Source organism: Eubalaena glacialis, chromosome 8, assembly GCF_028564815.1.
Source record: "Eubalaena glacialis isolate mEubGla1 chromosome 8, mEubGla1.1.hap2.+ XY, whole genome shotgun sequence".
Classification (NCBI taxonomy): Eukaryota; Metazoa; Chordata; class Mammalia; order Artiodactyla; family Balaenidae; genus Eubalaena; species Eubalaena glacialis.
Window position 1 is genome coordinate 82,476,689 of NC_083723.1, and position 69,775 is coordinate 82,546,463.

Here is a 69,775-nt window from a genome sequence, read left to right on the forward strand (position 1 = left end):
AACTCAGAAAGATGCTTGCCTCTGTGGTCATAAACGACCTGATTGCCCATCCCAATCAGATTCCCCTGCATCCTCTCCTCCCTGGCCATGCAGACGGGTCCCCTCCTTTCCAAAGAAGTGTCCCCAGAATGCAAAGGAAAGAGCTAAAATAGACAATCCCGTGTGACAGGACTAATCAGCCTGCTAATTATGAGTAATTAGAAACACCTCCCCGCCTTGTCAGGCCCTGGGTGGCCCAGTGTGAAACAGAGTGATGACTTAATCCTCCTGGGAAGGAAGGGGGAGCGGTGGGCAGAGGTACGGGGGAAGGTGACCAAGCATCGCCAAGCATCCCCACACACCTGGCCTCCTGATGCTGCTCTCAGTCTGTCCCGCCTGCATACATAGGCAACTCAGCATGGAAAAGGGAGCACTGGGGACGTTGGGATCAAGCTGAGTGAGCTTGAGTCCTGACTTTGCGGTCGTGCCAGCAGCATCTTTGGACAAGTTACTTCACCTCCCTGAGACTTGGTCTCTTCATGTGTAAACCTGGGGTATTCATCATCCCTAATCACACAGCTTTATGGCAATTCGAGGAGCTGGTAAAATAACCAAACATGGTGCCTGGTAAACAGTAAGTGCTCAATAAATGGTAGTGTTTATTGTTGTTCCAACTCTGTCACCTGTTGCCTTGGATGACTTGAAAAAGTACTTTCCTTTCTCTAGCCTTGGCTTCCCCACTTGTACAATGGAGGTAGGAGTTGGTGACTCATTTATTCAATCAAAAAATATTTTCTGAGGACTGACTTCATACCAAGCACTTGGATGGAACAAGACTGACACAGGCTCTGACCTCAGAGAGCTTTGGTTAATAGGGTGTTCCCACCCCATCCCTCACATTCAGTCTCCAGGTGATACGGACTACGGTAGACAGGATTGTGAGGTCCCCTGGGGTACAAGCCCACACAAGCTCCTCCTCTTGGATGTGGACAGGACCTAGAAATATAATGGGATTTTACTTTCCTGGTTAGGCTAGTTATGTGGCAAAGGGGAAAGGGATTTTGCAGAGGTTGTTAAAGTCCCTAAATGCATTGACTTTAAATTTGTCAAAAGGGAGATTATCCTGAGAGGGCTTGAGATAATCAGATGAGCCCTTTAAGAGAGGATCTAGAACTCAAAGACAGAGGCATTAGTCTCTCTCCTGTTGGCCTTAAAGAAGCAAATTGCCACGTGGTAGAGAGGGCCAGATGGGGCCCTAGAAGCTGAAGGCCTCAGCCCCAAAACCATGAGGAACAGACTCTGTCAACAACCTTGGAAAAAGACCCCAAGCCTCAGATGAGACCCCAGGCCTGACTGACACTTTGATTGCAGTCTTATGACACCCTGAGCAGCGGATCCCCCCACTGCACTCCTGCCCTAGGGAAACCGTGACATAATCAGTGTGCGTTGTTTTAAACTGCTAAGTTTGCGGGAACTTGTCACCCAGCAATAGAAGCCTGATCTACAAACCCTGCCCCTGAGTGCATGCAAGGCCTTGGGTCAGTGCCATCCTGCTGGCTCCAACTATCTTCCCAGCCCCTGCTCAGGGCCTAGAGCCCTCAGTGCCCCAGTGAATTCCCCGCAGACAATGCTCCCATCAGCCATGGCAAAGAATTGTTTCATCAGCTGCCAACCTGCTCCCAAAGTTGGTCGTCAAAGAATGTTCTATTTGCCCTACTTTTAATATAATTATCAGCATCATTTGCACAACACCGAGTCAGGGCTCAGCCTGTCACAGGCCCCCGATTATCCCGAGCTGCTTTTCTGGGAACGGCTGTATCCATGCCTCACGCTTGCCGCCTCCTCCCACATGAATTATCTGTAATTTCCACACCTCCGTGCTTGCTTGCCGAGGTCCTTTGTAAAAGCAAGGACTTGTGCTGGGCCGGGCGCACTGTGATTTTCGAGGCAGCCAAGTCAGGCTCTGAGGAAACTGAAACAAGAGCAAGTGGAACCTGGCCTTGACTGTGGGACCTGCAACGGGGGAGGGAAGGGCAGGCAGAGGGGGTGTGGGTGTCCCCCCAACAGGAGCTGGAGCCAGACTGAGGGCAGTGAGCTAGCACCTGGCAATCAGAGGGCAAGGCGTGAGCAATACGGCTCTCGAACACACACAATGTGGCCCGTTTGTAGGATGCCCAGGAGGGGGCCTTTCTTGCAGCAGCAGAATTCTACACACCAACTCCAGAGTGTGCTGAAGATGTTGGAGAGGATGGAGGTGGGGGAAGAAAAGAAAGCCCTGTGGATAGAGGAGAATTGGAAATGGAATGGAAATAGCACATTCTCCTTCAACCAGAGTTCCCTGCAGGGTATTCAGCTCCCATGGGTAAACAGCTGAGTCCCCTGGAGAGGGGACTACGGAAGGTGGATGGGAAACATCGCTCTATGAGGAGAACTGCCTGACAGCGATGAAGCTCTGCTGCTGCAGAGTGGCCCACTGGCTGGTTCAATTCTGCAAGAGAGGAAACACCTCTCTTGGTAGAGACGATGTACTTTCACACGGCAGATCTTTGGAAGGTGCCCTTGTGTATGTGCGTGAACACGCTTGGACCCTATGTGAATGTACATTTGGGCATACATAATGGATGGAAATGCACATGTGCGTGTGTGCAGAGTATAGTCGCGTGCAGCAGTATGTGTATTTGGGTGTATGCTTCTCCGGGCCAGAGGCTGCATTTGAGTATTTATGTACATGGGGGAAGAAGACAGGGCATTTGGCTCTTCATATGTATCCCTCACTTTTACCTCTTTTGGTACCTACTCCCATTACATCCACACTTTCCAGCTCCCGGGAAGTGTATCTTCCCTTTTAAGAGTTATGGTTCAGGGGACAGAACTCAGTCAGGACTTGAAGTCCAGAGACCTGGTATGTGGCCCCATCTCTGCTACTAGTTAGCCTTATAACTTCGAGCCAACCATTCCTGTTCTCTGAGCCTCCTTTGCTTCCTCTGTGAAATGGGGTGCTTAACCAGTCAAGTCTGCACTTAGAATTTAGGATTCCAGATCCCTGTCCCCCGGGTCCCTTCCCCCTGCTCTGACAGTCTTCCCCTTGCTCAGCCTTACCCACTGCCGTGCCCTGTGGGGGACGGAACAGAGAGGACTTGGGACTCCTCAGCTCTGAGGAGCTCCCAGGAAGCTCTGAAGACAGCTCTCCCTTCCTTCTGTACTCCAGGTTTCTGGTGAGGCAGCTTCAAGTATTCTAGAGCTTCTGGAATACAGTTTGAAAACCATGGATCTAAATAGCCTGATGTTCATTGCCTTGGTTTCTTAGAAAATTCCAAGGGTCCGTGGGGTAGCTGAAAAGGCTCTGGAGGGTATTGGTTTATCTGATGAGGATGCTGCCTCCTGGGGGAGAGGGCAGGGGGCCTACTTCTGGAATGGTGCTCGCCCAGGGGAGCCCAGGCCCTGCTACCTGGAATGTCCCTGCAGCCTGCGTATCTGCGGGAGAGGGGACCTTTATGAGGCAATGGGCCTGGCCTCGCACCTTCATGGGGCTGAGCCTTCCAAAGCCTCCCTGCTGCTCACCCTGTTGTGTTTCCGGGCCTTCCAGTGGGCACTCCCTGATGCACCTGGGCCTTCTCAGAGCCTGCCTGGCTGTCTGACTCCAGCACAGATGCAGGAGGTGACCAGAGGGCCTTCAGAATCAAACTTTCCCCAGAGCTGCACAGTCTAGAACTCTGGCTCCCACTGGCTTGGGTGAGAAGTGACCCAGGGTCAGCATTTTGCTCCTCCATAGAAAGAAACCCATACTCCATAGACTGCCATTCAGTGAATGCCCAGGACATTCCCCAAATATGAATTAAATGGGCAAATGCCCGTAAGGCAGCTATTTCGCATCCTTTTCATGTCCTGGAGCACATAGAAAACAAAAACGTGTGTACAGCTCCCAGAGGAAGTAGAAGAGGCTGCTTATGGTCACCAAGGGCTCTGAGGGACAGCACCTCGGCACGCCTCTCATGGCTTCTGGACATATGAGCATGCCACCTTGGGACGCACACAGGTAAAGCATTTAGGAGAGGGCCTACGGCAGTGGTTCTGAGCCTTGGCTACACACTACAATCCACTGGGGAGCTTTCAAAAAAATACTTTTGGCCAGGCCTCACCACAGACCAACTGTCTACTGATCTTGGTGGTGAGGCCCAGGCATGGGTACATTTTTTTTTTTAATGAATTTATTTATTTATTTTTGGCTGCGTTGGGTCTTCGTTGCTGCGCGCGGGCTTTCTCTAGTTGTGGCGAGCGGGGGCTACTCTGTTGCGGTGTGCAGGCTTCTCATTGCGGTGGCTTCTCTTGTTGCAGAGAACGGGCTCTAGGGCGCACGGGCTTAGTTGCTCCGCGGCACGTGGGATATTCCCGGACCAGGGCTCAAACCCGTGTCTCCTGAATTGGCAGGCAGATTCTTAACCACTGCGCCGCCAGGGAAGCCCCCATGGGTACATTTTCAAAGCTCCCCAGGGATTCTGTAGCACAGGAGGGTTGAGAAGCCCTGGCTCAAGACAAGGTGAACATTCAGCAAATGTCAGCTATTTACAATAAAAACTCCTTGGTGTCCTCGAATGTGCTGTTCTCCCTGCCTGCGCAGCTGGGCTGGTGTGGCTGGAGCGGGGTGGGGGCCAGGAGTCACGGAGGGAAGTGCTGCTCAGGAGAGATGAATGCTGGGTAGGGCAGCCTGGCATCCATCTCCCTCAGCCACATCTCAGAAAATTGAATTAAAATCCATCTTTTTCGGCGGCTGCCTGCTTGGCTGGCTGGCTTGTGGAAGCGAGCTGAGGCAGTGAGCACCTCAGGGCAGGGAAAAGCTGTTGAGGAGATGCCCCAGCCTCCCACCCTAGGGGAAAGAAGGTAACTCAAGGGGTCCTCTGGAAAGAGACCATTCCCAGGGGTGGTCCCTCGGCCTCCCGTCTCCCTCAAGCCAGGCAGGCAGGGTGAGGAGGGGCTGGCTATCTTGGAAGAAGAAGGAAACTCTGGTCCTGTCCTTGGGGAGGCCCAGTCTGAGGGACCAGACCTGGCATAACTCCTGCTCGAGGAGAATCAAGATTGTTTGGAGAGACCAAAGCCATATGCCTGGATGGGCAGAGAATGGTCTGGGGCATGAAAGCCCAGCCTGCTCCAGCATGATGGGGGTAGCCCACTAGGTAGAACTACACTAAATTGGGCACATGGACACAAGCTTTAGTCCCCAGTCTGAAAAGTGTGTCCTTGGGCTAGTCCTGTGGCCCCTCCGGGCTTGGGCACTTCATTCATAGAGAAGGGGACTAGCCAGCATTCCTGGATCTCAGCTCTGATGATGTTCATTTCTGTGCCTCATCCAGGCTGATGCTACTAGGCACGGCTGGGATTAGAAGCCATCTACAAGGACTGCAACACCTTGGAGAAAATTAGAGAGGTGCCCTGTCCAGGACCAGCTAGAAAAAGCACCCCTTTTGGTGGACTCTACATGCCTGGCTTGGTGGGAAGTGGGCAGAGCAGGAGCTGGATTCCCACCCCTACCTGCCCCATGCAGGGAATGGACTGCACAGTGGGACCTGGAGCCCTGACTGACCCCTAGCTATGGTCAGCTAGGAGTCCACCCTCTGGCTAGGGGCCTTGCCGCAAAGGGAGAACAGGTGAAGGGAAGGGGTGTGAGCAGAGGACCGCGGGTTCCTTCCTGTCCACTGGCTGCCCAGGCAGAGAGGAAGGGGTGCCCAACCTGCTCACTGCCCACACCAAGACATACATCTGGGACACAGAACAGAGGGCAGGGGATCCAGAGCCCAGAGAGGGACCTGGAGTATGGAAAAGGGAATAAACCTGGACATGAAGGCTGACTCAGAGCCAAGGGTCCTCATCCGGCAGCCTGACCATTGACATTCCCAGGGACAGCTGGCCTGCTGCAGGTGACTCTGATTTCCACCCTTCCTCACACTTCATGCCTCCAACGTCCCGTGCTCCATGCTCCCCTCCTGACTCAGAGATTGCCGCAGCCCCTCCTTCCCCCTCACGACGTTTCACAGTTTACGGAGCACTTTCACACACAGCATCTCATTTGATCTTCGGATACCCAGGTTGGAGACAGATGAGAGTAGGCTCCCAGGGGTCACGGCAACAATCTAGAAAGGGGTATACCCGGGACCAGAGGGAAGTCCTGTCCATCTTGTCTGTCTGACTCCAGCAAGGCACCAGGCCCTCTTCTTTCCAGAGGGGTCTCACCCTATACTGATACAGAGAAGAACTAACATTCTCCTCCTCCAGGAAGCTTTTCTGGACTGAAAGAAATGTGGTCCGTGAAGACCAACAGTGTGGTATACAGAGGGGGGCAGGGTTCACTGTGCAGTAAAGAAAAATCATCAACTCACTGAGCGGACCCAGGGAACTCCTCGCATCTTTCCAGATACTTCCTTCATTTTCGTTATGGAGTCCTGCTCCACGCTCCAGTCCTCTCCTCCTCAGTTGGACTAGAATTCCCAAGGAAAGGCTTAAGTCTCTTTCTCTTCCCTCCTCCTCCTTGAAGCTTCCTCAACAAGGTGGCCACACCCAAGACTCAGGCCCACAGGCAGGCTGAACAATGACTTGAATAAGGAAAGACAGAGCCTGGTTGCAGAACTGTGGATGGGGGTATGGACGGAGCCTTGGGATGCTGACACCTGGGGTAGTGACCAGAAGCTGTGAGCAGGGGCAGGTGGGAGCAATGAGTTGGCCGGTGGGAGTGGGTAACTGTTCTCTGTTGGGCTTTGGCTCCACCACCAACTGGCTACATTGCCTTGACCTGTTTAGTTCCCCGCATTAAGCCTCAACTTATCCATCTGTACTAGGAGGAGGCTGAGTGGTACTACAATAACAGTAGCAATAGGTATTAATTCATTAGTGAGGAAATAAAATCAGTGAAAACCTACTTTGGGATGTGTGTACCATTCTTGTTTAATGCTGTTGTTAAGTGGTGGGGGGTAGGTACTATGATTCCCACGTACAGGGAAGAAGTTGAGGTTCAGAGATGCCCAGTCCCCTGCCCCAACTCACAGAGCTAGCCCTGGCACAGCAGGGACTGAAGCCAGGCAGTCTGACTCCAGAGCACTGTCATCTTAACTTGCTGTAGGCCGCCCCGGTAAGGCCCGCACCTCCCTTTTCTGGCCATAGAGGCGTTTTCTAGGGGATCACATTTGAAGACATCCAGGCAGGCATCCTGGAGCTAGCTGACTTTCCCAGGCCAGGGCTGTGTGGGCAAAGAAAATCCCAAGGGGAGTCTGGGACTTGCCCTGTAAGGAAGGCTTCCTGGAGGAGGAGGAGCTGGCTCACACAGGGAATCAGGAGGACGTGGGAGGGAGAAGGCAGAGGGTTTCTCGCTCTGGGTGCCTTGGGAGGGTTGAAAGGAGGGCGGTGAGCCCCGGGCAAGGCGCGACGCTGAGCCCCGGAAGCCGAACTACAGAGGGGAATTGTTGCCTCCGCATCCTCCCCGCCAGGTCTCCGCGCCGAAGCTCCTGCTCCCATGTGCGGCGGGCGGGGTCCCGCTCCCCCCAATCCCCGGCCTAACCCCTCCCCCGGGCGCCCATTGGCCTGTACCCCACCCCCAGCCTGAGAAGTGCGCGGGGGGAAGGCGGTGGTCGGCCACCTCCCTCCTGCCCCCGGCCTGCCTTCGCGGCGGAGGCGGCGCCTCTCCGCAGCGCAGACCCAGCTGGGCGGGCGCGCGGCGCAGGGCGGGCGAGGGCAGGCGGGGGGCGCAGCGCTCAGGCCCCGGGCGGCGACTGACGGCGGCAGCGGCGGCTCCAGGCGAGCGCGGTCCCCGCGTGCGCACAAGCTCACTCTGCCGCGCAGGGACCCACGGATACCGGCAGCCGGCGGACACACGGACGCGGAGACCCGGGCTCGGCGCGCGCTGCTGAGCGCACACGCTCTCCGTCCTCGGGCGGCTCGGGGCGCGGACTCGCCGCTGCGCGCCCTCCGCGCGGAGTCTGCCCCGGGCCGACCCGCAGCCCGCGGCCCCGCGGCGAGGCCCCGCTGTGAGCAGGTAAGGGCCGCCCTGCCGCCCCTGCCCCTCTAAGCCCTGTCCGCCCTCCCCCGACTCCAGAACCTTCGCCCCTTGGGGACCACGGAGCCCCTCCTCCAGCTCGGCTGTCTCCGCAAGCAGCGTCCTTCACCGACGGAGAGCGGGCCAGGGCCAGAGCGGGGCCAACCTCCCGAAACCTAAATGAAGCCGTCTCCGGCCGCTGCTCCCATCCTGCGCGACTGTCTGATACCCTCCCTCTCGCCGCCCCCCCCCCCACGCCCTCCCAATATCTGGGATCATGCTCGGGGCGACCGATCCTTGCAGCTCGCAGGGGGTGGGGTCAGCTAGCTACCTCGCGCCCCTCTCCGTGCCAGAAGGGAGGACCAGGGGCAGGGAAGGCACTGCGGCCAGAGGGACCCACAGGGACCTGTCTCCCTACTCCCAGGGCAGACGGACGCGGCTACGCGAAGCTGGAGGGTCCCCAGGGGGCTGGGTACCGCAGTCCTCACGGGATTTGAGGGGTGGGCAAGCGATGTGCTGTGTAGAGGGTGGGGTATAGGCCGGCGGAGAATGTCCCCCCGTAGTGACACCTTCGGGATTGTTCAAAAGCGTCGTCTCTCGGTTTCCCGCGGCGCAGAGAGGTGGGGGTCCGGATGCCTGGGCTTCTGCGGTCCCGCGAGGAAACGCCCCACGGGGGCGTGTGGGAGAAACGCGTTGGCCTCCCCTGGCTGAAGTGGGCTCGCCTGAGATGAGACCCCTGCCCGCTGCCTTAAAGGCACAGGCTCGTGCTGCAGCTGTGGGAGGCTAGGGCCCACATCCTGGGCAGGCAGGACCTTTGCAGGTTGGGTGGGGGGTGGTCCGAAGGGGCCAGGGTGCCAATGGATGGAGCTAGACGCTCAGGGGAGAGCCCAGCCAGGAGCTGATTGTATTTCACATGGAACTGGGAGTGGAAGCTCACCCTGGCCCGTGCTCAGACCCCCTTTGAAAGCTGCTGGGGGAAGGATGGAGGACCCCTGCTAAATTCTCCAGATGATTTCTATGCTTTTAGTGCAGGTGCATGTCTCCTTTATCCGCTCCCCCCGCCTTCCCACACACACCAAAAGAAAATACACAGCATTTGGCTTTTCTAGTGAGCAGCGCTGTTTGGGGGGCGGCTGGGGGATGGGAGGGGGCTACACAGTCTGTGGAGGGCACCCTGCCTTGGGACCCTCTTGGGCAGAGGCAGACAAGCATTGTGAAGGTCAGGCTAGAGGCTTTGAGAGGCTGTGGGCTTCTGAAGGGGATACAAAACTATGTATGGGCCTTGGTTGGGGGGCAGCAGCACTCAGATTTTCTCAGGGACCCAGTCTGAGTTGGTGCTGGGTGCAGGTCAGGTTGGCAGAACCCCCAGTCCCCAGATGAATCTGGGGCTCCTGCTCTCCACTGACTTTGGGGAGGGCAAGCAGAGGTGCCAGTCTGGACCCAAGTCAAAATTTGAGTATATGAATTAGAGATGGAACACACTGGGGCAGGCCCTGTCCAGACCTTTCAAACAATTCATCAACAAGTGTGTGTGGGGTGACCAGGGAGGCGAACCTGGTGCCTTCCCTCCCCTGTGGTGGGTAGTTCATCCATGATTCTGTGTCTGGGACAAGACCGTATGATTCTGTTTGCCCCTATGTGCAGTGAGAGGGGTTATCTCTGGGGAGCCTCTTGAAGGACTCTTTCCTACATTCTAAGAACTAATCAGGCTAAAAGATTCATTAAGGTCCTGTTTTGTGTAAGGTTTAGGCTGGCAGGGCGTTGATTGGAGAAACACTTTGGAATACATCCTTTTTCGTGCGGCCACCCCTCTTTGCCATGCTCCTACTTTGGGACACTTCCTCAATTTGTGTTGAATAAACAAAACAAAACAAAATGGGTGTTTAGAGATCAGTATCTACACCTAAGAGGGTAGGAAAGACAAGAGCTAAGGCCATGAGGTGGCTTTCTTCCTGGGGATGTGGCCTCAGGTTCGGTGTCCCAGGTCTCTGGCCTCTTAGGGGTGAAGATTTCATTGACCCAGGGCTGGCACTGTTAAGCAGAGGACAGCTTGTGCTGTCTGCCAGAGGGCAGAACCAAGGTGTGCCAAGCACAGAGCACGAGCTCAGCTCAGTGCCAGGAAGGCCTTGCTTCCCCAAGAGCTACCCAGTGTGGAGCCGACACTTGGGGTGACAGTGGGTTTCCTGTCTGGGGAGGTATGTGAGCAGAGGTCCCATGCCCCAGACAGGTGGGACTAGAGGCCCTGGAAGCCTCGGCCACCTCTGAATGGAGGAATCTACAATTCCAGGGTCTGACTGGTCTGGGCCTAGTGGTCCAGCTGCCTGGCAACATGCAGGCTGGAAACTCTTCAGCTGCGGCGTGTTTGTACTGAGCCCTGGATGCCGTCAGAGGCACATGGTGACAGCCACCTCCACAGTGACACACAGAGAGGGAGTGACACACTGCCGGGGTGGCATAAAGGTTTCCCATGACACCTGCCAGAGAGCTGGGGCAAACATACAACAGCAGAGCACGACATACATACGGACAGTGGGACACACCCTCTCACACAGATCTCGACACACCTGGGGACTCAGACATCTGCCCAACGAAGATCGCAAAGTCTTCCTTAATGAGCGTCCAGATGCACGTTGCATCGAGTGGAGAAAGTGTGTGTGTGTTGTTGCGTGAGGGTGGAATGAGGGTGGGTAGGCTTTTTCTGTAAAGGGCCAGATAGTAAATATTTTAGGCTTTGCTGACCATACACTAGGTTGCAACTGCTTCATCCTGCTGTCATAACGTAAAAGCAGCCATAGATGAAACTTATGCAAATGAGCAGGGCTATGTTCTGATCAACTTTATTTATGGACACAAATTTGAATTTCGTACAATTTTCCTGTGTCATGAAGTATGAGCCTTTTAATTTTTTCCTGACCATTTGAAAATTAAAAAACATTTTTGGCTCACTGACTGTACAAAAATAGGTGACAGGCCGGATCTGACCTGCTGGAAGGGTTTGTGAACCCCTGGGCTGTAGGTTAGCAAAGAGAAGTGGTTTAAGAGGTGGAAGAAGGGAGGGGCTTAGTCCTGGGGGCCCAGGCTGCCCTAGGGGGCGCCTTGGATGCTTCCCTTCACCCTGCCTGGAGCTCAGGGTGTCCATCTATTTAATGCCTGGCCTCAGCATCCTACCTTAGACAGGCCTCTGCTGTGTTCATGTGATAAATCTCCTGCACTAAGGACACCCTGAGACAACATTCATGCCTGAAAATGAAAGGACATCGCGTCGCTGAGCTCACCAAACAGGTCCTGAGCCCCCATTCCCATTTACCCTCTTTGGCATGCCCATCTCCACCAGTAGGAAAACCTCAGGGAAACCTGGACATGCCCCTTGTTCCCAGACAGGCTTCAAACTCACGAAGAGAAGGATGAGACCTGAAACAGCCCAGGCAGGAGTAAGGGGCTCCTCATCTAGGGCTGGTAGTTCTCAGAGGAGGGTGAGGCCAGTGGAGGTGGGTGCAGCCGGGGTGGGCTTCCTGGAGGTGGTGGTAGGAGGTTGGATTGGCCTTGTGGAATATCTGGATGTTCTCATCCCAGCTCCAGGCATTGCCTTAGCTGTCACCTTTCCCTCGTGAAAAATGGGCATCAGAGAAGGGTGGCTAAGACAAAAAAATAAACATACAGTTCCTTTGAGGGCACTTCTGATGTCCCAGTTTCTGATTTAAGGTCGTGTGGTGAATTGGGTCCTGCCTTTGGTTTCTTCCTATCCCTCCTGTCTGTCCCCTTCTGACATTTCTTTCCTGCCATTTCCCCAGAGGGGTGGGCCAGGGAGACTTTCTTTTCCCACTTGCCCAAGCCTCTGGATTCTGTCCCCCACTTTCCATTCCAGCTGCCCTTCCCTGCCCAGGCCCCCATCACCTCTACCCTGAATCCAGGATAGGTTTTCTGTCTGCGCTTTTCTCCTTCCACTCAGCTCACCAGCCTTCTGAGGAATACTCCCTAAATGGGAAGCTTAGCACTTCAGTGCCCTGCTTAACACTCCTCAGTGCCCCCAGCCCTCTCCCGTGGAACTAGGCTGCAGTGTCCCTGGCATCTGCAGACTAGCACCAGCCTTCCACCCTCTCGTCCACCCCCAACTCCTGGTATCTTGCTGGGTCCCTCGACACCCCGCATTAACCTTCCTAAACCCGTCCACCCGGCACTCCTCAGGGTTTGAGGGTCCCCACCGCATGCTCTACCTGTGCCAGGTGCCAGGGCACCTGCCAGTCAGAGCTGGCCTGCCCTTCCAGGGACTCACAGCTACTCTGGAGGGACTGCTGGCTAGCAGGGGTCAGCGCAGGTGGCAGTGCTCTCCATCCCACCTTGCCCCAGCCTCACCCTCCTCCTGGGAGGTGCTCAGTAAACTATCCACAAACCAGAGCCTGCTTCCTGTGCCCTCCCTCCTGCCCTCTCCCCACACACCTCCCACCGCCTTCCATCACTTCCCGTCCCTCCTTTCCCCTTTCTGGTATCTTCTGTTTCCTCCTTCCCATTCTTCTCCCCTCATCCTCTTTCAGGCCTCGGGGGGCAGTCCCAGGCAGAGGACTCCCAGGACCCCTCCAGGACAGGAGATGTGCCTGAACTAGCCAGTGTGGAAGGGCTTTGCACCGTGACCTTGGGAAAGGCTCTGGGTCTCTTTGGGCCTCAAACCCTCACCTGTGAAATGGGATATTACTACCTGTGTGCATGTGTGCCCAGCCTTTCCCTACCCTGAGCCCAGGTTCCCTATGTGTAAAATGCAGGGCCTGGGTGGAATCATCGTAGGCCTTCCAGGGACCTGGCTTCTGTCACCTGCTGTGCACAGGACTCCGGGGACCAGGCTTTGAAAGGGGAACGTTTGAACATCAAAGAGGAACGTCAGCGTTAATGATTAATCCGTTGATTGCCAGAACACCCCTCACTCCGGCATTGGACACTGACCTTTATCAGCTCTGACCTTATTGAGGAGGAGAGAGGTTCTTGTTTCCCAGAAAGAAGTCAAGTTCCCTCCCTTTGAGGGGTGAGTTGGAGGGGCAGTGTTTCATCTTTCAGGCTTCCCTCTCTGGTCCTCTGTACTAGGAGGGCGAGGAGGAAGTGGGAGATGGGTGCTGCTCAGGTTTTGTTAATAAAGAGAGCGTGTGTAGAGCAAGGGAGGTGAATGATCCACCTTCCCTGGGTCATCTTTGGTGTGGTGTCCAGGCTTGGCACTGCCCCACGATGGAGAGGGATGCTGAGCGGCCAGAGGAGTCCAATAGGAGAAGCCTCAGCTCCATGAGGGCAGAAGAGGGACCCAGGGCTGTGTGGCCCCATGGAGAGGGGGAGTGAGATGCTGCCCTCCCACTGTGGGGGGCTCCCAGGAGGCAAAGGAGCCTGTGCTGCTCAGGGCTGGTCTGGAAGGGTGCAGTGGAGAGAGATCAAAGCTTCCCCTGAGGGCCCTGGACTAGCTGCTGGAGAGGGGTGAGCGCCCCAGCCCAGGAGCTGGACCACCCTCAGCTGGGGGGGCTGCAGAAAGGGTCCTGCAGGCAGTGGGGCAGTGTGGGAGGTGGCTGCAGGGTCTCCGAGTCCCCTCCCAGTCCACGAGGAAAGTCAGAGCCCGGTGAGTCACCGCCGGCTCCGGTGTGCTGACTGATGACGCCGTCTTCCTGCGTGCCTGGCGCAGTGGCTCGCCGGAGGACACAGCTGCTCTTTCTGTTCCCGCCCCAGGCCAGTCGCTGGGCTTATGGGGCTTGAGGAGGGCAGGTCCTCCCAAGTCTGTAAGGGGAACACGTGCGTTCCCGCCAGGCAGGGCTCCAGGACTCTCTCCTGTGTGACCTTGGGAAGTGTCTCCCCCACACCCCCGGCCTCAGTTTCCCCACAGGAAACTCAGTACTGTGGGGGAGGTGACCTTTAAAGTCCATTTCAGGTCTGAAATGCTGTGTCTATAATTCATTCTTCTTAAGGAGGGTGCTTCAGATATAGAAGTGTGGGCAGAGGGGTAGCAGAGGGCCTGGCCAGTCCCCAGGGATGTGAGAGGGTACTAATAGGGTACCAATGGATTCTGAGCTGGTCTTCCTTTTACCAATAACAGAGAGTGGCAGGAGCATAGGGATGGAGTGCACAAGCTTTGGAGCCAGGCTGCTTCGGTTCACTTCCCAGCTCTACCGCATGCTTGCTGTGTGTCCTTGGGGAAGTTGCTTAGCCTTTCTGTGCCTCAGTCGCCTCAGCTATAGAATGAGGATAATGCTAGGAACGACTGCCTGGGTTTGGGGCAGGTGAAATGAGTTATTGCATATTGATTGTTTGGAAGTGTGCCTGGCATGTACCGAGTGGTTAATAAATGTTAGCCATTAGCAAATAAAAGTGCAGCAGGCCTGATGTTCCTATTTTGAATATGACAGAGGGCTTATGGTGGTGGAGGTGGCAGTAGGAAGGTGGAAAAACCTGAACACAAAGTGGTAAGATAATAATAATAGTTAACACATGTATAGCCCTTATTGGGAGCCAGGCTGTCCATAGTTTACTTATATCAATTGGTTGATGCCTCCCAGTAACATCTATGAAGTAGGTATTACTGTTATTCCATTTTCACATATAATTGAATTGAGGCACAGAAAAGTTAAGTGGCTTCCCTGAGGTCTTTAAGCTTAAAACCCTAGCAAAATGGTTCACGAGTCCACCACACTAAATGCCAGGAGGTAGTTTAATTGTCCTCAGATTAGTTGCACAAGCCAGTTTATCCCAGCAGAGCCTGGACCCAAGAGAGAGCACCTGGGAATATCAGTGACCAGGTCATCCAGAGCCACGTGCGTGGCTGGGCTGAAAGGGCCCAGCATCCATCCTCAGGGAGGGGAGAGTCAAACCCCAGGCTGCAGTGGCCAGGCCTGGCCCTTAGGAGGGTCACTGGCAGCTTGGGGGAGTCCAGAGGAGAGAGGCAGCTGGGACAGGGCGCAGGGGACAGGGCTGGGAGTGGCTGACCCAGGGGACACATCTCAAAGTGCTTTCCTGGGACAGAGGAGCCAGGCATGTGGTCCAGAGGAGCATGAGGTTTGGGACAGGTAGCCTCAGACCGTAAGCTCTGAGCATTGTCCCGCCGGAGCTGTGCCCTGTGGCCTCAGGGCGGGGGTCAGGGGAGAAGAGGTGGGGGCTGAGATCACCATCCTGGAGAGGCTGCAGGAGGTCGTCCCTGAGGTTTCCAGCTGAGGTCGGGAGTGGGAAGGTCAAGGCCTGGGAGCTCCCAGCTTCCCTCTTTCTACCTCTTGGCTAGTGAGTGTCTGTGTCCTGTCGGGCAGAGGGTGGACTGTAGTTGGGGAAGGTGAACAAGAGGGGGCAAAAGTGGGAATCAGGAACCCAGGTCTAGTGCCAGAGGAGGCCTCGTGTTGAGAGTACCCCAACCCCTCCACCCTGCGGCACTGGGCTGGGGGCACACCGCTCTCCTGGTTCACCGCGTTGTCTGAGCAGCCTGGTGACAAAGCAGAGAGCGAGGGGCTGGTTAGGCGGGGACCTCTGCTTGCTCCAGCTTGTTTTTAATCCACTGCAGGGATAAGCATCCCGCAAGTCTGGGCATCGTGTGTGTGTGTGTGTGTGTGTGTGTGTGTGTGTGTGTGTGTGTGTGTCCCCGCGCATGCTCATATGTATGTGTACTTGCAGCCACATCTGAATCCAAATAAATCTAACTGCCGCTGAATATCTCAATGCCTTTGCAGAATGAGTGTGTGTGTGATTATATACATCAATAATTTGATAAACATATGTGAAGATCTAAATCGCTGTGTGATGCATCTGCACACACCTTTGTGCTGTGCTCTGAGTGTGCCTCTGCATTTCTGTGAAGGTGTGTGGAGCTGTCTCTCAGTCCCTGAAGGAATCTCCACCTTTGTGTATTCCACACATGGGTGTTTGTATTGATGCCTTCAGGTGCGTGCCCTGGGGATAAATGTCTCTCTCTGTGGAGTTGACGTGTCTTTATGCTCTTCTCTGTAGACCTGTTCTGTGTGTGTGTGTGTGTGTGTGTGTGTGTGTGTGTGTGTGTGTGTCTGAGAGAGAGAGAGAGAGAGAAAGAGAGAGAGCGCGCCAGTCCTCAAAACACAAACTCCTTCTCTGCTTGCCTGCTGCCTCCCGCTTGCCCTCCAGAGCACCCCCAGCTGGGCAAGCCACTAGCTCTTCCAGGCCAGCCCTCTTGGTTCTAATAAGTTAAGGTTAAAATGGAGGCTTTATAATCCTATCTATACATGAGAATCACCTGAAGAGCTTAAACAACACTGATACCCGGGCCCCAGCCCAAGGCATTCCGACTTAGTTGGGCAGGGGTATTTTTTAAATTATTATTTATTAATTAATTAATTAATTTATGGCTGTGTTGGGTCTTCGTTTCTGTGCGCGGGCTTTCTCTAGTTGCGGCGAGCGGGGGCCCCTCTTCATCGCGGTGCACGGGCTTCTCACTATCGCGGCCTCTCTTGTTGCATAGCACAGGCTCCAGACGCGCAGGCTCAGTAGTTGTGGCTCACAGGCCTAGTTGCTCCGCGGCATGTGGGATCTTCCCAGACCAGGGCTCGAACCTGTGTCCCCTGCATTGGCAGGCAGATTCTCAACCACTGTGCCACCAGGGAAGCCCTGGCAGGGGTATTTTTAAACAGTCCTCAGTGGTTGTGCTGAGCAGCCCATGTTGAGGACTGTGTTAAGAGGTCAGAGCTCACCTTGCGTCCCGGGTCAGGGCTCGGGGGAGGAGGCCGTGAGTCTCCACTTGTGGGAACCCAGTCCTGAAGGAAGGGGGTAGTGCTGTTGCCATCTCAGGGGGCCCTGAGCACTCTTCCTTTTTACCAGGCCTCTTCCTCCAGGAAGCTTGCTTTGTGTCCCAGGGCAGAGGTCTCTCCCAAGAGATGTGTTTCTGGTGGCACGTTGCTGGGAGTACAAGGGCGACGGCCTCCAGGAAGGAGCGCCATGTGTCCACCTGGAGACACAGACCATGCACCCATCTCCCTCCTCTGGCTTTGTCTGGGCCCGGCTGGCTGTGAGGCAGGCCAAGGAGGGAGCTGAGATGGTGAGTCCCCTTCCTCTCGGCTAAGAAGGCTGAGACCCGCAGAAGCAAAGGTCTTGACTGTGGCCAAGTGCTGAGGCCAGAACCCAGGCCCAGGCCACAGGCTGTGGCTGCTTTCGCCCCTGCCAGGAGGGTCGAGGGAGGTGCTGGGGGCACCCAGGATTGTCCTGGGTGGAAGCCTCCCTGGCCCCAGACCCCACCAGGCCTTGGCTTGACATTGTCCTATGTGCAGGAGAGTCAATCCAGGTCTCGGAGGCCTTCTGCCTTAGTAGCTTCTCTAGGCCCTCCGTCTGGAGCATCTGCTGAGAAGCTGTGGGCCCGGCCTTCCTCTCTTCCAGCCGGGTGGGTAGGGAGCACCAGGTCTCTGCAGACAGGGCCTTGGCCTCCCCAGCGATAGTGGAGATGGCCAACCCCCCTGCGGACCACTGGTGTCACATCATGCCAGAGGCAGCCTGTGGCCACCAGGTGTATGGAAGGTCCTGGGAGTGGGTACAGAGGCTGAAGCCTGTGCTTGGGGTGCCCGGGGGTGCTGAGGCCACTGCTTCCCCAGCCTGCCCAGTCCTTCCTGACCCCTGGGGGAGAGGCTGGGCCAGCATCCCCATGGCCCCCCTGGGCTTCTCAGAGCATCTCTTGGGGATACCAAAGCGTCCCTCAGTATTTCCAAGTGGGCACCAAAAAGGCAGAACAGTGGGTAGATAAAACGGACCCCCTTTTCCTTGAACCTTCCTGCAGCTGGTTTTCTTTCTCCTTTTTGGGTGCTCGTTTGTCACCAGATTGAGCTTGGAGAGGCCAAGGGGAGCTTGTTGAGGCAAGGAGAGAGGGAGAGAGGCGTGGGAGGCAGCCACTGGGGGCACAAAGGGCCCCAAGGTACTGGCTGCTCTGCCCATTGATGGGGGGTATGTAAGGACTCATGGTTGGGATGCAGCCCCCATGGGCCTCTTAAACCAGGCACCTGTGGGTTAGTGGTGGCCCTGACATGGACCTACTCAATCTTTTTAATAATAATTTAATAGTAACAAAAAATTTTAATTACTGTATAGTATTTCATTGTATGGCTATGCAGGGGCCTATTAACAGTGCCTGCTTGATGGATGGTTGGCTGCCGCATTTTTTGCTGTTGATGCTATTTTAAATGATGTTGCAGTGAATATCCTTGCATATGCTTCTTTCTGTATAAGCACAAATGTCTCTCTAGGATAGATACCCAGATGCAGAATTGCTGGCTTGCAGGGAATTTGTGTTAACGATCAGTTTTAGAAGCAGACCGGACTCTTCCTCTGGGCATGTGCTGGGGCTCCCTCAGGCTCCTCACTCGACTGCCTGTGCCCTTTCTGGTCCTTAGTAGTGACTCGGGCCTCAGAGCCACAGGAGCTCTGGGGGGAAGGTCCTTGAGGTCCGGGCACATCCTCCTCGGTAGTCACTCTTTTTGTCTGTTGCATTGGTGAAGGCTTTATCCTGGAGGCCAAGTGGGCTGAGGCAGGGTAAAAGGAGGCTATGTTTGTTGGGGACCAGGCTTGGCTGCTGGAACAAAGCGGCCCTGTATGAGTGAGTGAGTTAGAGAGAAGGGCACGTAGCAGCCTGAAGCTAGGTAGGCTGTCAGGCTGGCGGGGTGGCTCAGCGCCGCGGGTGCACTCAGTCATCCTGGCTCCTTTTGGTGTGTCGCTCCCCACCTCTCGGTGTTGTCCTGGCTGCTCTGTCCAACCTGGGTCCGGCATCAGGGAGGGGGAAAGAGCAGCAGAGGTGAGTACGTGATGCCTTAGGGACAGGTGGTGCATAGGTGGCACGTGTCACTGTCACCCACATTCCATAGGTGGGAAATTCATCATATGCCCGCACCTGAGAGCAAGAGGGACATGGAAATGTCCTCTCCAGGTGGGCACGCATGTGCCAGCTAAAACTCTCTTCCTGTGGAGGGAGATTTGGGGACACAGTCACCTGCTGCAGAGGAGAAAGCCATTCAGACCATTCTTGTAGTCCGGCAGCGCCCGACCCAGCGTGTTCCCTGCTGTATCACCAGTGTTTGGTAGGGAGTAGGCACTCGGCAGATGCTTGTGGGATAGAAGAATAAAGAACAGCACAAAGGCATGGAGGGGGGTTACCCTTGTAGGCTTTGCTGCAGGTAGGGGTGGGGGGCTGTCGCCGCCCCTCTTATGCCGCTGGACCGGCAGGATTCATGCCTTTCCTTTCTTTCTAGCCTGTAGATACCTGGGGCTGAGCAGCAGCTGCTGTGAGTGAGAGGCGGGCAGCACTGGCCTGAGCCTCCTTCTGGGCTGAGAAGCATCATGACCAGCGTCGTACAGGCCTCCCTGGCTGCCCTCCTGCTGCTGCCTATGGTAAGGGCCCAGGACCCTCCCCTCCATGACCAGCTGGAGCCCCAGGCTCACCTGAGCTCCCACCCCAGATAACCTGTGTCTTTTGTGTGCTATCAGCCAAGCTCAATTCACATGGCTGGTATCTCTGCCAGCACCCCCCTGGACCATCTGGCACTTTTGTGTGAACTAAAAAGGGTGCCCCTTCCTCAAGACCCTGTACCGATTTGGCCAGAAATTGTTACATAATTTACAAATCTATTATGATAGTAACATATGCGGCAGCCTTTAGAGTTGTGCAGTACACAACCTGCTCAACTGTATGCAGGGGCCCTCGTCAAGGCTGCAGAAGGCACTTGTGATCCTGGTCCCCACCTCACTAGTCTCTGGCAGGTTAGAGCTCAGAAGGCTGCTCTCTGCTCGTGTCTCTGAGCAAGAGGGATGGGGTGCAGGGTTCCCAGGCATTGGCCCCTGCCCCTCAACCTGGGAATTCTGACCAGCATGGATGCAGCTGTCTTCAGAGCCCTGGGTGCCAGTCCTGCCTCTGCCCTGCCTTACTGTGTGACCACAGACAAGCTCATCCCTTTCCGTGCACATCTGTGAACAGTCAGAGCTAGACTGGATCCCTGAGCACTGCTCTCGGCAGCTCGGGATGCCTTGTGCCTACCTCCACACTCGCCAGCATCCCCTTATGGAACCATCCCTGCCCTGGAGTTTTGAGTTGAAGTGACAACATTAGGCTGCAGCTGTCGTGATAGCATCTGTGGGCTTTGAAGTTACTTGGTCCTACACTTAAATCCAGTATCTGCCACTAACCAGCCGTGTGACCTTGGGCAGGAGTTTCTAAACTTCTCTGAGCCTCAGTTTCCTCCTTTGTCACATGGGGCAGGAGTAGATGAGAGTGGCTACTAAGCCCCACGGAATGCTACCACTGTCCTTCACCTGCAGCTCCCGGGCCCCCAGAGGAGAGCGAGGATGAGCTCTCTCAGCCCCTCCTCTCTCTCACCCCCTGCTTGCTCCTCTAAAGTGCACTTGTAGCCTTGTGGTCTCGAGCTGGACTGCATGGGTTTTGAATCCTGGCTGTACAGTCTACTAAACTGTGTGACCCTCAGCAAGTTTCGTAACGTCTCTGTGCTTAAGTTTCACATCTGTAGAATGGGAAATGGTAAAAACAGTGCCTGCTTTGTAGTACTCTTGATATATATACGCGTGCATATGACAGAGTAATGCACTCGGTTAGTATAGTGCTCTGTATGTGCTTGCTAATGTTATTATAAGACATGGAAACTGAGACCCAGGAAGCGGGTGGGATCTGCCCAGGTCCCACACTGAGTTGGTGAAGGGGAAGAGTCCTCATGGCATCTGTGACGAAGTGGAGGCAGGGTCCCCGCTGGCTCTGAAATCTCTCTGTCACTATCGTCTTCCTGCTTCTGTCGCTCCCCTTTCCCAGCTGCCCCTGAGGCTTAGGTAGCAGGGCTTGTAGGTGAACCTCCCCGCTCCTTCTCACCGTCTATCCCCTGTGCCTCCTGCAGGCTACCGCCATGCACTCTGACTGCATCTTCAAGAAGGAGCAAGCCATGTGCCTGGAGAAGATCCAGAGGGCCAACGAGCTGCTGGGCTTGAATGACTCCTCCCCAGGTGAGGAGGGTGGCGGGGAGGGCCACCACCCCTGGCACATCAGGCCAGCCTTAGAAGTCATGTCCCAGCCTCTGGCCAACTTATAGAAAGTAGTGGAGGGTACAGATCCCTGGGTCCTTTAGAAAGCCCTTTGGGGTGATGGAGCCCTGGATCTGCTCTAGGCAGTGACCTTGGGGATGGCCTGCCCTGGATGCCTCCCTCTGGAAGGGGCTATTCCGGGTGACTGGACGTGGCCGCCTTCACTCCCATGGGAGCTGGGATAGAGCTGGTGTGTGGGCTGAGCAGTGGCTGTCAGAGAGCTCGTTAGCAGGCCGCCTGGGCCTGGTGGTGGAAGGGACACAGCTGTTGCTGGTGGCCGAGCTAGAGAGCACCTGGTCCCCCCAGAGCATGAGGTGTGGGATCATTCCCGTCTCCTCGGCTCACTCCATCAGAAGGCAGAGAACAAGGCAGCAGGAACCCCAGTCTTGTGCGTGTCTGGTGCTGCTATTCTCCTGGGGCTGCTACCAGCATGGCGGGCCGGATGCTGCTTCCTTGTGCTGGATGGTACCACGCACTGCAGGACATTTAGTGGCCTTAGCTCTCCCATTAGATACCCCTAACACCCCCTGATCTCAATGACAGTCCCAAAAGCCTCACTTTTCTAGATGTCCCAAGGGAGTGGCATGGCCCCGGCTGAGAACCAGTGGTCCTGTATAACCCCTTTCCTCCTAACTCCCCTGCTGTGCAGATGGGACGCTGAGGCCCATAGAGCAAGGGCACCCTCAGCTTCCTGACTCCAGCAGGGCCAGGGAGAGGGTCTGTGCGGGAAGTTGGGGATTTGGGGGTAGGGGGCATCACTGGAGGACTCGCCAGATTCTCTCATGCCTCAGTCACTGGAGGTGGGGTTCTCCACCCACCCTAGAGGGGTCCACTTTTCCCCCCGATCCTCCCCATTTACGGGGAGCTCTTCTGAGCACCATCTGTTTAAATGCTTGATTAGTCTGCAGCCCAGTTAAATGTAATCGTCCCGCTGGGCTGGACTCCCTAGCCAGTCAGCTCAGCAAGCATTAACTGGTAATGGAGTCACTCCCAGCCATGCTGGCCTTTCCCTCCAGGTGAGCTCTTGCTCAGCTCTAACTGAGGGCAAAAGTGGATTTGAGGCCTCACCAGCCAGGGAAACCGAGGCAGGGGGCCTAGATGGGTGCACAATTGCAGGAGACTCAAAGAATATCTTGTCCAGGCCTCTTGTGTAGGGGATGGGAATGTGGAGCCTGGAGGGCAGTGACTCTTTAGAACCATGGGAAGGGGGAGTATCAGGCTCAGGTGGGCCTGGAACCCAGGTGCCCTCCCTCCCAACCCGGGGCCGTTGTTCCTGCTTCACAGGTCTCAGATATACTTGGGATCGAGTAGTAGGAAGCGTCCGTAGAGATGGGTCGAGGTGGGATGTGGGGCTGGGCCAGCAGGCATGCAGGTGAATTGCACCTGTGGAGCCCCAGGCAGGGGGAGGACAAGACCACGCCGCCTTCCCCCCAGGGGCATCCAGGCGGAGGTGTGAGCATGAGTGAGGCAGATGGAAGGATGGGTACCACCCCAGGAGGGGCAGACCAGTGCTGCCGGGAGGGGCTCTCACCCCCAGGCATGCTCAGGAGAGGACCGGTGAAAGGAATTCTCTGTGGGGAAGGATTCATGGAGAAGGTGGCGTTTACATCAGGTCCTTGGTCCTCAGACCTGGCCGTACGTCAGAGTCACCAGGGAGCTTTTAGGAAAATGTACCCAGGACACAGTCCAAACCAGTTAAACCAGAACCTCACTCCACTGTAGTCACCGTGATTTTTAGAGGCTCCCCAGGCGATTCTGACGAGAAACTAGGCTAAGAACCCCTGAGTTAGGCCCTAGGGAGGAGGAGGCACTTGATGGCAGGTGAGGGATGGATGACTGGGGAGAACGTTCTGGGCTGAGGGAACCACAGCAGCAAGAGGCGGGTGGGGGAGGGGAGTGAGTCTGCCCCTAGGTCTGGAACCCTGAATTGGAGTCGGTGGGGATGGGCTAGAGGGACGTGTGGCTGAGGGCCCGGGAGCAGGTATCTGTGTGTTGCACGTCTGCCGCCACTGGATTCGGAGGTCGGAGGGGATGGCAGTGGTGGCTTCCCCTGAGCTGCCATCCCTCCAGCTTTCCCCAGGACCCCGCCTGGACCTCCCTCTTCTAGCCCTGCCTCGGGGGCCCTGTGAGTCCGGTCACCCCCAAACCTGAACCTAGTCAAAGGACCCCAAGCCTGTGGAAGAATTTCAGTGACCCATCCACCTGCTCATTCATTGGCTCACTTATCCCCTCACGCTCTCCTGCACTCATTCAGCTCACATGACGAGCTGGGATCTTAGGTGTCCAGCCCGGGCGGAGTGAGGGCAAAGCCAGGGGCGGGGCCTGCAGAGCTTCTGGGAGAACTTAAAGATGCTGATGGCCAGGCCCTCCCCACACCAGCGTGATTGGCATTTGGACAGGGGGACTTGTTGAGAGCACGTGTTAAAAGCCTCCCGAGGATTCTAAAGTGTATCCAAGTTTGAGAGCCACTGGGTTGGCCAGAGAATAGCCTCCACCAGGGTGCTTATGTCAACTTGGGCCAGAGAGCAGCCCCCAGTGACCAGGCAAACCCGGCTGGGAGCCAAGAGTCCAATCTGACTATAAGCAAGAATCAGCATTATGGTATTAATATCTGTGCTTGGGGTGAAATGAGAGAGGCCAGCCCTCCTGCTGTACCCCTTCTCTGCGCCTCCCCTGCCCGTTCTGTCCCAAGCACATGCACCATGCACAGAACGCTGGCCAGGGGTCAGCCGATGTCCCGGAAACACACTTGAAAAAGAAAATCTGTCAGCTTGTTCCGGTGACTGTGAGTGTGTATTCACAGCAATGCTTGTATATATATTTTTATGTATATATATATATATAACTTGTATGTCCCCATGATCTTTTAAATCCCATAAAGTGAGTGCATTGGAATGAAGACACTGATCTATTAGAGGGGAGGTGTGTCTGTGGCATGTACGTGTGGTTGGGGGGATGGTGAGGGGTTCCCAGGAGGGCACCTGCATCCCCTCAAATCCATATCCCTCACTGATCCTGGGACCTCCACCGCAAAGAGAACGTGGGACCATAATGCATATAGGGGCCTTCAGAATGGAAGCCGAGGGACAGAGGTATGCTGGGGAGGGGCACCGGAGCTCAGCAGGCAGCTGAAAGGGGTAGAAAATATAGGTAAGATAGTGGAGGGTGAAAGCAAGCTTTCTGACTGGGTGGTTTTGTCCACAGCATCCCTGGTGGGTTTTGAAGATGTTTATTGGGACCGTTGTTGAGGTGATATATTTAGTGGTTTTGTCCCTCATTCCAAACTCCTGAATGCTAAACAGAACTTGAGACAGCACCAAGTCCGGCTGTATCATGTGACGCACGGAGAGGCTGAGGCCAGAGTTGGGTGTCGCTGGCCAAGTCACACCGAGGGCCAGAGCCAGCTCTGGGACAGGACCCAGGTCTGCTGTCCCAGCCAGGGAGGGCCCTCTGTGCTGCAGTGCTCTTGTGCCCAGAGAGAAGCAGAAAGGACTCCTGTGCGTGGGAACCAGTGCGTCCTCTCTGGAGCGTCCCCAGACCCACACAGGGCACAGGCACTGCCTGCTGGGCTGGCCGCTTTGTTCTCTCGGCTCAGCCCGGCCAGCCTGCCTGCCCAGGGTGAGTCCTGCCAGCACGTCCTCTTTGTGGGACTGCGGGCTTGCATCAGTCTGGAGGCCTTCCCTGCATCTAAGTGGGCTGGTCAGGTGTGGTCCTCCTTGGGGGTCCCACGCCCCATACTCTGGAGAAGATGGAAGAGGGAGGCCTGAAGCGGCCTTGGCAGGGGCAGGAGGGAAGTGGCTTGGAGGAGAGACAAGAAAGCCTGCTCATCGCTATTCTGACCCAGCCTCTGAGGCCTGTCCAGGGTAAAGAGTGTGTATCCTAGCCCCCAGCTCCACCCTCACCAGAAGAGAGGCCTGGAGGAGGGCGGGGGAACCACTGCAAGGCTGGGCCCAGGCTCCCCATCCTCGGAGCACGATCAGCTTCTTGTCTGTGCCTCCCAGCTGCTCTGAGAACGAACAGACCCCCAGCGTGGGGAGGGGGCGGGGTCTGTAGGAACCCTCCCTCTGTGGAACTCACTCCCCAAATCTGACAAAGGGTTCTGTTTCTGTCCAAACCTGTTTTTCTTTGGTCCGTAGTTCTCAGGCTTAAGCCTGTATCAGAACCTCCTGGATGGCTTGTTAAAACCCAGATTACTGGGCCCAGCCCCAGTTTCTGACTCAGTGGATTTGATGGGGCCCGAGTGTCTGTATCTCTGGCAAGCTTCCGGTGGCGCTCCTGCTCTGGGGTCCGCACTTTGAGAACCACTGACTTCCAGAGGGGAGGGCTGCATCTCTAGTCCTTCCTCCACTCCCTCAGCACGGAATTCACAGCTGGTCCTCATTTTATGGATCAGAAACATTGGCTGTAAAGTAAATTTCAGTAAATTGAATCATTTTTTACCTGTGAATCGCATGCCGAAATGAGGGGCTTGTTCTAACAATACCAAGGCATCCTCAGGCAGCTTCTCAAAGAGAGGACTGCGCCTTTGTTTGAGTCCCCTTGGCGCCCCTGGTCTCATGAGTTTTGAACACTGTGTGGAACTGGACAGAATCATCACCATGACAACCCGAGATTAGCTCCTTATTTTGTTCCAGTCGGGGCTAATGGCTCTTGCGTTCTCTCTCCATTCAACCTGCCCAAGTGGTCTTTTCCCCTCCTGCTGTCACAAGGCACTGCCTCTCCTTGGCTGCTTTGTGTGTCAGCATCTTAGTGGGAGCAGCCCCGGAGAGTGTGCCCAGCATTCTCCCCCCGAGCGGGAATCCCCCGGTGCCTGAATTCCTCCCATCAAGTCCCATAGAGGCTTTCGGCGGGACAGACTGAGCCAGGAGGGCACAGGCAGGCTTCGTGTAGAATTGGGGCACAAGGGGGGTAGATCGGAAGGCTTGGGGTGTCAGAGTGGAGAGTTCTCCCAGGGAAGAGGGCTGGTTCTTATTTCCTCTGCACGGGGAAGAAGAGGACAGGAACTTTCTCAACCCCGCAGCCGTGTCTGATGCACTTGACCACCTCCTCCTTGAAGCAGGCTTTCCTGCTGCTGTGTCACCAGCGTCTTCTGGTTTTCCTTGTATTTCTGGCCACCCCTCCTGAGTCTTCTTTGCCGGCTCCTCTTCTGAGTGGTGGCATCTCTTCTGTTGGGGCCAGGCCCGAGTCTCTTCTCTTTTTTTCTTCTCAAATCTACGCCCTCTCACTGGACATATCATCCGGGTCCACGGCCCTACAGAGCATCCCTGTGCCGACCACTTCCCATTCTCTTCCTCTAGTTCCAACTTCCCCGCTGAACGCCAGAAATTTGTCTAACTGCCTATTTGAAATCTAGCTTCACTTGGCGCTTCGCATCATCTCAAACTAAACATACCCCAGATAACACTCTTGAGTTCCAGCTTGCCGATTCCCTCCACCACTTGCTTCTCATCCAGCCCTCCCCACTGTGGCGAGTGGCTCAGCTAGCCAGCCATCTAGACACTCAAACCCAGGTGCCATCCTTGGCCCCTCTCTCCCGTTCCATGCATCAGTCATGGTAGCCTAGACCATGCTGCGGTAACAAATGAACCTTAACATCTCAGAGACGTAGCACCATAACATTTCTTGCTTGCACACGTCACCAGCCAGCGTGGTCAGAAGAGGTGGGAGGTGGAGTTCGACTCTGCCCGGTCCTTCAGAGATCCAGGCTCCTTTCATCTCGCAACACTGCCACCCTCGATATGCGGCCTCCAGGGATGCTGCAGAGAGGCGAGAGAGAGAGAGAAAGGGTATGGAGTCTGTGAGGGATGTTTTTGAGACCTGTTCATCACTTCCCCCCACTTCCCATGGGTGAGCACTCACTCACAACGCTCCCTGGCACACTCACCGGCTGGGTCCAGCCAGTGTGTCACCAAGTCCTGTCAGTCCTGCCTACAGACTCTCCTACACAGAACTCCTTTCTACCTTGGCTGCCATGGCTCCTAATCGAGCCCCACCACCCTCCTCTGGACTGCTGCCATATCCTGACAGACATGTCTCCATGTTTGCTTTCCTGCTCTTGAAATATATTACCTTCCCACACAGCTGAATCAGATCACGTGACTGCGTCTTCAAACCCATCTGTGGGAGGCAGAATAATGCCCTCACCAAAGATGCCCATGTCCTAATCCCCAAAGCCTGTGAATGTGTTGCCTTACATGACAAAAGGGACTTGGCAGGTATAATTAAGATGGAGCAAGTAGCCTGGATTATTCAGGTGGATCCAGTGTAGTCACAAGCGTCCTTATAGGTGACAGGAGGCAGCAGGAGGGTAAGAGGAGAGAGCTTTGAGGATGCTATGCTACTGGCTTGGAAGATGGAGAGAGTGGCCGCAGGTCAAGGGATGTGGGTGGCCTCCTGAACCTGGAAAAGACAAGGAAACAGATTCTCCTCTAGAGCCTCCAGAAGGAATGCTGACAACTTGACTTTGGCCCAGTGAGACTTCTGACCTCCAGAACTGTAAGATAAGAAATTGTGTCATTTTAAGCCACCAAGTTTGCTTTGTTATAGCAGCAACAGGAAAGTAATACACCATCCAAGGTCTTCTCAGCATTTGGCATTAAATCCAAACTCATTCCCATGACCACAGGGTATGAGCCCTGTGCGGGCACAGACCAGGGGGGTTTATTCACCCCAGTTTTGCTCTTCAGTGTCTGACTTGTAACAGGCACTTAATATTTCTTGAATAAATGAGTGAAGAAGAGGGAAGGGAAGGGGAAAGAGAAGACACAAAAAAGGTAAAAGGAGAAGGGGGGCGGGGGAGAAAAGGCATCTTGAAATCTTCTAGCCTCAACAGAACTAAGCTTTGTTGGGACTGGAGTCTGGAGCAGATGGGGAAAGAGAAACTGGATGTGTTTTGTGGGCGTGGAAGGAAAATGAGTTGCTGTCCTTAGTTAGAAAAACCCAAGGCACTCTCAGGAGCCCAAATCCCATCCTCATCTCCCTGGAAAATGTTCCTGGGAGGATTCAGCTCCAGGGCTCCTGAGGCCAGAGCAGACCCCATCAAGAACAGGAGAGGAGACAGACCCCACCTCTCTTCCTGTGTGGGTCAGGCCAGGAGGTGATAACTACAGGAGAAATGTGCACAGGGCATCCTGGGAAGCCCCGAGATGGTGACCTGCGTCTCCTATGACCCCAGTGATGCAGGCCAGAGAGGTGTGTGGATGGCTGAAAGCTCCTGATGGGGTCAGGGACATTGTCCCGTAAAGCAAAACTGTTTCACAGCATTTCTGACACCAAATGTGTGGGTTTTTCATACCAAGCAATTCTCCAGTTTTCTACGGATACCCACTGGATGTCCCTACAATTTAATTCAAATCTGACACTAACTACCTGGAGTTAGCACAGACCCAACAGGTTAAGGGTCAGCTTCAGGAGACTGCGCCCCCATTTCAGATGCCAATTGCAAGTCGTGGGTCCCCAGGTTACCCACACTTCAGTCTATCTTGGCTATAAATCAGGAGTTCCCATGGCCTCCTCCTCAGGCTCCATAATTTGCTATAATGGCTCACAGAACTCAGGGGAACACATTTACCAGTTTACTATAAAAGATGTTATAAAGGATATAAATGACCAGCCAGATGAAGAGGTACATAGGGTGAGGTCCAGAAGGATCCCAAGTGCGGGAGCTTCTGTCTCTGTGGAGTTTGGAGTGTGCCACCTTCCTGGCACATGGATGTGTTCACCAACACAGAGGCTCTCCAGATCCCATTGTTTAGGGGATGTTCCATTATGTAGGCATGATTGATTAAATCATTGGCCATTGGTGATTAACTCGATTTCCCACCCCTCTCCCCTCCCCCAAGGTTGAGAGGTGGGGCTGAAAATTCCAATTCACTAATCACATAGTTGGTTCCTCTGGGGATCAGCCCCAATCCTCCAAGAGTCATTTCATTAGCATACACTCAGATATGGCTGAAAGGGGCTTATGAGTAACAAAAGATGCTCCTCTGACACCATCACTCAGGATGTTACCAGGGTTTTAGGAGCTCTGTGCCAGGAATCTGCGATGAAGGCCAAATGCATAATTCTTGTTATATCACAATATCATAGTCTCCTAAACCCAGACACTGGGATTGGGCCCTGGAGTTATGGGTTCTAGTTTCAGGCTTCATACCTGCCCTGGTGCTACAGGAATTGCCCCTAGGATCCTTAGTCTATGGAGGGGACTCAGGCTAGGAACCAGGAGGGCTTCCAGAGTGTGGCAGGCCACAGGGCAGGGTGAAGGGACCTTGGCAGATGCCCCTTTGAGGATGTCTGTCCTGGCAGTGGGGCCAGGGAAGGCAGCCCCAGCCTCCCAGCCATCCTTCTGGGCCCCAGCATATCCTGAGTCAATCTCTTCCCTATTTGAGTTCTAATCACTCAGAGTTGGGAGTCCCCTCAGAGATACCCAGCCCTTGCTGTGCACAGAGGGAAACTGAATCAGGACAGGGGGGATGGAGACTTACCAGAATCATGCAGTGAGCCCTTGGCAGAAGGTCTGGGACTTCCCTGGTGGTCCAGTAGTTGGGACTCTGCGCTTCCAATGCAGAGGGCACGGGTTTGATCCCCATGCGTGCCACGCGGTACGGCCAAAAATAAATAAATAAATAAACTTAAAAAAGAAAACAAGTCTGTGGCTGCCCTGCAGGTGTGGAGGGGACACCCTGCCCTTCCCCCCCCCGCCCTCAAATGCAAACTTCTCAAATTTGTTTTTTCGACCTCTGTAGCCCTGGGCCTGATGGGCCCTGGCACACTGTAGGTGCTCAGTGAATAGTTGTTAAGAGGATGGATCCCTGCCTTGCCTCCACACGTCTGACCTCCAACCTGGGAGCCCCTCCCCATTGTGCCATCCCCACCTGAGCCCTGTGTCCCTCCCTGCCCCTCGGCCCTTGTGACTGTGTTCGCTCGCTCTATAACGAGTCCTAGGCCTTAGGAACGTCAGCTGGCAGAAGCAGCTGGCCGTGCCAGGGCCTAATGTTCCACATTAAGGGAACATCTGTTGACTGGGGCTCCCAGGGCATGGGACAGACACGGCCACGCTCCATGGCCATTCCACGGTCAACACGGGCCATGGCGGCCAAAGATGTACTGTTAGGCCTCTTTCAAGGATATGTTGTCGTAACCAGCCACGTGCAGGTTGGAGTCCTGCTGTGATGGGTGGACAGGAGCCATCAGTGACAGACCTGGGACCCATCTCCCTTCATGTGGCCCCAGCATCCTCATCTTCTTGGTTTGTTGTCCTCAGAGCTTTCTATGATGCTTCTGTCTCCCAAACTCAGGCATTCTGGGAGCAGGATACTATAGGCTAATGTGACTGGGTGTGAATTCTAAAGTAACCAGGTCTGAGTTCTGAGAGATAGGGTTTTCTGCACCTGGAAGCTTTGGGCGCCTTCTGGTCCAAACAGGACCGGAAAGTCAGTCATGGACCCCAACAGAGAGGCTGTGAGCTCACGAGGCCCGCCCCGGGCCCCCATCCACGCCCAGTGCCTGCCCAGCACCTGCCTGGGCTTCCTCTGTGTCTGTCAGTGGCCCTCCACTGGCCTTTCTTCTCACCTGGTAGGGCTGTGTTTCATCTCTCTTTCTTAGGAGAATGATCCCCAGGGACACCTAATTGAAATAATGAAATTAATGGTAATAACAACGGCGAGCATGCATTGAGTGAGCCCGCCGTTCTTCTGCGAGCTTTACATGTATGAACTCATTAGTCCTCCTAGCAGTCCTGTAGGGTGGGGACAAGCGCTGGCTGTCCCATACATGGCAGAGAAGCCCTCCCAAGGCCTTATTATAGACCGCTCAGCAGGATGTGGTCCCTTTTCTGAAAGTCTGTACTCTGCCGTTAGACACACCACACTGCTGCCTCCCTTCTCTGCCTTTGCCCCCCTGTCATGATTACATCTCTGCCCGCCTGGAAAATGTGGGGTTCCATGCTCGTCTCACATCACGTCCTTTCCCTGGGTGAGCTCTCATCCCAGGGCCTCACCCATGCCCCACATGCCAGAGTGAGAAGCAAGGGCCAGGCCTTAGGAACCACGTTAAGGAGCTGAGGTGATAGGACCACTGGATGGCGCTCACTGGGGGTGGCGGCTGTGTGACCCAGCCACATCTTCCTTTGGAAGAGCTCACGGTCACAGCTCTGTGCGGTTGAGTGAGGAGACCCCTGGGGAGGCTGTAACCATGGTCCCAGTGAAAGGTGGTCAGCCCTTAGCTAGGTGGGAGTGCAAGGATGGAGAGTACGGCGTGGATTCCACAAATATTCGGAGGTCAAACCAGCAGGACTTGGTGACCAATCGGCTATGGAGCATGAAGGAGAAGGAGACAAAGCAAGAGTGACTCCAGGGTTCCGGCTGGGGCTGAGACAGGAAATCGGGTTTTGTAGGAGACGCTGAGTTGAGTCTTGGACACGCTGTGTGTGGATTGTCTTGGGCCTTTCAAGGTGGGGATATCCAGCAGGCCCCTAGGCATGGAAGGCAGCCCCCATGTTGTGCAGGAGTCAGGGTTGGGAGTTGTCTGTGTAGTTCTATCCTGAAGTCCTTGGGCCTGGTGGTCTCGTTCAAGGGCAGTGCGGCAAGGGGCCGAGGGCAGGGCAGACACGAGCCCCTGCATGCAGCTGGGGTGGGCAGGGTGGGGCCACTCAGTAAGGGCGGAGAGGTCAGTAAGGGCAAGAGGCCTCTCGGTGGAGAGGGGGGGCGGAGTCAGACGAGGGGGGAAGCGTGAAGGGGAGGTGAGGAGGTGGTGATGGGAGTACAGAGAACTCCACAGAGAGGCTGGCAAGGGCTGGAAGGAGAGCAGGCACAGGGGTCGGAGGGTCCACTGAGCCCCCCAGGTCTGAAAATCTGGTCGTCAAGCTCAACCTCTTCCTCCTTCTCACAAGCTTATGTCCAGTGAGTGACCCGTCTTGGCGATTCCTAAATAGCTCTGTTTGTCCTCGCTCTTCTCCAGCCCTCGGTGCTCGCCTGATCCGGGCGTGCCTCGCCACCACAGTGGCCTCTGAGGGGGTCCCTGCCTCCTGGCTCTCTGTGCTCTGAGCCCTTTCATAGTTCGGGGCCTGGGCTTTGCAGGCCTCTCCCCTCCTCCCCATCCCCCATCTGGCCAATTTGTGCTCCTCTTCAGGTCCCAGCTCCCATCTTCCTGCTCCAGGCCTGCCCTGAAAGGCGGTGGGCGACTGGGGGGGGAGGGCATGGAGCGGCATCCTCGGGCCAGACGGTTCCTGCCCCTCCCCTGAGGGAGAGGGAGGACCCACCGAGGAGGTCGATGTGAAGTGGGACCCCACTGTGATGTGGAGCCTGGGGACGTGGAAGAGCTCATGCAGGGTGATGTGTGCGTGTTACGTGTGTGTGTGTATGTGGGTGTCTGGATGCCCTCTCACCATGGTTCCCTTCCTCACAGGCTGCCCTGGGATGTGGGACAACATCACATGTTGGAAGCCTGCCCACGTGGGAGAGATGGTCCTCGTCAGTTGTCCTGAGCTCTTCCGAATCTTCAACCCAGACCAAGGTGGGTTCCCCCCGGGGGCCTCTTCAGGCCACTCTGGGTCCAGCCTGCTCCCCATATTCGGACCTCGGGCTTTTCTGAGAGACAAGCACCAGAGACATAGGGCGCCCTGCAGGCAGATATTTCTCATTCCAGAGCTCATGTGCTGGTGGGGAGATGAAATCATGGACCCTCGTGCACACAGGGACACAGAAGCACCCCTCAGACGTGGCAAGTCCATGTGGAGGTGCGTCGTTGTGGCTGGGCTCTCGAACTTGGACTCCATCGCTTAACCCAGCTGGGGACCTTGAGCAGGGCATTCACCCCTCTGTCCCCAATTTCCTAGTCTGTAGTCTGTCAAATGGGAATGTGGCATGGTGACTGGAGAACCAGGTGGAAGCTGCAGATGGAAGTCCCTTAGCGAGACTGGGCGTGTCTTAATGGTCAGTGGTAAGTGTTAGCTGATGTTATCACCATTATCACTCACTCAGAGAGGCCTGGGTGACCGCCTCTCCGTGGGGAGGGGTCTGAGGGGAAGGGGTTCTGGGGAGTCTCTCCTTTGAATGTGAGTCTGGTGGTCTCTCCAGGCCTGTTCCTGTCTTTGGTGGAGGCCTCGTGGACTCCTAAAGAAGGTTGGAAGCTGATGAGTCCACATTGACACTGGGAGGGGCCTGGAGCCAGACTGGCCCTCTACCCCAATCCTGGGGGTGTCACGGGAAGCAGGGTGGCAAGCTGAGGGGCGCTGAGTTGGGCTGGGTGGGGAGAGATGGCGGGGCTGGGCTCCAGGCCAGTGATGTACTGAGAACCACCCGTGGACCGCTGAGCCCTGGGTTGGGGCCTTGGTTTGAGGAGGACACAGGGTGGGGCTCCTGAGGAGATTAGAGAGTCTGAGACACGTGTGTGCGGCCATGCTCGGGCCCCTTGAGACCTAGGTCTCAGCTTCGTCCTTCACCTGCCTAAGGCTTCAGCCAGTGTCCTTCCAGAAGTGGAGAGTCTCCAAGCTCCACTTCACTACAGAATCCTGCCTGCCGCTGTCCCTAATGTGTGTGTGAGAGGCAGCGGCAAAGTCTTTCACACCTGTAAGTCCAGGAACCTAGACTGTGCCTGGAGGGGAAGGAGCTTTTGCAAGAGGTGGCGGAGGGAGGTAGTGGCATTGTATCGGGGTGCCAGGGCCCCACCTCTGCCTCCCCGCCCAGGACCAGAGGAGGCAGGGTCTAGCTGCACCCGAACCCCTGCCTCGCCTCCCCACAACTTCCCCTCCGGGGCGGGGCCTGTTAGCCACACCTCCCACCTCCAGAATCTCCAGCCAGCCCAGCAGGAGGGTGGCAGTTGAACTCTTCCATCTTGACAGCGTGGGGACTGGGTGTGACCCAGGGCAGGATGGGAAGTGCTGAAGCGAGAGGCACAGTATGAATGGTGGGACGTCAGGCGAGGTGGCAGCCTGCTGATTCAGCCCAGGTTCTAATTCATTCCTATAGAAACCGACTTAATCACTTCCTCCACTCATGTACTCCTTTCGTTCAGTCGTTTATTTAAAGTTGACGGAACAGCTACTCTGGGTCAGGTACCATGGCAGGACTACTTCTTTTCAACCACAAAGAAAGGTAAAATGAATCAACAGTAAAATAAAATTTTCTAAAGATAAACTTTCCTTCAGACTCTATGCCTCCCTCTGGCAATTGCACAATGAATGTGTTATTTACCCCTGCTTCTTAATGGTTCATTAAGGCAGGGCTTTTTAGCATCTCCATTCACAAAGCTGGATTAGTGAGACTTGCCTTAAATACTTAGAAAGCTGAAGGTGGCGTTTTTTCATTTTATTTCTTGGTTCCCAGGGCTGAATCTCATGCTTATTGTAATAGTTGTTGCTCTGCAGGCTATTGGAGAGACAGGAGCGTTGATCGCTCTCCTCCTTACACATGCCTCTGATATTTCTCTTTAACTGTGTCCTGTTCTCGAGGGAATCGTAGAAGTCTCCAGTGTCTGGTCCAGCCCCAGCTTGTAGTTCTCATGCCTCTGGCCACCCGCAGCAGAGCCTCTCTCCAGAGTCTGGGAGTGGGAAAGAGGAGGAAATCATCAGCAGGGCCCAGAGAGAGCAGACCTGACTTTAGCCCCCTTGCTCACCTCTGTGTTCTCTCTCTCTCTGTCTTTCTGTCTGTCTGTCTCTCTCTCTCTGTTTCAGTCTGGGAGACGGAAACCATCGGTAAGAGGAACCTTGGAGAGGACAGACTGCTGATCATCTGTCCATCTGTCCATCTTTCCATCCGGCAGGAGCCTGGCTCTGACTGCTGGGAGTGGGTGGTGGGGGGAATGAGAGGCTCATCAGGGGCTGGGTTCATCCCACCTCCCCCCCACCCCCTCCCTCCTTGGCCATCTGGAGGTGGGGGAGACACAGGAAGATGGAAGATGGAGCTCTTGGTCTCAGGGTGCTCATGAGCTTGTTTGGGAAGTTGACACTCGCCTGGGGAGGGGTTAGCGAACAAGCCCACCCGTGTGCATAGGCACGTGCATATGTACACATACAGGCCTGATTGTGTGAGTGAGCCCACATGTGGAGTTGGAATGTATGGCAAGCTCCAGAGTAGAAGAGACCTAACCAGGTGGCATTCAGGCAGAATAACGATGATGTCGGGAGGCTTCCTGGAGGAGGTGGCATGTCAGCTGAACCTTGAAAACAGAATTTTGAGAAGTAGAGGGGAAATTGGGGTTCACTGCTAACAGGAGATTCAGCCTAAAGAAAGGGTGGAGGTGGGAATAAAGAGTCAGGAGAGAAAGAGAAAGAATGTCTGAGGAGGAAGTCTTTGGAGTTCTGGGTTCCCTTTGATGGGAGTGGTTTGTGGGCTGAGATCGAGGGTTGAGCACCAAAGAAAAAATGCAAGCCCAGGACCCATATTGCTATTCTTTGCCCTTTTCTTGAAAAGACCCAGTTAATTAACTTATTTACAAAACAGAAATAGACTCACAGACATAGAAAACAAACTTATGGTTACCAAAGGGGATAGCGGAGGTGGGGGTGGAGATAAATTAGGAGTTTGGCATTAACATATACACACTACTTTATTTAAAATAGATAAACAACAAGGACCTACAAACAAAGAGGAAAGGCCCAGTTACCCTCTTCCAGTCCTCTCCCACTCCAGAGGCCCTCCCATCCTCCCGACAATGTCCCATTTCCACTCCCTGTGGTCCAGTGCGGAGAACTGAGTCATGGGCCACCATTAGCATCATAGAAATACAAAGCAAATGAGATGGCATTGGAAGGTGCAGTGTGTCAGACAGGTGTGTGTGGGTGCTCTGTGTGATGCAGCCTCTTGGCCAAGATCCCACCTCCCCCCAGCCCCCATCCTTCAGGCCAAGGGCAGCCTTGGCCTTCCACGGTACAGAGTAAGCAGTGGATAGCCCTGGCAAGCTGATGGCCAGGTGTCCCGACTCATGCTCACGCCTGTTTTGCAGGAGAGTTTGGTTTTGCTGACAGTAACTCCTTGGATCTCTCAGGTAAGGGATGAGCTGGGGTTTACCATGGGCTGGCTGGAGGGAGGGCATCTGCTAACCCGTGAACTTGGGGAACCCCTCCTTCCAGGCCGGTCTATGCCTCTCTGTGGCTGTGTGATCTTTGGCAGCTCGCTTTCCTTCTCTGATAAAGCTGTGGATTTTCTCCATGGAAATTTGCACGCAAGTGCTCAGACAGAGCACTGTGCATACAATTTCAGGGAAGCACAGATCTCAGAAAAGAGCTCCTTGGTTAAGTGGTCTCTGATAGCGTTGAACTCCCATATGTAGAACAGTGGTTCTCATGCTTTAAAAGTCACCTAGTGGGCTTGTTAAAGCAGATTCCTGGACCTCACTCCCAGAGTCTGATTTAGCAGGCCTGGGTGGGGCCTGAGAATGTGCATTTCTAGCCAGTCTCCCCGGTGATGCTGATGGGCTGGTCTGGGGAGGGCACCCACTTTGAGAACCGCTGCCCTAAGATTCTGTGCTCCCACAAAGTTGCTGGGGCAAAACAGCCTAGTGAAGTAGGTGCAGCCACTGCAGGGTGTTGACAATCTGGAGAGTACTACATCTTCCGGAGATTTCTATTGGAACAGTAGAGTGGCAGATTCATGGAATAGTTCTGAACAAAAAGGTTTATACTTTTCTGAGCCCACGCTGTATTATAAAAAGAGAAAGAAGGAAAATAAAAGAAAGGAAATGGCTTGTATCTCCAGGATACTTTTTTAAAAAAATGTTTTTCAAAGCGACTTCCCTTTCATCTTCCCACCACCCCGATGTGAGCAAAGCAGAGAGGAGACCCAGGGAAAGGGAGAGCTTGGCCAAGGCCGTGGTCCCCTAGGACGTGCAGACTTTCTGAAAGAAACATTCAGAGGGACTTGGAAAGAGGTTGCCAGTAGCAGCCTGAAACAGATTTGCTGGAAGAAGGAACCATTTGGCATCAAACTGTGGGACAGAAGTGAGCCCTTCTCTCCCTGGGCCTGCCAGATGTCCTTTTTGTCCTGGGTCATAAGACTCAGAATCTGAGCAGCGATGGAGACCAGTCTCCCCGCTCTGGGCAGAGCTCTCTTTATGGCAGGATAGCCCACCCTCCGCTGCTTCCCAGAGTCCCAGGAAGTGCGTTTCTGACTCCAGCCTAAAAAGAACTGGCCTTAGATCTTCCAACTCAACCAGCAGGACACGAGGTTGGAAAAGTGTAGGGGTCTCCTTTCTTGGCCTCTGCCCTTGCCCCCTTCCTGAGTGCCCCAGAGGTGGCCTTGGCCACAGAGGGGGGATTCTTCCAACAACATGGGTGTTGGAGCCTCTTTTATGCAGATGTCTCTTGTATACGATTTTCTGGCCCCTGAATCCTGAAAGGAAGAGCCAACCCCAGGTGTCCTAACACACCAGGTAAACTCCCAGGAAGCCAGTCTGGGAAGAGGGGTCAGTCTGGGGCCACACTCAGGGGCTGGGCTGGAGGCAGAGGTGGCTGCTGCCTTCTCCCTTCCCCCAGACATCCGTGGTTCACCTTTAGACAATCAGGAGCGGGGAAGATGAAATGAGCAATCATTAAAGGCCAAAAGGCACCCAGGTGGGGTGAAAACCAGACTGGACTCCACTCTGCAGCCAGCAAATGACTCCTGCCCGCTCTGGTGTCCTGCAAAATGGCCTTTAAAGTCAAGCAAAAGAAAATTAAAGTGTATTAGTGACAGGAAACAGACCTCTAAACCTGAAAAGGCAAAGTCTTTTTTTTTTTTAAGCCTAAATATGTATCTTAATAAGATCTGGTGCTAGGTTAATGGAGGTCTGGTCCTTGTTAATTAAGCAAGCCACATGTCCCCTTGACATGGGATATTGCAGCTGCTGGAAGGCCCAGAGCTCCCGGTAAAGGCATCACCTAGAGCTCCAGGTATGACGAGAACTCCTGCTGCACCACCACCTGAGGTGATTCCTGGGCCAGAATCTTTGGGCCTGGAATCTGCATTTGTGATCCCAGGTCATTCTTCTGCTCACTGAAGTTTGGCAAGTGCTGACCCAGGGCCTAGGGCAGGGGCTCAGGCCTTTCCCTAGGGAGGAGGAGGCTGGATTCGTTCTGGCTCAGTCCCCTCACCCCTTGTTTAGAGATCAGCTTGCACCTTGTCCTCCTACCCTCCTCGTCCTTTGTATAAAGGGTAAGCAATTACTACTTTCCCTTGGACAGTGGAGGATCTCATGAACCTTCAGCTGCCATGCTTCTCGGATGGGCATGTGGATCTCCAGGAATTCCCACTTAAGAAGTAATCTTCGATTAAGAATTTTGGAACCCTTTTAAATCATTTCTGTGGCTCGCTGAGTTTTTGTTCTGCTGCAGGCATGAGGGTGGTGAGCCGGAACTGCACAGAGGATGGATGGTCGGAGCCGTTCCCTCATTATTTCGATGCTTGTGGGTTTGATGAGTACGAGTCTGAGACCGGGGACCAGGTGAGTGTCTGCTCCTCACCTGGAGGTGGAGGGATGAGGCTGAGGAGGTGGGTGGAAGGGTGTGTCTACCAGAGGCCTTGACTCCTGGTGGACGTGCAGAAGCTCCGGTGCCCAGGCAGCATTCATGAGCACCGGCTGCGTAGCCTGCTGCGTGAGAGGGCAGGACTTTCATTCGCTCATTCTGGGCTGAGAAACAACTGGTTTGCTGCTTGAGCTCCTCTGGCCCCCAGCCCAGGTCCTCCACCTCCCTAGCTACTCTTTCAGGATACACAGACTTTCTGTGGCCCGGCCATTGAAGGGTTAATGTGGGGCCCAGCAGGGGGCCTCCTGGCTCCTCCTCCAGGATGAGGCTGGGCCCCGTTCTGGCTGGTCGGTGCTCCTGCACTCTGCCAGCACTCAGCTTTTGCACAGTGCCGACCCTGCAGAGGGAGGAGGTGGCTCGGGGGTGCTGGGGGCTGGGGGTGTCGGGGTGGTGGAGGAACTGATGGGGGAGTGGAGGAGAGGCCATCAACAAGACAAGAGAGGAAGGAGGAGCTGGGCAGCAGGCCCTGGCCTGGGAGATCGGATGCAGTTCCGTGGGGGCCGGGGGCCGGGGGCAGGCCCCATGTGGAGCCCTGCGTGTCCTGTGCTCTGCTCCAGGATTATTACTACCTGTCGGTGAAGGCCCTGTACACAGTTGGCTACAGCACGTCCCTCGTCACCCTCACCACTGCCATGGTTATCCTGTGTCGTTTCCGGTGAGACCCTGGGCAGCATTCGAGCGAGCGCGGCCCACCCCAGCTCAGAGCCCTTGCTCCATCCCTCCCACCTCCCACTCCTTCCCTGGATGTCAGCTCTGGAAGTCCCTTGGAAGGCATTTCCCCCACCCCTAGGATAAGAGATGGGAAACTTGATCCCAGAGAGGGCAACTGACTTGTCCAGGGCCACACAGCAAGGAAGACCCTGGGCAGGAGACCTACATTCCTCATTTTATCTTCCTGGTCTAGATAAAGAGAGGTCACAGGAGGGAGGTCATGGAGTAGTGGGGCCAGGTGGCAGGGGCCTGGGAGTGAGCGAGGGTTTAGAGTCTAGGTGGGAAGAAGGGGGTGGTCTAGGTGGAGGACCCCCTTGAGACAAAGCTGTGGAGTCGGCCCAAAGCAGACACCGAGATGGAGGGTGGAAGGCTGTGGAGTTCCTTACTTCAAAGCCTTTTGCTTCCCTGGCCCGCTGGTGTAGGAAGCTGCACTGCACCCGAAACTTCATCCATATGAACCTCTTTGTGTCGTTCATGCTGAGGGCCATCTCCGTCTTCATCAAAGACTGGATCCTCTACGCTGAGCAGGACAGCAACCACTGCTTCATCTCCACTGTGAGTGCGCGGAGCCCTGCCAGGATGGGCTCTGCCTGCGACGCCCTGCCGTCCAGGTGTTTTCCTGCAGGTTAAGGCATCGACCCCAGTGAACACGGAAACCCAGGAATGACCGTGTGGTTACTAGCAGCCAGTGAGACCCCAGCGTGATTTCACTTCCTGTCCCTTGGCCTCTGTGTGTCCTTGGCAGAGCAGTTGAGGAAGGTCGGGTGGAAATGTCAAGTCCCACTTGACTAGGTTCAGAGAGAGGGCTGGCTTGGCCGGGGGTCGTTTAACCCAAGATGGAGCCAAGGGGCTGGTTGGCTGGGGTTCCCTCCAGACCACCTCCCCAGTTCTGATATATTTGGAGGTAAGCAGAAAAGATAGGCTTTGATGGGGCAGGATGGAAAGAATAGCCCAGAGCACAAGACCTTGACCTGAAAGAGCTCACTTGGAGGGGGATCTGTGAGATATCCAGGGGGCCAGGGGTATTCCCCTAACCTATGTGATGCCTGAAACCTTTATTTTACCAAGGAGGCTCCTGCAGGGTCCTCCTTACTCGCCTCTCCTGTGGGGACTGGGGACGGGACGGGAAAGTCAGGGAGAATGAGCCTGGGGAGAAAAGGGGGTTCCATGTTTTCTGACCTGTGCAGAGCTGCCTCCATGGCAACTTCAACTCAGACTCATAGGATGCTGCAGTTTTAAACTCTGAATCCAGGAATGTTGAGTCTTTCAGACCCACGGGGTGTTTAAGCCTGAGCATGCTTCAGCTGAAGGGCCCTCAGTATCCTCTCTGGTCCTGCTGGGCTGGATTTTCAGGGTTCAGTGGGGACTCGTGCCACCCTCCCCCTCCTCACTCTCCCTGCAGGTGGAATGCAAGGCTGTGATGGTTTTCTTCCACTACTGTGTCGTATCCAACTACTTCTGGTTGTTCATTGAGGGCCTGTACCTCTTCACCCTGCTGGTGGAGACCTTCTTCCCCGAGAGGAGATACTTCTACTGGTACATCATCATTGGCTGGGGTAGGTCACTGGCTGTCGCCCAGACAGGTTCAGGCCTCATGGCCAGGGACGTCCTTGGTCCTGCCGTCCGGGAACGTCAGGTCAGGAGGGAGGCACTGCCCTGCCTCGCAGCTGATGGCACACTCCCGGTTCTTGGATCCTTTCTTGCTCTTCTTGTAGAAAGCCCACTGTCTGATGGAGGGGATATGCTCAAGAGTCCTCCTGAGAGGCGAGGTAGCCCAGGGTTTGGGAGAGACATGGACTCCCAGGAGGCCTGGGTGTGAGGGACAGTTAGGGTCCCCAGGACTCCAGGTCTGAGAGGGAGACATGCCCCATGGGTCGGGACCCCACCTCTGAGGGGTTCATTGGCCCCCAGAAGCCCCAAGTCTGAGGGGGACACTGGGCCTATTGGTTTTCCAGTTAGCACGGGGCTCCTTTTCTTGCTCTCCAGGGACCCCAACTGTGTGTGTGTCCGTGTGGGCTGTGCTGAGGCTCTACTTCGATGACACAGGGTGAGTACATGCCCAAGAGCGAGGGCCGGAGCCCCAAGTAGGCTCTTACAGATGGTTGTCAGCGGCTGTCCTGATTTCCCATTAACTGTCTCAGACAAACCATCCAATGCTGGGCATGGCTGCACCCCCAGCCCTGGGCAGTGACTGTGCCCTGACCCCACTGCAGGTGGACCCACCCAGCCACATCTCAGCCGGGACTCAATGAGGGAATGTGCAAGGTTTCAGAGTCCTGCTCTGCTTCTGGGCCCAACTCTGAGTGGCTCTTCTCCTTTTAGGGAGGGGAGGAGGAATATCAAGGGTGAGGTCGCATCCCCCAGAGCCCTAGGTCTGAGGGGGGAACATTGCCCTTGCCCAGGAGCCCATTGGTGCCCTCACTCCTGGGCTCCAATCCCTGCCTTGACAGGGGAGCAGAGGGAAGGACCAAGGCAACTTGAACCAGTGCTGGGCTTGGGTGTGCAGCCCGCCTGAGAGCTCTCCTTCCAGCCAGAGAGCTGGAAGGAAGGAGAGCTCTCCTTCCTTCCAGAGCTGCAGGAGGGGCTGGCTGGGAGGAGATGATGATGCCCTTGCATCCCTTCCAGCCAGCCAGGAGAAATGATGCCCCCAAGCATCATCTCTCTTCTTTCTGTCTGTCTTGCAGCTGCTGGGATATGAATGACAACACGGCTCTGTGGTGGGTGATCAAAGCCCCTGTGGTTGGCTCCATAATGGTGAGTGTCCTTGGGACAAGAAGCAGGGAAGAAACAGAGGCCTGGGCTGAAAGGCAGGGGAGGAGGAGAAATAAAGAGGTCACCACACAAAGCAACCTCCCGTGGCTGTGTTATATTCTTCAAAAAGGACGCACAGGTTATTTAGCTCTTCCTCTAGTGTTGGACATTTATCTTCACCCCATTTTCCCTCATTATGCAAGATGCTACTAGGAACGGTTCTGTGCATAGTTTTGAAAACGTGTGAATATTTCTTTAGAATTAATCCCTAGAAGTAGAATTGCTGGGTCACAAAGGGTATTCCCATATCATTGTCTGCACTTGTAATTTCAATCATTTAAATTTTTGCACAGCCTTGTGGGAGATGATGGTAGCTTATTGTTTTAATGTGCATTTCTCCACATTGCTAGTGCAGCAGAGCATTTTTTTCAAATATTTATTGACAATTTGTTTTTATTCTGGTTATTATCTATTCTTTGCTCATTTTTCTAGTCCAGTTGTTATCTTTCTTACTGTTCGATAGATAGTAATGCTTCATCTGCTATACATGTTGTAAGTATACTTCCAAGATTGCATAATTTTATATAGTCAAACCGTCAGGCTTTCTCATCATGAATTCTGAGCCTTACTTCTCGTTTATGGAAGTCTTTCCCAACCTTAAGATATAAAAGTATTCTTAATTGTTTTATAACAATTTTGTAGATTGCATTATTACATGTATGCCTTTAATCCATCTGAAATTTTATTTCTCTGTCTGATCTGAAATGATATCTAACCTAATTTTTTTTCAATGGGTGGACATCCACCCTCTCAGTTCTTTTTATTGAATAGGTTCTTCTTTCTCTATTATGTAGAAATGCCACTTTATCGTAAACACTCAATGTACTCTACTTGTATTTAGTTCCAGACTTCCTACTCCATGTTACTAATCTATTTGGCTGTTCCTGTGGCAAGTTACTGTAAACTGGCAGCATGTTTTGATATCTGGTGTGCTCATATCCGCTTCCTTATTTTTTTCCCCTTCCAAACTTTCTCGCACATTTACTTTTTCAGATGGACTTTCAAAATTGTCAAGTTGCAAATTTGTCAAGTTGCAAAAAAAGCTGGTTGAGATTTTTATAGGAACTCCATTGAATTTATAAACAAATTTAGAGAAGTGGTTTTCTTAAAATATTGAGTCTTCCTTTCCAAGAATATGGCATGATTCTCCATTTATTCAGTCTTTCTCATAGAGTCATTTTTGACAGTTTTTTTTTAGTTGTCTTGTTAGCTTTCCTTTTATGGTGTCTTTCATTTTGTGCTCGTCTTGTGTCTAGGAATCATTCTTTCGTTATATTTTCTAGTGCGTGTATTTGTGCTGGGACTTAGGGAAGCTACTAGTTTTTGTGTATTTTTTTCTTTTCTTGGTTACCTTTTGAAGCTCTTTTATTGGTTCTTATCCATTTTCAGTCGGTTCTTATGGAAAATTACATGATCTATAAATGGAAATACTCTTTACTTTTCATTTCCAATATTTATACTGTTTATTCCTTGGTTTCTTTGAGGATGGTGTTTGCTATAGTTTGGGGCAGTTGCCTTCACTGAATTAGGAAAGTTTCTATTCCTAGCTTGTTTTAGTGTTTATTTTTTAAAAATCAGGAATAGGTGTTGAATTTTATCAAATGTGTTTTGGAGACATTAATTGATCATTCCCTTAGTGATGGACATTTATAATATTCCAGTTTATCTTCATGATGAACAATGTTGTGGTGGATATATTTGTGCATACTCTTGAGTTATGTGTGAATATGCTTTAGAGTAAATCCCAGGAGTGGAATTTCTGGGACAAAGGATGTAAACATTTAACATTTTCATGGATATCAAATTGCCCTCCACAGGCAGAGTACGAAAGTGCTCATTTCTTATGTTTTTGTTGATGTTTCCATTACTGAACTGTTCACCAATCTTATGTGGGATAAAGGTAGTTCGTTGTTTTAATCTGTTAATGTAACAAATATTAGATTTTTTTTTGCATTCCTGACATAAAACCTTTATGACCGTGATCTGTTTGTTCTTTTAATGCACTGCTAAATTCTATTAATATTTTGTTTATAGTTTTTACATTGTTCTTTGTAAGTTCTCTGGTTTTAGGTGTGTGTGTGTGCATGCGTGTGTGTGCACGCACACACTTTCTGTCCTTGTCTAGGTTTTGTACTAGAGTTTTGTTAGCCTCATAGGTAATTTGGGAGGTTTTCTCTCTATAAGCTTTTAAATAATGAAGTAGTGTGTAAATTACATTCTCCCTAAAGGTATTATGACACTGGCCAGTAAAATTATCTGGGCTGGTGCCTTTTAATGCATACATCTTTGAGTACTTTTTAAATTTCTCCTGAGGTCATTGCTGTATTCTGATTTTCTACATCTTGATTTAATTTTATTAATTTATATTTTCCCATTTTGTTTGATTTTTTTCCTCGTGATGATTTAAAATATTCTATACATCTGTTGTCCTCTTTCTCATCCCTAAATGTGTTTAATTGCATTTTCTCCTTTTGGACTAACATATGCAGTTAACAGTATTTACTGTGCTAAATTCCGGGTACTGATTAGACACTGAGCATGCAGTCGAAAGCAGGACTGACATCCTGCCCTCTGGAGGATGCTTTACCATTCTACTTGATCTGTGAAAACAAGCAGAGCAAAACCAAAAAATTTTATTTTTATCTATCAAGTCTACTTTTTTTTTTTTCCCAAAGAGATTGGAGTTTATTTATTTATTTATTTTTGGCTGTGTTGGGTCTTTGTTTCTGTACGAGGGCTTTCTCTAGTTGCGGCAAGCGGGGGCCACTCTTCATCACGGTGCACGGGCCTCACTATCGCGCGCGGCCTCTCTTGTTGCGGAGCACAAGCTCCAGACGCGCAGGCTCAGTAGTTGTGGCTCACGGGCCTAGTTGCTCCGCGGCATGTGGGATCTTCCCAGACCAGGGCTCGAACCCGTGTCCCCTGCATTGGCAGGCAGATTCTCAACCACTGCGCCACCAGGGAAGCCCTGTATTTCTTTAATGAATTTTTATCTTTAACTTCTTTCTTGTATAACTTAAATTTGTGGTACTCTTTCCCTAGATTTTGATTTGAATGGTTAAGTATTTTATTTTCAATATTTATTATTTTTTCTTAAGTTAGTGTTAGGCTCTACATTTTCTCCTTGAGTGCTGCTTTGCTACAGCCAGATGTTGCTGTGTAGTCACCTTGTTTCTTTTTATTTGCTCCCCTCCCTCCTCCTTTCTCACCATACACACAGCTTCCCACTTTGTTTAGAGAGCTTTTGTCTGAAGGTAAATGCTATTGCTATTCCCAGGCAGTCCTTTAATTAATAATGCTTATGGTTGTCCATTCTGGTTTTCCATATTCAATGACTCTGGACTTGGAGTTTCTCCAGAGGACAGCTCTCACCTCTGCGATAGCCTCTTCTCTGGTTGGCATTGTAGTTTTTCCATCACCCTGACACTGTTTGCTCTTTCTTTTCCAGAAATTGCTCCCTTTTCTGGCTCACTCATGATAATCTTTGCTATTTCTCAGTACTCTTATGGAATTCTTCATCTCTGTCTTCTGTCATTTCAGTGATATGGAGGGAGGCTGGGGGGTGAATGAGTGTTCTCATGCTGCCATCTTAGATTATAAGCCTAGCTGGGATCTTGACTGGATGGGAGGAGGGCCCTGTTGGGGGAATAACAGACAGTGCAGAGGCAGGGGTGTGGAAAGTCTTTGCTCAGAATCATTTTCATCTGTTTTTTCTTTGCTTTTCAGGTTAACTTTGTGCTCTTCATCGGCATCATTGTCATCCTTGTGCAGAAACTTCAGTCTCCAGACATGGGAGGCAATGAGTCCAGCATCTACTTGTAAGTACCATTAGGTGAATGCCATGGTCAAGTCCAACAGCTGTATGGGCCCTGCACACAAGACACAGGAGGAAAAGGCCTGGGTGTCGCTGACAGGGTACCCTAGCATGGGCATTGGAAAGAATTCTTTTGGGTTAAAGTACCTTTAAAATATAGTTGCCCACCTCTCCTTCAGCCATCTTCCATCTCATCCTTCTTGCTTTGTGGTCAGGAGCATGACCAGCTGGGTGTGTGTGCTGTGGAGGCACTTCCGGCCCCGGGGAGGCAGGTTGGTCCCCTGTGATTGGCTGGAGGGGCCAGATAGGCACAGGGAATCTGAGGACAGTCTCTGCCGTGGAAGCCGTATGTGTTGTGTCCTCAGTTTAAGAAGAGAGCAGGTTAGAAGGAGCTGAAGTGCTCTCATGGCACCAGAAGGGGCTGGTCCAGCCTCCATCAGAGGCTGCAACCTGGGGCTCAGAACCTTGATGGCTGCCCAGTGGACAAGTGGGACAGCAGAGAGACTCCAGCAGAGGGCTCCGCCACCCTGCCATTCTCCCGGAGAGAGGGAGAGGCAGGAACTGCTCAGGGACCAGCGCCAGATCCTTCCCTCAGGCTCCTTGAGGCTTCCCCAGGTCAGTGGAGATTGCCTTGGTCTCTGTTCAGCCTGAGTACCTCTCCTGTGGCAGCCCTTCCGCTGGGGGCAGGGATTAGCCTAGGGCCTGGCTCCGTCAGGCTTGTTTCTCCCCGCGTGTAGGATGATTACATTGACCGCCCCTCCCCTCCTTCTTTTGGCTCTCCATTTATTGTCCTTTATTTTTTCATGTTTTGGCAAATGTTTACCAACCTTTCCTTATACGTGTATGTTGTGTAGCTGAAAATTGTTCATCCACGTAAGTCATAAACTCTTGGAGGTCCTGCCCTGAGGGGCTGGTAGGGCCAGCTGTCTGCAAGTAACTGCCCTGGAGAGATCATTCCTGCCTTCGTCCCCAGGAGCCACAAAACAGGGCCCCGCCACTCCCCTCACCTTTTCTGGTCCAGTGTCAGAAACCACGTCCTTAAGTCTGGCCTGCTTATCCTGCTTGAGGGTGGCTTGGTTCCCCCGCCAGCAGTCATCTCGGACCTCTGAAGCTGGTGGGTAGCAAAGTCGGCCTTGTCTCTCCTTTGCACTCTAAGCAACCATGGTTCCCCCAGCTCCCGCCCCACCTTGCTTCCTGGTAGGATCTGTTTCTTCTTCTGAGGTCCCTGGGACTCTCCTCTGGGGCCTCTCCTAGCTTCCCCTCACTCTGCCTGTGCAGGGACACACATGGTGGCTCAGCTGCAGCCTGAGTAAGGACACTCTACTGACCCCCGGACATACTTTACCGGCTTGGACATCCCGCCCCAGGCAGCAAGAACCCCAGGGTCTAGAGGGAGGGAAGTGTGGAGCCAGGGTTTTCAAGGTAAATTGTAGACTGGGAGCTGTAGAGTCTTGTCAGGCCTTCCTAATGCATAGATAAGAACCATCTGTAATTAGCACAGGGTTTATACATTTAAGTACAAACGTTTAAAGAACCAGCTGCAGGCATGCCTCGTTTTATCACGCTTCACTTTACTGTGCTTCGCAGATATTGCTTTCATTACAAATTAAAGGTTTGTGACAACCCTGTGTTGAACAAGTCTCTCAGCCCCATTTTTCCAATAGCATTTGCTCACTTCGTGTCTCTGCATCACATTTTGGTAATTCTCGCAATATTTCAAACTTTTTCATTATTATAGTTGTTGTGGTCTGTGATCAGTGATCTTTGTTACTACTATGACTCACTGAAGGCTCAGATGATGAGCATTTTTTAGCAATGAAGTGTTTTCAAATTAAGGTATGTACATTTGTTTTTTAGACATTATGCTATTGCACACTTAACAGACTACAGGATAGTGTAAACATAACCCTTATATGCACTGGGAAACCACAAAATTGATGTGAGTTGCTTTATTGCGATATTCGCTTTATTGCGATATTCGCTTTATTGCTGTGGTCTGGAACTGAAGCCACAATATCTCAGGGGTATGGCTGTAGTTGGTTTACTTTTATCATGTAAAAAATCCCCCTCAAGTCTCAGCAAATTTTTTTTTTAGAGAAATCTAAACTTGTGCTCGTCTCAAGCCCCAAAGATTAAACCTCAGGTGGATGTGGTCTGCAAGCCAGGTGGGAAGGCTGACACAGGACAAGGGATCAGCTTGATCCCATTAAATGCAGCAACATGTTTGAGTGTTTCCAGGGTCAAGGAGACCCTACTGGCGAAAGTGAGGGACATTCAAAGTGGCCATGCTGCTAAGAACTGCAGAGCATTTAAAAACACTTGCCATTCAGTACATGCACGTTTAATGCCCACACAGCAAATCTGGATTAAATATAATCCCCATTTTACAGCCAAGAGAACTAGTTATCAGTGAAGTTAGATGAATCCAGCAGGAGAGAGTGAAGCCATAGCCACAATGCAGGAAGACCCTTGACTTCAAACTTGACTGCACCATCATTTCTACCCTCAAAGACTTTACAGGCAAGAAGATAGTGTTAAACAAGGCTTCCTGGAAGAAGAGGCCCCAGTGGGTTCCAGCCTTGTAAAAAACTGCCCCACCTGGAGTGCTTTGAGCTGGGAGGTATCTGCTGCAGGTGGGGAGGGGGATAGACAATGGGGGGGATTAAAAAAGGGACATGACATGGTAGGAGAGGGAGATTTCGGGGCTGCGTCCGAGTCCCCTTAGGTCAACAGAGTTATGTGTTGGGCTGATATCCCTTCACATCTGCCCACAACAGCTTTCCGGTTTTTTCCTCTGTTTCCAGAACAAATTTAAGCCTGGGCATCCCCAAGAAAGCCCGAGAGGACCCCCTGCCTGTGCCCTCAGACCAGCATTCACTCCCCTTCCTGTAGGTTGGTTCCAGCTGGTCAGATGATAAGGGTTTGTCCTCCTCCATAGACCAAGATGGTGCTCCCGACCCAGCCGCAGAGGGACCTGTTGGGGGCTGGGGCTCCTGCAGGGGGACAGTGTCCCTGAGCCACCTCCACTCTCTCACTGGCTGGTAGAAGGAGTGGCTGGGCTCAGGACTTGGGCAGTGGCCAGGCATGGAGTGTGGGCCGGGGTCGGGGCTAAGCTTGCGCTTAGGCTCGACTTGGTTTGGGGCAGAGGGTTTGGGCTCAGCCCCATTCTGGGGTCAGGGTTAGCCTGCCTTGTCTTGGGGATCAGAGTTTACCTCTGTGAGAAGCCAACTGGTTGAGAAAAAGGAGGGTGAGGTTTCAGGGCAGACACTGATGGTGCTGAGAGCATCTCAGACCTGGCCCTGTAGGGAGCTGGCTTTATTCCCAGTGCTCTCCCTGCTGCACGATGGGCATTGGGAGCTGCCTCTTGGGTCTGGGGTCGGGGAGGGAAACCCCATCTGTATTTCCCTCAGGCACCCCATAGAGCAGGTCCCCACGGCGCCTTGGGGTAAAGGAAGGAGAACAGACACTGTGATGTATTGGGTTGGCCAAAAAGTTTGTTCAGGTTTTTCTGTAAGATGTTAGCCGAATGAACTTTTTGGCCAACCCAATAGCATATAGCTCAGCAGGGCTGTGACCTACCCAGCGTCGGAGGGATGACATTCGCCTCTGAAGACAGACTCTTCCATGTCTAGGCAGAAGTGCAGCTGGGAAGCTCTCAGTCCAGGAACTGAGCCCACAGCCTAAGGCTCCCAGTTCACATGGGGCTCTATCTTCTCCTTCCAAAGCACTCTCTCCCTTGTCTGGGAGCACCCTATCCTGACAGCTCCTGTTAGGGATTGGCAGTAGGGAATGTTTGCCCCCATTTTGCAGATGGAGAAACTGAAGTCCAGAGAAGGAGAGTGGCAACACCTAAAATCAGCAAGTCAGTGGCCAAACAAAGCTTTGAGCTCAGGTGCCCCGACCCCCAGGTTAGGCAAGGGGCACTGAGGGCTGGCTGGTCCTCAGTGGTGGGGGAGAAGGAGGGTGGGCAGGGAAACTCTTAAGATCTGCTGAACTGGGCTGCTGGCTGGAGTACCAGTGTGGTGGGGAGTGCCTTCCTGGGGACTGGACCGGGGCTCTGGGGGTACACAGCATCTTAGCACCAGGAGGGACCCTATGGAGAATGTTTAGCTCAGGTCACAACATTCTGTGGGCCTGCCGAGTATCCAGTGCTATGCTGACCACTAGGATCAGGGTGAAATAGACAGGGGTGCTGCCCACAAAGGGTTCCCCTGCAGGGGTCTCTGTCTAGCATCCTGGGGCTACAGCCCAGGCAGCCTTGCACGCAAAAGGCACCGCAGCATTCGTGGAGTTTAGCTTGAGACCAAAGCAGGGTCAGAAGAAACCAGGTGCTGCATCCCTGGGTTATAGATGGCAGTGTCGAGACCTGGAAATGGCTTTGACCTTCCTGCAGACACACAGCAAAGCCTTGGCAGAGTCAGGCCTGGGAGCCAGGGCTCCCTGACTTCCAGATGTGGGTGTGAGCCGTGCCTCTGCTGTGGGGTTCTCCTGCCTTCCCATTCAGGCTGACGCTGCTCTCCAAGCAGCCTCCATCCGCTACCCTCGTCTGAGTTTCTTATCCTCCCTTGGATCCAAATGAGAGCTGAGCTGATCAGCCAACCTAGGTTTATCTCTTCCTCTTGATTGAATTTCTTTTCTATTTTTCACTAACAAGTGACTTTTCAGAGATTCTGACGTCTTTCTTTCTCGTGCCTGTCTGTGGCTTTTCTGCCACCCATTTTCCTTCTTGTTTCTTTTCACTGGATCCTTTTGAACAGTCATTGGAGGTTTGGGGAAAGGGGGTCTCAGAGGGAAACAGCTGAAGCTTTAGAGTTTGGGTGTGTAGGAAGTGACACCTGAGGTTTGGGCTCTCGGGCTCCTGGACCCTGATTTCTGTGGCTCAGCCAGGCCAAGGTTGAGGGGTCAGGCCACTGGCTGTAGGAGAGAGTAGTCAACCTTTCAATCTGGGCAAGGTAGAGAATAAATTTGAAGACTAAAATGGCTTCCATTCCTGAATACCCAATTAAGCTCTTTTAATTATTGAGGAAAACATACTTATATGTGTCCATCTGTCTCTTTGTATGTGTACGAAACAGACCTTTGACATTCATTGAGGCACATGAAAAACTTCTCAAATACATGACTTCCTCACAACAGTGTTCCTGGAATTTTGATTTGTAGGTGGAGCACCTAGGGATTTTGTTAAAATGCAGATTCTGAGGCAGCAGGTCTGAGCTAGCCACTGAAATTCTGCATTTCTAAGAAGCTCTCAGGGGGTACTGATACTGCTGGTCTGGGTAGCAGAGCATCATAACATCCCTCATCTGTATAATGGTTCACTAGTGCCCATCTCACAGTCTGGTGTGAATTGAAACATGTTGTTAATTAAATGAGAGAACCGCAGACATAACTCAGGCAAGGATGCTGGGTGGACCTCGGCTTGCCCCATCTTTGAAGTGTGTGATTCACATGTTTGCCTCAGCAAAATGATGTGTCACTACATGTCAAGGACCTTCAGACTTACTCTTAAAGAGTGGGAATCACTAATTACGAATCCATGAATGCCAACGGTCTGGCCTCTTTGTGCGTGTCTGTTCTCATTTGCATCCGACCCCCTCAGGTTGATCAGTTCACCAGCAGCTACTAGGACCTCGGCCACACGGTGCCTGAGGAGGGTGTGTGAAATGGGCACCTCTTCTGCAGTCTGACGAGATGACACCGCTCTTACTCCATTTCTTCCATGTTTGTCAGAGATGGAAACAAATGAGTTGTGCCAACCCAAGCATAAGCAGGACCGAGAGGGGCTAGAAGAGGTGGAGATTGAGCCTGAGACCTCTCTGAGGAGGCAGAGCTCTGTGCCTCGCCCAGTGCCAGGTAGAGCTGCACGGGCATCCTGGGCCCACCTGTGGGTGGCTCCTTAAGGTGACTCATTTCTGCAGGCAGCAGAGCAGAGCCCGAAAGGTGCTCTCTCAAGCTTCAGCCCCTGCCCTCTGAACTTTTATCGAGAAGTCTAGCCAGCACTGGGCAGTAGAACTCTCGGCAGTGTTGGAAATGCCCCAGATCTGTGCTGTCCAGCACAGGAACCACTAGCTACCTGTGGCTGTTGAGCCCTTGTAGTGTGGCTCAGGCAACCCAGGAAGTGGATTTTTCACTTAATTTTAACTTACATGGTGGATGTGTAGTGTTTGATGGGTCTGCTCCATCCATCCTACCTCTGCTCCCCCCAGGCCCACACTGAGGACCCGGGGGCTCAGTCAGAGGAAGGTGCGGGAGGGGAGGGAGGGGGGGAAGACCAGTGGACGCTCCAGTTGGTTTTCACAAGCAAGTGCAGAAATGGCCTGATTCCAGGGCTGGGCCACCGTGAGGTCCATGGCGTGAGTTTCCAGCTGCCCATCTTGCTGAGGGATCTCCATCAAGGCCATGCTCTGTGCCTGGAGCTGACTCTGGAGACAGTTCCTGGTCCCCTGCGTGAGCCCCAGTCAGGCCCCACCTTCCAAACACATGTGTTCCCCCCCTCCCGAACCCCACCACCTGTCGGTTTCCCAGTGTGAGGGCTCACATGTGCCTGTGTGTCCGTGCACACACGTATATGTGTAGAGGTGTGTATTTCTATGCCCAGAGCTGACCACATCTCGGCCCTTGGCTTCCCCCTTCTCCTTCACGTGATGCCCCAGCCCTGTCTCTACACCCTGGGCCTCTCCGCCCGCCCTGTTAGCCGTGTCACCCTAAGTCCCACCTCAGTTTCTCGTTGCCCAGTGCCCGCAGTTGACAGAAATGCCCATCTTGTCACACCCAGCAGCTGCGTGCAGAAATGCTACTGCAAGCCACAGCGGGCTCAGCAGCACTCTTGCAAGATGTCAGAACTGTCCACCATTACTCTGTAAGTGTGCATTGCGTGGCTGTGGCTGGGTGTTCTGGACGGGAGGGGGACGCATGCTGCTGCTGCCACCGCCCAGAGCTTGCGTCCGCCCAGGCTGGAGGAGAGCAGGGAGCGAGCCTGTGCCTCCAGCCCCAAGCCCTTTCCCAGCTGTTGCATGTTGACATCTGTGTGTCTTGTGAGTTCTCTGCAACCTCGTGGGCTGGGGCAGGAGGGGAGGTTGCGGGCATGGGGCTGTGGCCACTGTGGAGCAGCTGGGGCGCGGCCGGTGCTGAGCAGGAAGCAGCTTTGAAGCCTCTGCCGCTGCTGCTGTCGTGATGTGTGGTCCTCCACAAATCCCCACTTCTCTGGGTTTCAATCTTTGCAACTGCCAAATTATTTCTAAGGGCCTTGAGCTTGAGTTCATTTAGACTGTCCTCCTGCAGGGGGCGGGACCCTCACCCCATGCACCTCACTCCCACTGAACGTGCTGAGTGGCTGACTCCCCACACAAGCCTATTAGGTGGGTACTTGTATTATCCTCATTTTACAGGTGAGGAAACTGAAGCCCAGAGAGGCGAAATGACTCGCTCAAGGCCACACAGTTGGCAGGGTGAGGATTTGAACCCAGGGAGTCCTAAGCACTAGTCCCTGGGGCATCTCTTGCTGGAGTCTCAGCTCCAACTTGGACATCCCTTTAAGTGGGGGAGCCCACTGGAATTTGGGGGGCTCTGACCGTTGGAGCTCTTCTTTGTATTCTTTAGGCCTCTTCTGCCCAGTGATGCCTCCTTGGGACAGGAAGACAGAGGCTAAGGCCCTGTGCCGCGGTCTCTCTGGGTTAATCAGATCATAGCGTGAGTCTGTGACTCCTCAACGCAGGGTTCCAAGGTTCACACCATATGTTCCCATTCCAAGGCCTCCGAAGGACAGAGGTCCTCGGACTCTGAGACCTAGTGATTTCCTCACCTGCCTCCACTGTCCCATCTACCAAAAGGAGTCATGGGGATGCCCTGGGTCCCTGGCAGAAGTCCCTGATTATTCCTGGACTGCGTTGGGGCCACAGGGGAGGGAAGACGTTGCCCTTGGACTATACTGTGGGATGCCCTGCTGCATTCGCCACATCTGCCTGGGGCTGGGAAGGGCCTGAAAGGTTGTGTTTCTCACGTACCAAACCCGTCCCATCCACCACCACCACGAAAGCTGGAGAAGTTTGGCCTTTTTGGTTTCCAGGGCACTTTTCAAACTTCAGGGGCAGATCCCCTGGAAACAGATCCATTCTGGGGAGAGGAGGCAAAAAGGCAGGGACCACAGGCACATCCCAGGGCTGCCTTCCCTCCTCAGCTTCTTCAGTTAAGCTGCTCTTTTAAAGTAACCCCTTTAGGCAGGGTCACAGAGGCACCCCCAAGATGTCCACATGCCTGCGTTTCCAGGCCACTTTCCTCTTCTTTTTGGACTTTCATTCTCCACCCAACACTTCCTGCTGCCCTCTGGGTGCCTGGAGATGAGCATGGGCAGGACCTGGGCTCCCAGGTCGTGCTCAGTGTCAAGGGCTCCAAGGTGTTCATCCCGGGCCCGTGTGGTTATCCCTTCATGGGCACACACTTTCCGAGTGTGAGCCCTGTGCATGGCATGTGCTGGCCAGGGCAGGTGACAGTTAAGTGAGATACCATGCCTGCCTTCAAAGAGCCACATCCGAGAGAGAACAGACAGATGAGAGGCTAGACCACTCCAAAACTCAGCTGGGCTCTGAGTGGGACCCGATCAGATCCTGTTGGCGCCCGCTCTGGTCCAGGCACCCCCAGGTCCTGTAGAATGGGCAGTCTGTGAGCACGGGGAGGATTGGTGGGCACTGGGCACTCGAGGGGCTTTTTCCTTCCAGGACTGAGCCTTGGTCCACCTGAAGGTCTCCCCAGGCTATTCCTTCCCCTTCCGCTGTGTCCCCTCCCCTGCTTTTCTTTCTTCCCCTTCCCCATCCTTTCCTTTTCAGTAGATGCTGGTAAGCCAAGGGCATCACTCAGACTCCATGGATTCTACTTCTCCTGAAATCCGGAGGCCCCACATTCAGTAGAACATTCTCTCCCAGAAAGGCTGGGATGGGGAGGAGGGAGGGAGGGGCACACGGTGTGACTGCCCCAAGTCAAACGGCCACCTCCATACCCCGCTGCCCACCCTGGTGGGCCGAGCTCTGCTAGGACGGCCCAGGGGGCGGACTGCACCCGTAGGGCGGGGCTGGCTCTTCCAGGAGATCCAAAGGTAGCCAGTCTGCTGGGGTGGGCAGAGACGGGGTCCCCCTCTTGGAGACCCTCTGGGAGCCGCCCTCCCCCCAGAGCAGGACCCACAAGAGCACATGTCGCCATGCCTACTCCTGATGTTTTCCCGTGGCTTCTGTGCCCCACCCTCTCAGACCAGAGCCCCACCCCACTGGGCCTAGGAGCCAGTTGCAGTCAGAGGAACCTCAGAAGAGGTGGCCTCAGGGAGTACTGAGGTCCTTTGGGCCGCTTCTCCCTTGCCCGTTCTACTCCCACCTGAGCAGACAGCCTTCCCTCCCCCGACTCAGTTTCCCAGGTGGCAGGTTCCTCCTGCTAGATGGTGATTGTTTATGCTCGGAGTCAGTAAATCCTTCCTAGGACCCCTCCCAAGTCTCTCCTTCTGTGGTCTACCCAGTGTTCCCCACCCGCCTCCCTGTCATCAGCGCCTCTCCATCACTCTCCACGAGCGTGCCTGGCTAGCCCCAGACTCAGCAGACTCAGGAAAGCCGACTGTCTCTGTGGTCCCGTAGGGGCTGCTCTTTCCAGGCACAGGGAGCTTCTTTTCAGAGCAGGAGAATGCTTGTTTTGCTTGAGGACATATCATGTTGTCCTTCCAAATCCCATCCCAGGGTTTTGCCCTGACTTCACTTTTCCCAAAGTTTTCGCACCTCCCAAAAAGGGTCTGTGTAAATCACATATTCACATGTGCATGTTTAGTGGTTCTACAGGATACTGGCATGGCCTAGAGGGATGGGTGCCCCGCAGACAGGGGGATGTCTCCCCAGCACTCCCCAGGGAGTTCTGGAAGCCTGGGCTCTGTTGGCTGCCATCTCCCCCAGGCCCCACGCACCGGGAGAGAATCCTGAGGGAGCCCATGGATAGGGGCCCCAGCTCTGGGGGAGAGTAGGGGCTGGGACTGGGCTTCTCTGCCCTCCATGGCTCTGGCCCCAAGCCCTGGCAGCCCCCGGAGCAGACGTTTTGCTCTTTCCCCACAGACGGCTCGCCCGGTCCACACTGCTGCTCATCCCACTATTTGGAATCCACTACACGGTCTTTGCTTTCTCCCCAGAGGACGTCAGCAAGAGGGAGAGACTTGTGTTTGAGCTGGGGCTGGGCTCCTTCCAGGTAGGCGTGGTGTGTGTGGAGGGCAGAACTCACGGGGAGCCAGGGCCCTGGCCTCTACCTTGTTGGTGGTTCTACATCCTTAACCTATTCTAGGTTCCACCTCTGGAATAATAGTACTAGATTAGAAGGGAGCTGGGAGAGCCCTTTCTACTATCCACCCTCTAGGCTCCCACGAGAAGACATGCTGATATTTTCATGTTGCTGCTGCGTCTGGGTGTCCTGAGCCAGGCCTCCCTTGGGCAATCAAAGGCGGCAGCTCCCCGCCCCTCACCATCGGCCCTGGGAGTGGGCGGAGTGGCCTCAAGAGACCTCTCTGTCCACTTCTGACTTCAGCCTATAGAACATGCACCCCATGAGTGCTGGAGCTTTGTCTTACCCAAGTAAGACAGATCCCCAGCACAGGATCTGGTCACAGGGAGCTGAATGAGCTGAACAGAGGGGATGAGCGAACAGATATGTAAATAAGTGATCCAGGGAACGAGAGAGCCAGAGACTAGTAAGTCCGCGCATGAAGGAATCAGTAAACGGGGCTGTAAATGAGTGAGTGAAGGGGTGAGTGAGTCAGTGCGGGGATGCATAGTGAGTAAATGAACAGGTGGGCACATGAGTGGGGCAGTGAAGGCGGTGGGTGGCTCCCTTGAAAGTCCCCAGGATAGAGCGCCTCTCCCTAGCCCAGCTGTTTAGAGGAGTATTTGACCTCGATGGTCGCAAAGTTATTCTGTGTATCTGACCGGACTCTCTCCCTTCCCCCATTTTAATTCAAAGCCATTTTACCTGTTCGGGTTCTTAGCCTGGGAAGGCTGGGAGGTTTGTTGACAAAGCCCCAGCCTGGGAGTCAGAGCCTGGGGTTCCTGTCTCAGCACAAGAATTCTAAATGCACAGAATATAAGTCAAGAATATGTGTAGAAGAGCCGAACACCTACTCTGCCCCAGGCACTTCCGTGGTGTTCTGTGTGTTCTGTGTACAAGGGTGTCTGGCCGAGGGAGGGTGGAGTGGGGAGGTGGTGGTGGATACAGACAGGTCTGCTCTGTCCTGTAGGAATGCTGCCCTCAGGGGGCCTGCGGGCTGGCTGGGGAGCCCAGAGGACACTCTGGGGCATGCAGGGAAGGCCTCCTCTAGGAAGTGGGTTAGAGCTGGCCCTTGGGAATGGGAAGGATTTGACCAAGGGGACGTGAGATCCAAAGCCAGGGTTGTCGGTGGGAGGGAATGCCCCCACCAGCCACTTGGCTTCATGGGTGTGGCCATCTTGGTGGAACAGAACTTTTCCCATCTTACCGCAGATTCCCAGGCAGGTGCCTGCATTCAGGTCATCTTATTTTTCTGCTTCCCGGTGTCACTCCCTGCTCCTGCAGCCTCCCACACACCCCGGGTGGAGGGCTCCTTGCTGGCATTCTCAGGTTTTGTTTGTCTTCTCTCCCTAGGGCTTTGTGGTGGCTGTTCTCTACTGTTTTCTGAATGGGGAGGTAAGATCCTGGCCTTCTTAGCAGTGGAGGTACAGCTTGCTGGGGAGCAGACAGGGCTGTGGCCTGCTGGGCGCACAGGGCTGATCCTCCCGACCTGGACTCTGCCAGACTCCCAGCACCTACAGGAGGGGGGCGGCAGCCGTGCTGGCGTCTCCTGACTGCCTCCACCCTGTGCCAGATTCTCTCCCGCTTTGCCTGCTGTGCAGCTGAGGCCCAGCCTCCGGAGCCGAGCTCCCTCCATAAAGGCACCAGCTGTTGTTTGCAGACCCACCTGGGGGGGCTCTCACCATAAGACACACCTTAGTCAGGGCGAACTGAAAGTGAGGAAGGACAAGGCACAGGAAATGGTACATACGGTTTCTGAGGCTGTTGATGGGCAGGGGTGCTGAGTGGGGAAGTATCCAAAGTTCAGCACTGCCCCCAGCAGTCCAGCCTGCCAGCCCAAACCCATCCCCTGTAAGAGTGAGACTTGAGGGACCCTGGGGAGCGGCTTGGAACCTTCTAGTAACGCTCCGTTTCCAGGCCTGTTAGGGTGAGGCTTTTGAGCAGAGTGCAGAACGGAGATGCTGAGATGGGGATGGGGGCTGAATGGGTGGATGGCTTTGGAGAGCGGGCAGAAGTCATTGCACCAAGTGCTTGGGCCTTGGCTGGGTGACCATGGCAGGCTTCCTCCTCTTTTTGCATCTGAGAAATAAGAAGATTAGCTCAGACCACCTACAGAAGGGTCAGATAAGGGTAGATATGGAGAGGCAGACAGGGCCCTGCAGGGAGTGGCTGAGAGTACAAGTAGCTTGTCAGGACCAACGGTGGAAGTGGGAGCTGGAACTGGAGGTGGAGGGTGCCTGCACCGCACAAAGGTGCTGGCGAAGGGGGTGGATATGTGGACGCTGAAACTGGGCATGCCCTGCGCGCACCATGCTAAGAGCAACACGGGGGGGGGTCTTCGCCCAGAAGGGTGCTTTATTTAGTGATCCTCAACCCTAACGGTGTATTGGAATCCCCTGGGAAGCTTTAAAACATATGGGTGCCCTACCCCAGATATTTGGATGTCATTGTTCCGGGGTATGGTCTGGGCATCCGGGTTGTTAAAGCTCTCCAGGCGATCCTCATCTGCAGCCACTGTTAATGGGAGCGCCCGCCTCGGAGGGGCCCCAGGGCAGGCAGGCGGGCAGGTGAGGTGTGAGAGGGTGTCCGCCCAGAAGTGACCGCCCGAGTTGCCCCCCGCAGGTGCAGGCGGAGATCAAGCGGAAGTGGCGGAGCTGGAAGGTGAACCGCTACTTCACCATGGACTTCAAGCACCGGCACCCGTCCCTGGCCAGCAGCGGGGTGAACGGGGGCACCCAGCTCTCCATCCTGAGCAAGAGCAGCTCCCAGATCCGCATGTCTGGCCTCCCAGCCGACAACCTGGCCACCTGAGCGCACCCCGCCCCCTCCTCTCCTCGGAACAGCGGCTGGGGCTGCGGGTGGGTGGGCGCCGGCCCACACGTGTTGTGCCTCTTCTTTCCCTTCGGGCCGGCCCTGGGCTGGGAGCCCAGCTCCCCGAGGTGGGAGAAGGATGCAGGGCGCAGATGGGTATTTCCCCTCCCCGTTTTGGCGCTGGCCCCGCCCACCGTGGGCCCCTGGGCGTTGACCCCAGACATGTAAATACTCCTTAATTTCGGGAAAGTCGTCCCATCCCTACCCCTCTACCTTGTGTCCCTGCTCACCTCGAGCAGGTCCCCAGCTCCACCTCACCCCGTCCCCACCAGCCTCAGTGATCGCCTGACCCTGTGTGGAAGGCCTTGTGAGCTGAGGCTGGTGAGCTTGCTTTGGCGGATTTGGGGCGGGCCCTGCCCGACAGCCCCCCTGCAGTGTCTAACTCTCGGTGTGGACTCTTTGAGTCTACTCGCCACCCCGCGGCCCTTTTCAGGCCCGGCCCAGTCCCTGAGGCTGCCAGAGGTCCAGCTTGGAGTGCTTTTCGGTGCAGGCGAGACACGTGGTCACCCACCATCTTGGTGTCCAGGTGCCCAGTCCTGGGTATCAGACAGTGGGAAAGCTCCAGGGCTCTTCCAGTCAGAGACTTGAGTTTGGATGTGGGGCTAAGGCCAGAGAAAGTTCTGGTGCTTTTCATTTGGCCCAAGAAAAATTGCCAGGAGCCAGAAAAGTGGATGTGATTGGAATGGAGATGGAAAGAGTTTGGAGGGACCCATGGAAGAAGACCTTCACCACCTCCATTATTTTACCCCTGACTCAAGGTAGGCGGGGGTTCATCTGGTAGCCTCCCTTCTGTCCCTCCTGCCCCCAGGCATCAGTGCAGAACGTTGAGAGGTGGATGCCTCAGAGAAACTCTTCCCCAACTACACTCACCATACAGAGCCCCTAAGCCCTCCCCCTTCCCAGTTCCCCTTGAAGTCAAAGCCATGACTGGGATGAACCAGCCACCTTTCTGTGGTATCAGTGAATCGCGAAGCACCTTACACCTCCATGTGCCCAGGGCCCAGGGCTCCCCTTCATCCGCCGCCCCCATGGACCACGAGGAGCCCCAGTCACCAGCTTTCTCTGGCTTGGGCTCAGCTACTGAAATCGGAGACCTCTGCAAAGACTTCCCTCTGTGTGCTTTAGACATTGAGTCAGCACGGATGCCAGGGTGTCCTAGGGTTTGGGAGGGGAAGCCACACCTGCCATGCTTGTTAGCAGGGGCTGCTGATGGGAGGAGCGGCTGCACCCCAACTCCTGTCCTGGCTGCCCAGCCACAAGTTACCAGACCACACCCTAAGAATTTCAAATGGGGCAGAACCAGGTTCAGGGCAGGTGGAGGAAAGTGCTAGAATGCCGTGGCCCATGTGTGGGGCCCACCTCATTTGTGTCAGCTTATGTTTCTGTCCAAGTGTATTTGTGGGCTTGTTTCACGGGCACGTTCTGGAACACTTGGAGAGTTTGGGAGGATGGGGAATGTTGCTTTGCTTGGTTTTATAAAGAGGAAGAGGCCCAGGGGACTTCGGGACGTGTTCCTGGAGGGGCCTTCGAAGTGGCTAGAGAAGGGCTTAGTGCTTGGTTTAGAGATAAGCCCCATGTCCAGTGAAGCACTGTGGACCCTGGGTCTTGGCTAAGCCAGAGGAGGACAGGGCATGCTTTCCCTGCTCCAGGCACACACGGCGACTCAGGCGGCCTTCCCACCCTACACCTACCTGCCTCATGATCTCCTTCCCTCTGTCTGGGTAACACACGTGGCTTGCATTTGAGGTCCTTGCATTTGAGGTCCTGTTGGGAGACCTGAGTTGCTTGGAAGGACTCACAGGCTTGGATTCAGAGACACACAATCTGCCCCAGTTGGGCTCAGACTGCTGAGATAGTGGACACAGTGCTCCCTGTTCTGGGCCTCAGTTTCCCCATTCGTGACATGAGGCGACTTTTAGTGCTTCTCCAGGCTCTGTGCTTCACTAATTCTCCAGTTCAAAGCCAAGGCGGGTAAAAGGGCATGCATCATTGTTATGTGTATCATCTACGGTTCTGAAACGTCTGTGTTTGTGTGTGAGTGGAGGGAGGTTGGATGCTGTGTATTTTCCCTTTCTTAGAAATGGGACATCTGTGTCTTCCATTTGGACACCACAGTGAGAGGGAAAGCTCAGGCCAGGGACAGTTGGACAGGGCATGATGTGCAGACCCAGCTGTGTCCTGGCTGGGGCAGGGTGCCACGTCTGGGTGGGCAATGGCTACCCCCAGATCCTAGGAGCGGTACCCTGAGTTTGGACCCTGTTTCTTCATCCTCGCCCCCACCAGCAGGTCTGCTTCACTGTGGAAGAAGAGGGTTTGATTTTATGCATATATCATCACAAAATAGCAAAAGCAAAATCTACCCCGAATCCCCATGCCATGCTGCCCCCTGAGCTGTGGGCCTGCATCCTCGTAGAGGTTCCAGGTTCCTGTTGGTTGCTCTTTGTCTCTGAACAAATTATTGCCAGCCTTGTGAGCAGATGCACCCGATGTATTTTGAATGCTCCAGGAGGTTAGGCAGCTGTCCTTCAGGGTCACAGGCAGTGGGGGGACAGTATAAGGTCTGGGTACCACCCTTCCCTCTCTGACCTGCTTTTTCAAATCTGTAAAATGGGCAATAAGACTAGCTAGCTTTTATAGCGCACTGTATCTCTGAGATTCTCGTCTAAACATCAGCCATCTACTGGGAATGGGCCCCAGGCAAGGATTGCAGTATTCACCTGGACCAGGAACAGGTAGGAAATCATGCTGAGTAAGGAGGGGCCAAAGGGCCTTGGGAACGGTTGGGCTGGAGAGGAGCAGAGTTATCTGACTCCCTGTCTCTAGAAAGGGGTTGTTTTTGTTCTGTGCAATCCTAAGGGACAGAACCCACCCAGGGGAGGCCGAGTGTTCCTTGGGATGAAGAAATCTCTCATCCTCTGTCATGACTGTCCTGTCATGCAGTGTCAAGAAAGAGACTCTAGCCCTGGGGGAAATGGGACTCCAAGTCAAAGATGCTGAGCCTGTCAGGGAAACCGTGAGGGGCCAGAGTGTGGGAATCGGAGTTCAGGGGCTCTCTGGCGGTCCCCAGCACGACAGACTTCATGACTTCCCACCATGCCTGAGGCCAGGCCACGTTCTCTGTCTCAGTGGGCAGCTCCATGACCCTCCTTGACATATCCAGGGGCCTGCAGTGATTCCTTCTCTAACCCACACCCCTCCCTGAACCGGCTTCTCTAGGGCATAGGGCCAGAGAGCTGGAGCCGGGGCCCAAGCCTTGAAGTACCCTCAAGTCCATTATCACCCACCTCCTTCATCTGACCCTCTCCCTTCCCAGAAGGAAAGCTACAAGAGGCTTCTTTGTAATTCTGTGAGTACCCTTGATCCACTCAAGGCCACTTCAGAGTGAAAGCAAGGAGTGCTTCGTCATCATAAGTTCCTACTTGGGCCCAGTGACCATGGATGCCTCTGGAAGAGCCCTGAGCTGGGAGCAGGGGACCTGGGCGTCTTCCAGCTTTGCCACTGATCTGTTGTTTGGCCTGGACTCCTTCATGTATCTTTAGGGAAACTCACAAAGTACTAGAGCTGGGAGGAAACTTGGAGATCTGCAGGTCAAACCTCCCCATCGGGCTGATGAGAAAACACAGACAGGCGGCCTTAGCACAGTGCCTGCACCATCTGGGGACCCAGTATGCTTTACAAACCTGAATGGGGAAATGGGCCTGCCAATATGTGCCCCCCTGCACGTGAGCCAGAACAAGACACCCAATAAAGCTTCCGACCAGAAAACATTCAGCCTTGCGCAGGAGAAGGGCTCTGGTTACAGAGGTTGTCAGGACTCCAGACTGCAGGAGGAACAGTGGAGTCGGTGTGGTGAGGGGAGACCTGCGTTCTAGCCTGACTTTACCACCTGCTCTGTGCTCCAAGGCACAGAACCTCTCTGGGCCTCTGCTTCCTAATCTGAGAAATGGGTGGACGTGATTTTCAGTCTGCCCAATAGGTCAGGGGTAAGGTTGAGGTGAGATGCCCTTGTATGTGAAAGGGCTTTGGAAACTACACAGGTGTGAGCTGGTTACTGGGGTGAAGACCTCTGTTTGTCAACTGCTTTGAGCCCTCCTGGGTTAACCTTTGCCCCATTTGTAAAACCACCAGCACTGGGGGGTGGAGGGGGAGGCCTGTGGGCTCTGATGGACACAGAATTCCAGGTTTATTCCCATTAGTTGGGTGTTTGTTCTTGGGATAGAATGAGGAGACTTCCATGTGGGTAATGTTAGTGTTTCCATGCCACCCCCATGGGAATCCTTCAAGAATCTGGGACACCCCTCAAGTGGGCTGTGTGCCCATCTTTCTCCTTTTCCTGAACTCAATGTCCTGGGATGTGTCTGTGCTTGGCCATGTGTGTCTTGTCTTATGTCTGTCTTCTGTAGCTTTGCCCCCGTGAGGGCTGGAGTGGGGACGCCCCTGGCATCCCAGACGTGGTCCAGGCTCGCTGTGGGAGCCGGGCCCACCTGGGTCTCATCTCCCACAATAAAGATAAGCCCCACAGACCTCACTGCTACCGCTGTGCTCACAACCTTGTCCGGGATTTTAAGAATGTCAAACTGCTATAGATGATTCAATAAATGTCTTATCATTTTTTCCTGGTGGCTGTAACTTGGCAGAAGTGGAGGGCAGGGAGGAGAGGAGGTGGAAGGGGAGGAAATCTGATCCCCCAGAGTAATCCAGTCTACAGGGTCCTGTGGCCTTTTCGAGTCCAAGGGAAAGGTATGAGAATGGGCCTGAGTGACCTTAGAATGGACTTGGAAGAGTAAAGTCCTGACCTCAAAAGGACCTGCAAGGATCATGCAACCTGAGTGGAATCGAGGTCACTTGGATGTTTTGGGTTCCTAGAAATGGAAGCAGCTCACCTCATAGTCTTTGTTGCTTCGTGGCCTTTATATTGTTTTATGAGAGTGGCCACCGGCTATCCCCAAAGCTTGCCTGCAGTGAGCATTTCATTCCACAGGTAACCACAGGCTGCCAGAGTCCCATCCCCTAATTCTTCTGGACATTCCGAGTCATCAGCCCCTGCCAGACCAGATAACCAATTCCAGGTAACCCCCATTTCCTTGAGGTTCTGTTGATTGTTCACAACTTCCAATGCCCATATTTATGTTAGAATTTTTAGTTGCTAGCCACAGAAGATCATTTTGGCTGATGAATCAGAAAATAAGTTTAGAAAAGAAGAGATTGGGCAGCTCATAGAATTCTTTTGAGGCTGGAGAAACCAGAAAAGGTGTCTCAAGCCTTATCATGTCATGGAACTGATGCAAGGCTGCTGACTGCTGCAGCTGCCAGCCCAGGGACGCCTCTTCTGTGCCAGGGACCCAACCTCACAATTACCATTTTTGAAAGCAAATAGCTTTGCTGTCTTTGTCACCAGCAAGCCCAATTCCACAAGCAGCCCCTTTCTTCCAGTTGCTCACTTCTGAATCAAAGTCTCACATGAGTCCATCAGATTGACTGTGTTCTAGCTGCAATGAGGCTGGAAATTGGACTTTTCTGGATTCTACCTTGGGGAGGTCAGGCTCATACATCTGGAGAATTTCTAGATTTAACATTGGTGTTGTTAAAAAGTCCTGAAATAAATGCCTACCACCGCAGGCCTGAGGTCCACAGCAGTTGCAGAGCCAGCTCCCTTCAGTGTTCAGGTGGGCCACTCTGAGGGAGTCAAGTCAATGGAAAGATGAGTCCCAGCCCAACTGCATGTGATCCCTACAAGCAGCTAGACCACTCGCCGAAAGCTCCTAGGTATCCGGTGCGGGTGTTCCCCGGCTGGGAGGCTGCCTGAGGTCACCCCTGCTCTTTCCAGGTCCACCTCTTCTTCCACTCCTAAGGGAAATTATCAGGCTGTGTCATATGACTTAACCTGTCAGATATCTTGAGCTGCTTCCAAAATGGAACCTACCCTCGAAGGGTGAAAATTAGGCTCCTTGTGTGTCAGACTATGCTGACCGCTCACAAAGATGACTTCCCTAGTGCTTAGAAAAATATTCTTAACTGGTGTGACCATGATAAATTGAGGTTCTATATGTTTCATTCGCAGAGAGAGGTCACACTCAACAAGCAAAGATAAAGAACCAAAGGTAAATGGAAAGCCTTGAATTCCATCCCAGTCTTGAATTTCTTGGCAACTGTGAAGGTCAACCAAAGACTTAGTCCAGACGAGCACTTATTAAATCCTGTTTCCTCTATCCATTCCTCCCAATTCATCAACTATTCCAGCTCTCTTTTGTCCCAAACCCCATAAAAGAATGCCTTCAACCTTGGTTATTTCTGATGATGCTCTTTCCTCCGGGTAGTGTGAGCAGTTCCTCTTGGGTACCCAGTGGTTCTCAGGCTTTAGCACGCATCAGAATCATCTGAGGGCTTGACAAAATACAGATTGCTGGGCCCACCCCCAGAATTTCTGATCCAGGTCTGAGGTAAGGCATGATAATTTGCAGTTCTAAGAAGTTTCTAGGTGCTACTGCTCCTGACCTGCAGACAATGCTTTAGGAACCATTGTTCTAGACGTTCTACCCAAGGACACTGGCTGGGCATCACAGTCCCTTTTTGGGAACCTTGAGGCTTGACAATGATTAACTTCCCAGCATAGGGAGGACAAGCAGGGACATCAACAACATGAATTTCATTGACTTTTCTTCCCAGGCCACTGTGTAGGGGCAGGAAGCAGAAAGTTCCAAGAGAAAATCAGCCCGTGGATGTCATTTATTTTCAATCAAAGTAAGTATAAGACCATCTCTGAATCAACTAGGATCAAGTTCAGTGGGCTATAAAAGAAAAACCCCAATGAAAAGTGACTTAAAGAAGATAGAAGTTTATTTTTCTCACATTAAAGAAGTCCAGAGGTAGGCACTCCAGAATTGGTATGGTGGCTGTGTGGTCTCTCTAAGGACTCAAGCTTCTTCGTTTCTGCTCCTCCATCCTTAGCGTGTGACTTCCCCTCTCAAGGTCACCTCATGGTCCAAGAATGGCTCCCAGAGGTCTGGATGTCACCAGACTCAGGGGAAAGTGAGAGAAGGCAAAAGGTCCCTCCTTCTAGTTTATTCATTTTCTTTTTAGAAGAAGCCTCAGATCTGCTTACATCTCATTGGCCAACAGTTAATCACAAGGCTACACTTCAAGGCAGGTGATGTTATGCACCCCTAGTAAAAATAGAAGAGAGAATGGATACTGGCTGGCAAACAGTAGTTTGTGCCATAGTCTCAAAACCGCAAATCTTTCAGGGTTTAGGTGATGGTCACTGAGCTCATCCACACTTGTGAAAACCCAGAGGCTAACTGATCCTACTGATGTCCCACTCTACACCTGGAAACAAACTGGGGGATGCAGTCTCCAACCTGGACCAAAGAATAACTCGAGATGGTCCCCAGTCAGAATTGAGGGAGCTGCTTGTGTCCACCCACAGGAACCTACTCTGGTGTGAGGTGTGAGGTGTGAGGGCATGTTTGCTTCACTTCCGGTTTCCTACATCTTTCTTGCTCTCTCATGACTGCATTTCCTGAGTGGATTCTGCTCCCTCGCGACTGCTACATTATTTAATCTCTTTTTAATTTGGGGGATCATCAGAGTGGTGATGTAGTACACTTTTTTTTTTTTTTTTTTTTTTTTTGGTCTTTTAATTTTTGTCAGTTGTCCTCAAGTGAACCCAACTTAGGTGCTTCTGAGCCTCCCAACTATCTTAGACTGCCCCCTGGTGGATGCCTGTCACAGCCATTCTTCTGACCTGATCATAGAGATGGCTTTTTTCCCTGTCCTGGATGCAAGATTAAGGATTCCACGTGTGAAACTCAGCCACCAAGAGCTCTTCTAACTTTTAAGATGTGGTACTGTATATGTTCATATGGAGATAGTTTTTCTTGGCCTCTTGAAATTGTCATTTCCTCGATTTCTATAAAGGACAGGCTTGGGGTGTAAATCCGTTTAGAAGGAGGATGGTGGCAATAGGGTTTGTGCCTTTCATTTATTTATTCAACAAATACTTGTTGAGCATCTGACTCTTCACTTAATAATTATTTCTTGAGTGCCTACTATGTGCCAGAAACTGTTCTGTCACTGGTGAGCACTGGTGATAAGGGCCCTGCTCTCAGGGGCTTACATTCCAAGTACAGAAGAAAAGAAATGAGCTGGTTTCAGATAGAGGAAAATGTTATGAAGAAAATAAAGTAGTTAGGACCCACCCGAATCCAGTATGACCTCATGTTAGCTTATTACATCTTCAAAACCCCTATTTCCAAATAAGGTCACATTGATAGGTACCTAGAGTTAGGACTTCAGTGTGTCTTTTTTGGGGGTGGGGACACAATTCAATGCACAACAAAGGGAGAGAAAGTCTGAAGCTTCACTGGCTGAGCTGGCACACTGCTTTGACTTGGATCATTTGGAAGAGGTGGGGGTCAGTGATGGATATGTGGGGCAAGAGAGGGTGACAGCTTCCTCTCACCCACAGTCACCTCCTGGCACCACCAATGTGTTTTGGTAAAAAAGCAAACAAAAACTCACCCTGGCCCTGGTTTGGTCCTTTTTTGAGCATTTCTCATAGAAATTAACTGGCTCCTAATATTCCATTGCCTGCTAGATCATAAGTTGCACAGCAGAATCCAAATCCTTAGCGGGCTCAGTCTTAGCCAGTGAAGCTGGATGAAATTCATTCAAGCAGGCTGAACACTGACCTCCTTTCACTCTGCAAACAACCCCAACTTTCAAAGAAACTGAGTGCCCATTTCAAAGCAGAAACAAAAGCAAACCAAAACCATCTTCCAATAGCCATCTACACTCGTGAATGCCAGAAGACTTGTATAAAACCATCACTTACATCTATTCCAATTCACATAGACTCTCATGGGGTCTGGGAGCGAAGCCTCAGCTTTATTTGGCTTATCCCCAGCCAGCTCAACGGGAAGCACCTTTGTTCTGGCGCTCAGGGCTTTCTCCCAGGCCGCCCCGCTCAGTTACTCTCCTCTCTCTTTGCCTTCCAGATAGCCCCTACCCCAGTCAATTATATTTTCACTGCCTTTCCTCCCTCACCCCAGGTCCCTCCTCTCTGCCCTTGATCTAGACTTGGGCATGGCTTGGCAGTCAGTGTTTTCCTTGAGTTGATATTCTTTTGGAGCTCACATCTTTTGAATTTCCCTGATACTTGGGAATTGTCTGTGGTTTTCTCCTCAACCCCCTTTTCTTTAGACACTCCTTCCATGTGCAGAAGCATCTATTCCTATGCATTAAAACATGATCTCAGTTGGTAATCCTGACTCTTCATCTCCAGGGACAATCTACTGGCACAGGCAGGGGCCAGTGCAGTAAGTACCATGAAGAGAGCTGAGTGAACTTGGCTCTAGCACCACAGACAGTTCCAAGGCACTGTACCTATTTGAGAGCAGATGGTGGCCAATTTATCTGATGTGAACAAAGGCAGATCTAGGTTTTATGGGGCCTGAAACATAATTTTGGGGGAGGTCCTCTTTAATAAAAAATGAAAAATTTAAAATTCAAAATTAGGTGTAAAAATGAATTTTTTTAGAATGAAAAAAGTTGATAACTATCAAATATTACAAAATCCAGAAAAATAACATTTGTATTAATTATGATATTTTTAACCTACTTTTTGGCGGTATATTTTTTGATTCTATCTTTATTGGGCAACAATTTTTATATCATTTTCTAGACAGATAATGGAAATGGAACTCAGTCACATGATCAAAATATGTGTTTTATTATTGATAGTTTGGACTCAGCACCAATGAGAACAGAATCCTCCACTTAAAATTTTACATATTTGATGGCTGGAAGGTTGGTTTCTTTCACAGCTTACTGCCTGGTTCCATACATGCCAAGCTTTGTTTCTCCACCATTACTCACAGTGCCGGACACTGTAGGACATTTCATGTTATGATATGATCTCTGGTCCTCTGCCTTTGTATGTCATGGTGCGTAGAATATAGGGTAGTGATAATCTAACTATATACTGAAGCAATAGTACACTACTTAATGATAACCCAAACTAAATGTATCTCCAACATAAATTCCTCTTAGCTGGATCTCCAAAATGCTCATGGTCTGTTCAACAGTACCACGCATGTGAGATGGTGTTCAGTGTTCAGTCTCTTGTAACATATTGTGTCTTGACTGTTAGAGCTGTCTGCTCTAGCTGGGGGAGAGGTTTGGCAAGTAAACTTTTCCGTGAGAATTTGCTCTTAAGCTTGAGTATGAATGAAGGAAAAAAAAAAACAAGAAGAGAGACAAGAAAAAAACAAAACATTAGAAGCAGAGAAATTATAGTGAAGACTTTTTCACTTTCTTCTGAAAAGCTTTCCAAGAGCCCAAATCTGATTAAATGCCTCTTAGATGTTTTCTCATAAAATTCTGTACTGAAGGCACACTGAGTTTTAAGCATTTATACAAGAAATATTAATGGCACCTCTGTTAGGTTTTACGTTCTTTAGATACCTGGCAGTAAAACTATGAGTTAAGGATAAGAATTTTTTTTTTTTTTCTTACAGGGAATACATTCTAATCAAGAAAGCAGAAAATACATAGGCAAACACATATGTCCCTAAACTGTTCCTGACTTATGCAGTTTAGGGCAGAAACCAGCGGCCGGCTGGGAGGAGTGGTGTCTGTTGAGGAGCACCCCTCACCCCAGGCTCCACAGGGCAGGCAGCAGTGCTTGAAGGGACCACAGTGGCCTCCCCACAGGAGAGCCCAGGGCTCATCCAGACCTCCCAGGGGTTTGAGACCTAAAAGTCAC

General features: G+C 53.1%; 1 protein-coding gene across 4 annotated transcripts; it reads left to right on the top strand.

Moving 5' to 3' along the window:
• The first annotated feature begins 19,270 nt into the window (after positions 1–19,270).
• On the top strand, positions 19,271–58,950 carry ADCYAP1R1 (ADCYAP receptor type I). Of its 4 annotated transcripts, none has more exons than XM_061197888.1 (16): positions 19,271–19,336; positions 20,845–20,950; positions 32,432–32,539; positions 34,698–34,718; positions 35,969–36,010; positions 38,334–38,443; positions 39,083–39,180; positions 39,659–39,791; positions 40,639–40,792; positions 41,223–41,283; positions 41,921–41,990; positions 45,774–45,865; positions 52,637–52,720; positions 55,941–56,070; positions 57,493–57,534; positions 58,762–58,950. In XM_061197888.1, exons 1-16 carry the CDS (start codon positions 19,286–19,288, stop codon positions 58,948–58,950), a joined length of 1,491 nt encoding a protein of 496 aa, XP_061053871.1. In that variant the 5' UTR covers positions 19,271–19,285. The 4 variants fall into 4 exon arrangements, with proteins under 4 accessions (XP_061053871.1, XP_061053872.1, XP_061053869.1 ...); XM_061197886.1 differs by having other exon boundaries at positions 19,286–19,336; positions 52,640–52,720; XM_061197889.1 differs by lacking the exon at positions 52,637–52,720.
• Positions 58,951–69,775: the final 10,825 nt, after the last annotated feature.

What these genes read in the sequence shown, in the direction of transcription:
- ADCYAP1R1 (XM_061197888.1), top strand. Translation starts at nt 19,286, where the DNA reads ATGACCAGCGTCGTACAGGCCTCCCTGGCTGCCCTCCTGCTGCTGCCT. An exon ending in CTGGGAGACGGAAACCATCG is followed by an intron (nt 34,719 to 35,968) that starts GTAAGAGGAACC and finishes CCTGTTTTGCAG; the next exon opens with GAGAGTTTGGTTTTGCTGAC. An exon ending in AATGAGTCCAGCATCTACTT is followed by an intron (nt 45,866 to 52,636) that starts GTAAGTACCATT and finishes TGTCACACCCAG; the next exon opens with CAGCTGCGTGCAGAAATGCT.